Source organism: Adiantum capillus-veneris, chromosome 9 (assembly GCF_014529385.1).
Source record: "Adiantum capillus-veneris isolate H3 chromosome 9, ASM1452938v2, whole genome shotgun sequence".
Taxonomy (NCBI): Eukaryota; Viridiplantae; Streptophyta; class Polypodiopsida; order Polypodiales; family Pteridaceae; genus Adiantum; species Adiantum capillus-veneris.
In genome coordinates, this window is record NC_140939.1 from 140,797,727 (window position 1) to 140,869,815 (window position 72,089).

Genomic DNA, 72,089 nt, shown 5'->3' on the forward strand with positions numbered 1-72,089 from the left:
GTCATATAAGACTAGTCCTCTTTTTAATTGTGCACAAATTTAACTAGTATGCATGCTTAGAATCATGTTTGTGATGACGACGTCTCTCAAACACCAAGTAGAATTTGTCACTCTACTTTGGGAGAATGACATGGACTAAAGAGCAGACATGCTTGCGACAGCTATGTCTCCCAAGCACCAAATGGATTAGTCATCCATCTTGGAAAGATGTCGTAGGGTAAAAAGGGATCCTCTACCCGCTAAGTAAGATTGACTAATGACTAAGGCTTTATCTCTTCTACCTCATAGTCGAGGACGACTATGATTTCAAGAGAGAGGTAATGTCATAAAATCTAATATCTAACCAACCCAAATGATTTTCTCATATTAAATTTCTTAATGTGTGAGAATAAACGGGAACAAGTGTTAAGATATAGATATGTGGTTATAGATCTATCTCAACACGGGGCCAATGGTAAAGGGGCCCAAATGAGAGATGGTCTATCAAAGAGCAAGGCTAACCAATGGAGCATTAGACCTTAGGGTTAGCTTCATTGAAGACCTCCAATAATGTGTGTAAAATTCCTTTGACCTTAGGTAAGCTAGGGCTGAGCTTGAGGCGGGAACCCGCTGGTCCAAGCTCGAGGTGCTTGTCGTGCTTGAGGTGCTTGTCATGCTTGAGGTGCTTGATTAAGGTGCTTGAGGTGCTTGCTCTGCTACATGCTTGAGGTGCTTGACTTGCTACTTGATTAAGGTGCTCGAGGTGCTTTGACATGCTTGCCTGAGATGCTTGTGGGAATACACCCTAGTCCAAGTGCTTAGTCATGCTTGATGACTAAGGTGCTTGAGCACCAAAAGTCAAAATATCCCTACAAGAGGGGGGGGAGCCCTTTTCCTAGGGGCTAGAGAGAGAACACACACTCACACACACAAGGAAGGCCCAAGCTTGAAGAGGCAGCAAGGACACATGTCATGCCCCTACCTATGTTACCTTCATGAGATGCCTGAAGCCTATTGGTTGGCCACCCAAGGGGTCCAATTGTAATTTAGGAGATTTAATTAATTGATTTAGCATTTATCTAGCTCTCTTTCTCAAAAGGGAAAGGGGGACACTTGTCTCAAGGCTACCCCTACTGCTTGTAATGCCTCCTGCTTATGATTGGCTAGGCCTGGAGGGGTCCAATGAGCTTCAAGCATGAGCTACAAGGGGGGGTAGATCCAAGCTAGCTAGGGGGTTGCTTAGGGGGTATACTCACCCACACACACTCACAAACACTCTCATGGTGTGCTATCCAAAGTGCAAGAGCTCCCTCTCCTTCTCCAAGCAAGTAGAGGTTGAGAGCCTACACCAACACTCTTGGCTATGGAGTGCAAATCCAACCAAGAGCCATGCTTCAATGCTTAAGCTTTCCATCTCCTTCTTCTTCATTACTATGCTATTATGTATGCTAGCAACAAGAGTATGATAAGTGAGGAACTAATTCTTTCTCCTACGAAATGTTTCTTCTTCTTTCTCCTATGAAATGTTTCTTCTTCCTCTTCCCTACGCTCATTCCCTGCTAGCTCTCTCCACCTTCGAAGGTGTTTGAGGTCTTGGGACTGAGGCCTGGGATAGTTAAAGCTTTCTTCAAGTTTATGTTATGTTTGTGATGCATGAAGCTTTCCATCTTCATTGCATCACCTGGGTCACACGGAACGCAAAGACTGTATTGTAACAAGTCTCTCTTAATGGGAGAAATCATAATACAAATGCCTATTGGAGGGGGGACTGGCTCCACATAAATCCGGTCCTCAACTGTTGTCATGTTCTCTAAATTCTCTCTCTTGCAAAAGTATTGTTCATGCCAAGTTAACTAATTGCTATGATTATGTTGCTATCTTCAATTATGTTCACCCGTTATGCTCACAAAGTTATTTCTCAAAAGTACTCTCATTAATTTCCGCTACTCTCAAGTTAAATAGGCCAATTCCATTACAAGTTTTTCATTAAGTCCTTAGCATCCCATATAGTTCGACAGTGTTCAACCCTATTTTAGCCAAGTTACTTTCAAGTTTCCACCGTCATGGGTGCTAGATGGGTTAAGATAACCCTAACACCTTCTCCTCATATGAAATCATGAGGGAAGGTATAATGTAGAAGTCCAAGTGTTGCCATATTTCATAAAACAGAAAAGCCAGACGTATCCCTGCAAGTGTCGGACAAAAATTTATCACCAAAACAAGCTTTCAAAAAACCCAAGGTTCCATTCACATCCAGTGCGATAATAAATCACCAGCCTTAACTTTCACGCGAAAGCTAAAAATACATTAGCTATATACTTACCTTTTTTATCCCAAGTGATTAGTCATCATACACAACAATTGTAATGTCCGGTTACTGTTAGGCCTGCAAAACAGACCTGTGTCGGCTAAAACAGAGCCCAAAGAAAGCCTGTATAGGCTAAAACAGAGCGCTCTCTTTTTTGAACAAAAACCTTAGTTAGGTCGGCAAACGTCAAGACCTGCAGCGGCTTATTGAGCCAAGCCAAGAGGACCCATGATGCACAATTTTTTTCAAAAAGACCAGTCGACAGTAAATCCGCCCAATCCTTCTAATAATCCAATTAGGTGTGCTTTTTAGCAATCAAAAAAATGCCTTGCTACAATATCTAAGGGCTATAGCATTTTTTCTATCAAAAAAACCAGTCTATGCAGAGTACTACCAAAACTAGTAAAGTAGAACCCCCTAAGAAAATGATTGTTTATACAGTTCAACGCTATGCTATGAGAGCTACTGCAAGCAGTACTAACCAATTGTTTTACTACTTAGAAGCAACAGATAACCAAAGTTCAAAGAGATTTTTTTCAGCACAGGCGTGAGGTAAAAAAGGCCTAGAAAAGAACCTGAGTATTTTGAGCACTGAGCTCCATAGCTTGAACAGTGAAGCAAACGGTACACCACCTTTAGTCAGAACAACAACAAAGAAATACACACAGGCTAAGTGAGGGGCAAGGTGCGCCCTCACCTTATTTATAGAGGTTGGACTGCATATTCCTGAGCGTGATCGATGAGAGAGGCAAGCTGCCCTGCTGTTTAGCATCATCAAGTGATGCATAGAAAGCCTTGCAAGGGGAGATCCATAGCCAGGATGCGCAGGCCGCCTACTATTTGTAATGAGAGCCCGGCGTTTTCACTCACACCCATTTCTGTGCATCATCAAGTGATGCAGAGAAAGCCTTGCAAGGGGAGATCCATAGCCAGGATGCGCAGGCCGCCTACTATTTGTAATGAGAGCCCGGCATTTTCACTCACGCCCATTTCTAGGAGAGAATTGTTATGCAAGGGCATAGTCCCATAGGCCATAAGTGGTATGTTATGAGTCAGTATCCCATGAGTGTTAAAGAAGAGGGGAGGGGGGGAGGGAGGGGGGAAATTTTATATAGAAGGAGGGGAAAAAAAGAACTAAAGTATTTATAGTACCACAGTGTGTGTGTGTGTGTGTCCACAGCGCCCGCGAGGGCCGGGGTTCGGGGTGCGAGCGTGAGGGAGAGAGAGAGCGCGTGACAGTGGCCGAAAATCAAGGGGGGGGGGGGGGTGTGTGAGCATAGTCAATGAGAGAGAGGGGAAAAATATTAGAGAGAGAGTATAAGGCCCCCCCTAGGTCGGGTTCCCACCATGGGAATAAGAGGGAGGGAGAGAAAGTGTGAGGTGGTGAGGAGATTAGGGTGGAAGGGAGAGAATAGAGAGGGAGAGAGTGGAAAAATATTAGAGAGAGAGTATAAGGCCCCCCCTAGGTCGGGTTCCCACCATGGGAATAAGAGGGAGGGAGAGAAAGTGTGAGGTGGTGAGGAGATAAGGGTGGAAGGGAGAGAATAGAGAGGGAGAGAATAGAGAGGGAGAGAGAGAGAGAGAGGGCTAAAGCTAGGTGAAGGTAGGGGAGGGGGGGGGGGGGGGGGGGGGGGGGGGGGGGGGTATAAGGCCAAAGGAAGTGTGGACGAGATGGGAAGAGGAATATATTATGGCGGCCCGCTGGGGTTGGTGTGTGGACGAGCAAAGAGAGAGAGAGAGAGGAAGAATATTTGAAAGAGAGAGAGAGGGTATATACAATATCTGTGGCGGCCCGCCAGAGGGTGTGACAGAGGCATCAGTGTCTTATGCGTCCACTGGGCCGGGTGATGCAGCCGCAAAGTAGGTGAGAGAGAGAATATTGGCGGAGCCAAGCAGTAGGAGAGAGAGGGATTCGTCTTCTGGCGATAATGGAGATATGTGGCCAAACTGGCGGCGCCCCGCTAGTGGTTAAGCTTAGAGGGGGGGTGGTGAATGGTAAAGAGCTTCTCTTTTTTTTTTCTTTGGTATATGGCTTCCCTTCCTTAGGTTGTGGTTCTCACGGTCGCGGTTTCAAAAACCAGTCGTCATTAGCCCTCCCATCTGGCTAGAGGCATTCATGCTTCTAGCCCTTCCTCTGCATCTTTAGTTGTGGAATTAGAGGGTTCTCCCTCTTCTGGAATGTCTAGCATGAAATCTAGATCAAACCTAAGGAAATACCTCTTCAGCCTCCATCCATTGACTCTAGTCTTGTGAATTCTCCCATCAGCTTATAGCTGCCGTTATCATAGCGCTTTTTGACAATGAATGGTCCTTCCCATCTGGGTTGAAATTTATTGTCCTTCCTGGTGTCAAATATGTTGTCGTATCTTAGCACCAACATGCCCTTTTCCAGGCCCTTTTCCTTAAGCCCTTGATTCAAGGTGAGCCGGCATCGTTCTGCCTACGCTGCATAGTGATTGATTGCTTCTTCCCTATCTAGTTGGAGCCTCTCCAAATCCAGGATGTGGTTTCAGAGATTTACAATTGGGCATTGTATTTGGCTAGCCATGACTCGTAAGCTGGCTATCTGTACCTCAATGGGTAGAATTGCTTCCTTTCCGTAAACTAGATGGAAAGGGGTGAAACCTAATGATGTTCGAAACGTCGTTCGGTAAGCCCATAGAGCGGCCATGAGATGTTTATCCCAGTCTCCTGTGTGGTTGTTCACCTATTTTGTGATTATTTTGCAAATCATTCCGTTTACCTTTTCTACCATGCCATTACATTGTGGATAGTATGGTGTGGAATGTCGGTGTGTGATGCCTAACTTTTTCATCAATTCTCCCACTAGATCACCTCTGAAACCTGGTCCCCTATCTGATATTATCTCTAGAGGAGTGCAAAAATGGCAACAGATGTGCTCAAAAATGAACTTTGCTACCTCTTGGGCTGTAATGCGGGTGGTGACTGTTGCTTCCGCCCATCGGGTCATGTAATTCACACCCACTATGATGTACAGTTTACCTGATTGGGGCCTTGGTAAAGGACTGATTGCATCTATTCCCCACTTTTCAAACGGACCATATGAGATGATAGGAGTCTGTGGCTCATAGGTTAGTGTGCGATCACTAGCCACTTGACAAGCCTTGCATGTTTTACACCAATGGTGTACATCCCTGTTTAGACTAGGCCAAGAGTATCCTGCTTGAGAATCTTCTTACTGGTGATATCTAGACCAAAATGACCGCCACAGACGCCATCATGGCAACTTGAAATTACCTCTGTGATCTCACTGGAGGTTGGCACTCGCCTGAGAATCTGATCCTTGCCCTTGCAATACAAGTGGTCGTTTACAAGGTGGTATCTGGTAGCCTTCCTCACCAGCCACTGTTTCTAGTCTTTAGTGTACCCTTCCGGACATTCTCCTGTATTTAGAAAGCTAATGATATCAGGCATAGCATCACTACCTTGAAAGAGGGGTAGTTTTAGTTTGACTGCTCGTACGGGAACGTCTTGTATTCTTTCCTTGGCTAGAGCATCTGCCTCCTAATTTTTTGTCCTGGGGACATGAAATAGTTGCACTGCTTCAAACTTCCTTAGAAGATCCTTAACTTGGCATAGTTGACTAAGTAAAACGTGATTTTTACAACATCTGTCTTATCAAAAGCAAAGCATCGCCAAACACATTTAGGCGTTGAATTCCTTGTGAAATACATTGTTCCAACCCAAGAATTAAAGCTGCATACTCTGCTTCGTTGTTGAAGTGGGAGTGTAATAACTGCCTGATGGAGAATACCCTTTCCTGTTGCTCATTAAAAATGACTATCCCACGCAGACTGGTCCACTGTTCTCTTGTATGCTCCGTCAAAGAAAAGAGAGTGAGCTCCTTCTAGCTTAGGACTTTCTACTATTGGTGTTTCTTCTTTTGCTTCCGTGTTGACCTTCAGCTTCTTCTCATAGTGGCGATGAGTAAGTATTCCCGCTAAACTAGCCCTGGTGGAGTTTTCCACTTGCATGGTGTAGTCAAACTCTTGTAATCTAACCAGCCATTTAGAGATCCTAGATGAGACATCCATGTGTCGCATTACATATGGAAAGACCTCCTCCATTGTCAGAATTACAAAGGGTCTAGGCAGAAGATAGGAGCGGAACTTTGTGGTAGCAAACATTAGTGCAAGAACCATGTGTTCTACTTAGGTGAATTCCTTTTCTGATGGGGTCATGACACGACTAGAGAAGTAAATAGGACGCATGAAAGAAGTTTGGGGGTCCTTTTGCATTAGTACGGCTTCGAGTGTATCACTTCCTACACTGGGGTTCACATAAAATGGCTCGTCCCACTTGGGGGGTAAAATGGTGGGAAGCGTGGCTAGGATTTGCTTCATCTCGGTAAATTGCTTCTCATTTTCTTCACTCCATGAGAAGACATCCCTCTGGGTGACTTGTTGTAGAGGGAGGACCACTTGAGATAGCAAGTGAATGAACCTGCTTAAGTATCTTACCTTCTGAAGGAAAGAAACCAATTGCTTAGCGATGGTGGGTGATGACAAAGATACCACAGCTTGAATCTTGCTAGGGTCAACCTCAATCCCTTTTGCTGAAATTACATGGCCAAGGAGAGTGACGTTGCTTTCACCAATGTGACACTTATCCACGTTGAGCTGGCCACCTAAGGTTTGCAGCCTGGTTAAGCCATCATAGACCTTGCTTAAATGGAGGGCTCGTGAACTATAGATGCAAAAATCATCAATGAAAACCCGTATTGACGTTCCAAAGTAGAGTTGGAAAACAAAGGTCACATAGCGCTAAAATGTGGCCGGAGCGTTGGTGAGGCCAAAAGGCATCACTCTGTAAGCAAAGCATCCCCAAGGTGTGACGAAGGTTGTCTTCTTCTGGTCTTCTTCTGCAGTGCTAATTTGGAAGTATCCTGAGTAGCCATCGCACATTATGTATCGCTCGTGACCTGCCACTTCATTGAGAATTTCATCCTGGAATGGGAGGGGAAAGTGATCCCTCTTCGTGGCTACATTCAGAGGTTTATATTCCACACAGACTCTCCACTTGCCATTCTTCTTTGGTGTGACTACTACTGGGGAGACCCATTCTGACTCTTCGACAGGGTAGATGAAACCTGCTTGTAGCAAACTCCTCACTTCTTTAAGTAGTGCCTCTTGTTGGATTACTCCAAGTCTTTTGAGCTTTTGCACCGTGGGTTTACTGCCTTCCTTGAGTTTTATTGGTGTTGTACTACTGTGATTCCTGTGATCTTATCATAGCCATCAATGAACAGTGTAGTGAAATTACCCAGCATGGAGACATATTCTTTCCTTTCTTCATCGGTAACTCATTTGAGAGCATCCTTTATAATTTACCTGCATCCTCTAAGGATTGAGTACCTGATGGTTCCTCTTGGTTTGTCGGGGGTGTTTCAGATTGTGTCAATCTTTTTGGGTCTTTAAGAATGACCCCCATCACTTCGATGCTACTGTCACTCTCCTCAGTGTGGTTATCTCTTCTCCTGAGGTAGGCGAATAGTTGCTGGTGGACTCATCTTCTGAAGCCTCCAAGATCATGTTACGTTGCTTCCCAGTCCTCATGTCGTAGAATATGGACTTCCCTTTAGCATCCTTCGTCTTAATCATTCCGGTGTTCCAGTCTTGCTTAGCTTCCATAGCCATGAGCCAGGGTCTCCCAAGAATGATAGGGTAGCCCTGCCCTTTGTGTGGCATGACAAAGATGTCTACCTCCACTTCTGTATTGAATGCTTTTACTTTGACCGCATTCACAATGCCTACGCATTTCACTCTTACATTATTTGCCATTTTGGCTCGGCAGGATGCCGGCCAACTCACCTCTAGACCTAGATGGTGCATCATTTTTTCACTCATGACACATATTTGTGCGCCACCATCTATGTAGTTCTAGTGTTGGAAGGGAAACAATTGGTGCTGTGTTGCTACAACAAGATCCCCACAGTACCAGGATGCGACCGATCTACTTTGCTAGTAGGGTCATGAATGCTTTGGAGAGAGGCTACACAGAAGCAGAACTCATGATGCTTTCTCTCATGTTTGCGGTGAGAAAGTTTAGATCCTACTTGCTACCAAAACCTTTTGTAATTCTCTCTGCAAAAAATTTGTTCCCTTGGGTGTCATCTCAAATGAATCTTAGTACTAGGATCTCAAAGTGGATTATGGAGTTGCAAGAGTTCCAATACTCTTTCAAGGTAGAAGATAGTGTGCGTGCACAATTGGCAGGGATTCTCACTTATAGGGTACATGAAAAGGAAATTAAGGTACCTCAAGTAAAGATCCTACCATTTCCACCACCTAAAAGTATTCCTAATGCTTTTACCTTGTTCTTTGATGGAGCTTTTCGACGAGTCACAGGAAAAGCAGGGGGAGGGCTAGTATTGCTCAACCCAAGTGGAGAGGTGGTCATGAAAGAGAAGGTCAATCTACCAGGTTCAACTAGCAACAATGAAGCAGAATACGACACACTACTTCATGGTTTGAAGATGTGCATTGGCCAAGGGATACAACGTCTCATGGTAAAGGGAGATGCACTTCTCATTGTTAAACAAATTTTAGGCATTTGGGCATGCAAGAATGAAAGCTTAAGGACAAAAGTTCATGCCATTCGTAGGATTTTTAATCGGTTTGAAGAAGTGCAACTATATCATATTCCTAGGAAACAAAATGAAGATGCCGATTTACTTGCACAACAAGCAGTTACATGTGTTGAGAAAGAAGTGCAGGTCATCATGGTGGCAGCAGCTGTCAAGCAACCGAGATACCAGGGATTGGAGTCATTGGCTCCCATTATTGGCTACATTTTGGAGGGCGAGTTTCCACAAGACTTCACTAAAGCTCCGAAAAGAGACTCATGAAGAAGGCAAGTTTCTATCTCTTCCTAGAAGGCTCCCTCTATCAAAGAGGGAAGGATCAAGTGTGCAAAAGAGTACCAACTATTGAGGAGATCCCATCCATTCTAAAAGGTTTGCATGAAGAAACATGTGGTGGTCATTTTGCCCAAGAATTAACTGTGAAGAAGATTTTGCTTGCGGGGTATATTTGGCCAAGTCTGCATGTGGATGTCCAACATTGGTGTAAAAGTTGTCACAATTGTTAGATAAATGGGAATAGAAGATTGGTTTATGGTCCAAGGCAAATCATGCTTGCAAATGGACCCTTTGAAAAGTGGGGCATTGATGCTATGGGTCCTTTGCCTAGGACAAAAAATGGTAAACTCTACATTCTAGTGGTTGTAGACTATATGACTAGGTGGGTGGAAGCACAAAGTGTGGCAAAGGTAAACGAGAGGACAGTGAGCAAATTTTTCTACACTCACATTTGTTGTAGATTTGGCACACCTTTGGAGATTGTTTCTGATAATGGTCCAAGGTTTAGGAAGGGCTTGCTCACAAAAGTCTGTGAAGAACTTCACATTCTACATCGTCACAGTACACCCTACTATCCCCAGTCAAATGGTATGGTAGAAAAAGCTAATGGTGTCATTGCAGGCATCATTGGAAAGATGGTGAGAAACAAGAAAAAGTTGTGGGATGACTTCTTGGATGGTGCCTTGTGGGCGTATCGAACCACATATAGGGAAGCCACGGAGTTCACAACATTTCACTTGGTCTATGGTCAAGAGGCTTTGCAGCCTATCGAGCTCAACATTCCAACAATGCGGCTTCATGGCAAAGGTGCACAAGATGATCAAGAGGTATGGATGGATCGACTTCTTACATTAGTGGAGCTTGAGTGGAAAAGAGAAGCAGCTTACGAGTTCTACAAGAGGAAATCCACACAAGCGAAAGAAAAGCTCGACAAGAAACTGAAGGACAAAGGCATCAAGGAAGGAGAGCTTGTGCTAAGGTATGACAATCGACTTGACAATCGTTTTGATGCCAAGTTTGAAACTAGATGGCAAGGGCCATACATAGTCAAGAAGGCTTTTAATTCAAGTTACTATCAGCTTATGGACTTGAATGGTAAAGAGCAATCCAGAAAGATAAACGGGTATCGCTTGAAGCCCTATTTGAGTCGCCTTCTACCAAAGATCTGTCCAAAGGCCGCTGTCTCATGTAAGTATTGTTACATGAAGCATAAGTGTAACTCCAGCCAAAATTCTAAGGGGCCAAACAATGAAGATCTCGTCAAGGACTCTGAAGCACTCTCTTTGGAAAAGATGCTCTATGATGCTACATGAATATACCATCATCATGGGGGAGGGCTAATAATAGCCGTTTTTCGGCTCTCCGTAATTGCCATAGTGAGTTATCCCACCCTACCAAAATCACCTAAACATTGTGGTTATTCTTACCTTTTCATTGTACATAGGCGTGTGTGAGTTAGGGGGCTTTTCCCATATTTTCTTAAAACCCTCAGCTAGCTAGTCACTGGGCTAGTTGAGACAAAAATAAATAAATAAAATCAATAAAATAAAATATATTATGGCTCATTTGTGTGTAAATATTGCATTGTATATATGGCCTAAATTTAAGGGTTTTTATAGTTATTTTTATATTTTATTTAAATATTTATACTTAGGTGTGTGTTTTATTAAACCTGTGTATGCCTTCTTTCATCCTCTTACACCATAAGCATATTTTTTGCCAATGTGTACATACTCTAACCTCATATTTTTCTTTTATACAAATCACCCCCACATTTTCACCCTCACTCTCGTGAAAACAAAAATTGATTTCTACTCTCTTAGTCACGTTTATTATATTATTTACTTGCATACCTTTTCCTCTTTCACCCAAAATAATACAAAGAGAGACCATATCATATGATTCCAATATCTTTCCATATCCATAATTTCTCCACCTTTTTTTATTTTTATTTTTTCTCATTATTCTAACACCATGTGCTCATTGAGCTAAAATCCATGAATAGTCCATACACTAGTCCCACCATGTATATATTGCTTTATTCACCAATAATCCTCTTCCATGCATGTGTAAGGGCAAATTGGATGCTTTGTATTATGATATGACAAAGGAGGGGCTCACTCTTGGATACATTGTACAAATTCAACAAAGGAGGGGGGCACTAAAAGACTTTTGCAGGCATAAAAAATAGGCTTTTTGGTGAGAATTTTGGCACCTAAGTCCACTCGGAATTTGAAGAGGTAATCAACAAATAAAATGTAGCCAACGATCTGAATAATCACCTCAACTTTTTTCATGATTTTTGGAGCTACCAGCGCTGAGATATGATTTTTTGAGTGGACCACAATCTGCCCACTTTTCTCACAAAGTAACCCATAGTCTTCTCTCACCTCCTTTCCCACTTCCACACACATACACTCATTCCTCTCCATCCCTAACTCAAACCTGCAACTTTCATGGCTTACTTCATCTCCTTCACCATTTCCATCTCTCCTTACTCCATAGCTCAAAAGATTATCATCTCTACACACATATAGCTCAATTTCTCTCTCTAGAATCAAATTCATATTACCATAACCTCTTCATCCTTTCATAAAAAGAGAAAAAATCAGAAAATAACCAAGCTCAATCCCTGAGGCTTCGTGGATGCCTAGAACTTCTCTTGTTGTGTTGAGGTAGAGGGTGTTTCCTCGGCCTCCTGTTCTCTGGATTGCTCAAACTTCGTGTTGTCCTCTAATGGTGTAGGACTAGATGCCCTTTTTGGCTCTTTGTCGTGCTCTTTTTGCTGATCTTATGTAGATTCAGCTGCCTATTGTGCAGATTCGGCTGCTTCTCTTTGTTCAGGCTCTTTCTCCTTGCTGGATTTAGGTTCTTTGGCTTTATCCTGCTGGTGAAGGTGTTGGGCTCAACATGGGGTGATCATGTTGTTCAGAAACAGGTGAAGAAGGGCGAGGAGACACATCACCTTGATCATGTTGTGCTGCTCCTTGTTCAGTTGCTTCCTCTACTTGCTTTTGTTGTCCTGCCACCTCTTTTTCTTTCCTTGTTGCTTCTTGGGCTTCTCTCAACTTCAAAGCTTCTACTTCTTGATACATCTTTTCCAGTAATTCCATGGCATCTTCAGCCTGTTTCCTGGTATGATGCTTAGTTCTTGGTCCTTTAAGCTCAATGGGTACCCACTTTGTTTGGTCCTTGTCTTGTTCTTGGCGACTGCGTTCATAAGATTGCTTCTCTCTTTGAAATCGGGCCTGTTTTTGTACAAGTTCCTCCTAGTGTGCTGCCACGGCTTTTCTCTTTAATTCTTCAATTCGAGTTGTCCTTTCCTCGTTATCTGAGCTTTCACTCATGTGTCGTTTTGGCGAGCTCTCAGCAGACTCTTCATCAGACTTGTATGATCTCTTGGTAGATCTTGTAGCTCAAGAAGAAGGTTGTGTGGACACTATCCAAGTGTTCTGATATGGGGCAGGCGGCAAGTTGTCGGCCATGCTGATGGCATGGTAAGCATTTTTAGCCAGAACCTCTGGTGCACCCAGATATGTGATTTTCCCTTCTTTCTTTGTCCCTTTCAATGTGGACAAAACATATTGTGCATGGTCAATTGGTTTCTTGGTTGTTGATTTGAGAGCTTATGTAAAGGTCATGGCAACCGCATGATTTGGTGCTGTATACCTTGGCGGTCTTTTGGCAAGCAAGTGGAAATGTTGATGGTACAACCTTGCGGTCTCTTCCACCTGTTTGTGGATGAGGTCGGCAAATGTCGCAGTGGCGGTTTCCTTGGTGAAAGTACCTACTATCTTTCTATCTCTTGCCCTCATTGTCATTCCTTCTGTTGACAATTTGAGTGCCTTTGCCACTATCTCCTTGGTAATCACCACTTCAACTTTATTCCCTTGTGGGTCCGAGATTTGAGCGGTTCCATCTTCTTTGATTGTGGACAAAAGCTCATAAGCTTTTAGTCCACTCCACATGGCTCTTGTTCATAAAATTCTCTGAGACCAAGCCTCATGTTGGCTTCTTTGTTATGGGGCTTTGCATCGACATCATAAACTTCTTTTGGTACAAGTTGAAGCTCTACCTAATGTCCCTCTTCGCTCTTGAATCTTCCAGTGAAGCATAACACTGTGGTGTTATGCGCTTCTAGTTGTTCTCTTGACAGATAGGTTGCTTTGGCGGTTTTGACTGAATCGGGGTCCAGTTAGTATGATGGTAGCTCTTGCAACTTTACTTTTTTATTAAGATTTTTCTTGGCCTTCTCTGCTGCTTGCATGGCTCCTATTGAGTGAATAGAGTGTCAAAGTTAGCAAATTTGACAGATATTTCTCTGAAATGTCCTTCAGTCTGAAATGCTGACAATTTTGGTCCAATTTGCTTCAAATCAATTTTTGAACATGCATAGATATATAAAAACATGTAAGGAACAAAATTATAAAGTCCAAACAAAAAATTTCAACAAAAGTAAATAATCACAATTATTTACAGTTGGGTAATTTTTTCACCTTTTTGCAAATTTGGCTTAGGCTTGAAGTATATACCAAATAGATACTCTGAGTGAAATATGGGCTCATTTGGATGCATAGGATGGAAATGGTGCCAGATTTAGGCTTTAGGTCTCTCAAACAGTAGATGTAAAGAGATTTTGAGATTCTGAGCTCCAACTTTGTTCAAACTTGGCTAGTGGGCTTAGGACATCATGTACTTTGGATGTATGATGGCAAAGTTGCAACTTTCTCCCATTTTGGCCAAAAAGTAAATAATCGCTATTATTAACTTTTCTACCAAAATGAACATTTTTTGGTACAACTTGGTTCTGGGCATTGTATAGACCCTTTGTATGTGATATGAGGTGATTTGGATCAAGAAATGTAGCTTATAGATCAAAATTTGGCTTGCAAGGACTTCTTTGCGTTTTGGCAATTTTCCAAGTTATATGTGATCATTTTGGCTCATACTTGAATTTTGGCATGTAATAGATGTGTACAAGTGATAGGTGAGGTGATGATGCAACTTTCAAGCAAAAATAGTGTAAAAGTAAATAATAACTATTATTTACAGCAGTCACATTTTTCTTGCAAAACTTAAAAATTTTGACCTAAACACATTCTATATACCTAAAACAAGTCCTAAATTGAATTTGGTCTTGCCGGCATCACTTTGTGCTCTGTCGACTCTGAAATCTCTAATTTTTGTGACTACACTGCTTGTTGAGTTGGTTAGTCACTTTTAAGGCTATGGACTTGTCCGCAACATAGTTGTGAAGCAACTCATCCAATTTTGGCCCATTTGGAGTCAGTTTGACCTCGTATGTCGAATTTGACGCTTTGTAGCCTTCGAACCATTTTCTTCTTTTTGAGGGCTTTGCTTGATTGATTTCACGAAACCAATCATATACATTATGTATAGACCTCGTAGGTAAGCTGTCTATAGAGTCAGAACCCAATTCTGGCATCTGCCAAAAACCTAGCTGTTCTACTTGGGGGCTCCTCGACCTTTGCCAAATGGTCAACTGTTAATATAGAAGTGTTCTAATATGTTGGGACGTGCTACAGTTCAAATCTCATCCGATTTGGTTGAGTTGACAAGCTGCTATGGTCGGTTTTTTGTCGTAGGTCTTCGGCACTGCTCGAATTCTAGGGTTTTTGCTAGGGGTTTAGACTAGCTACCGGCCGTACAAAATGGATCATTGATGAGTAAAGAACTTACCCCTCATGTCTCATGTGAGATGGTGCTGAAAACGGACAACTATAGACTTCGGAAAGTACGCGCGAAGAAGTCGAAATGCTCTCTCTACCAAGGCAACAAGTGGAAATAAGGTGATTTTAGCCTACCTTGGGTATCTATACTCGAACTTTTCGAACCAATTTTTCCCAAAGTCCCCTCGGGGGATATTTCCAGGCGAGCAATTTTTGGTGAGCCCTTTTTAGGAATCAGGTGAGCAGATTCTAAAAAGATTCTCTCTTCCTCCTTGTTGAGAGAGAGAGAGAGAGAGAGAGAGAGAGAGAGAGAGGTATTAGGGAGGTTGAGACATAGACAAAGATATGAGAGCTAAGGGTACTTAAAACAATAACATCCATTAATAATAGAAAGTTACATTTTATTGCACTTGCATTATATAGGCAAGAAACGTTCATCTTCTGGAAGGCCCGGTTTTAGGAGTAGATGTGCTGCCTTCGAGTGGCAAAAGAAGATTCACCACGTTCCCTAGCTGCTGCGTCATTTCCTCCTCATCCTCCTCTGTGATGAGCCCAATCTTCTTCCAGCAAGAGAAAGCGAATTGTCCCTTCTCGACCAAACTGAGTAAGGTCCGCATATTGAGTTCCGTGCGGCAATGATAGAGGCGATACACATTGAATGTTGCCTTTAGAGCCTCCCTAAACCAGTCGGCTCCATACAATGCCTCTCCTTTGGGAATGGCTTTCATGGCATCCCACGCAGACTTGATTTTATTCTCAAGATCGTCGATCATCATGAAAAGTAATAGAGGTGTGCAACGGAAGCTACTGGGACGCTTTTACAAAAATAGATTCAAGCAATGGTAATTTATAGCCATTGTGCAAATATTATATTACTTTATTCACGATTTGACAAATAAACAACCATTTTCCAAATTTGAAAAAAACTGCAAATCAATGTACCAAAATGTGGCCATCATAAGATAAAATTAGAAACTGGTACAGTTGTCCATTTTGTGAAGCATACAAACAAAAAGTGAGAAACGACAAATGCTATGCATCCATGCCTGGATAGGTCCGGCTTCGGCTCAGTGCCCTGAAGATATCAGCATCTATCAAAATTGGTTGATGGATAAACATGTTCTCATTTTGGCTTAACCCTAGCACACGCAGATAAATAAAATACAAATGTTTGCATGCAAGATATGGTCTTTGCTTTGACACTCGTTTTATGAAGCTGGACATGTGCATGATGGCTGGTTGCAATACAAACTTTGTACATCCCGACATGACCATCTTCACTTTTGGTCTCTACTTTGAAGACCTCATTAACACCATCTGCTGCAAATATCTCTTCTACGCCCTTCGCTCTCAGGGCTAGTGCTAAATTGATCTTGCGAGCAACATCCTCGAAAATGAAAGTTCGATATCGTACATGCACACCATCTTGCACTATGGCTCTTGCACTGCCTTCAAGAGTGGATGTATCTTTTGAATTGAAAGGAGAGTTGATCATATTTTCTGCAGGAACAACCGGCGTTACATTAGATATTCCTTCTTTGATGAGCTCCACTTGATACCCCCCTTCATGCAATATTTGCACCTCATCCTCCGATAGGTTGGTGCCCACATGCATGGGCCAAGTGTGTGGTGGATGCTGAGGCTGCGGCTCAATGTTCTAGTCTACTATATGGCAATGCAAGACATGATCAGGACAAAACCAAAACCATTGATGCACCACACCATTTGGATGCTTTCGATATCCTTCAAAAGATGGGGCCGGTATACCAAGGCTAGAACCTGCAATACTGCATCCACACCTTTGTCCTCCTCTTGGCGTGCCGCTACATGTGACCCTAATACTGAGGCGGTCCGGGGCGGGCAACAAGAAGAGCAACCTCTAGACACCCTTCAAGGCTCCCGTGCTGCTCAATGGGGCTGAGACACAACACAACACAAACCAAAACAACAAACCCCCAGCCAAATCCCAACTACACAAGGGGCACCACCTAGTTTAAGAGCGAACTAGGACGCAAAAGAGGAGAATCGTTAGAGCAACCCACAAACAAGCAAGGAATTTACACTAACCCTAACACCAATGGAATACTCTCACACACTAAAACACGAGAGAGAGAGAGAGAGAGAGAGAGAGAGAGAGAGAGAGAGAGAGAGAGAGAGATGGTGCTCGGGCTTCTTTGAAGTGTATCGTTAATGATCAAGCAAACATAAATATATATATGTAAGAAAGAGAGAGAAAGGGGGAGGGGGTGCTTGTTGCATTAATACCTTCTTACAAATCTGTCATGACAAATCAAAGTGAGATTAGTATTTGTTCAGCATAGCTTGCGTAAATTTCACCACAACACATCACAAGAAAAGCCACCCCAATCACTGTCTTAAAGCCAGGGGAGTCCTCTCCACCCTGTCGCCCTCTTACAGTATGTGGGATTTATGGCTAGATTGATGACAACACCAGAGACAAGCTATCAAGAACTTAACAAAAAACACCAAGACACTTACGCATCATTGTTGTCCATTACTTCGCGTTGGAAGGGAGACAAAGTATCCAAGCTTAGTCCAAATCCACCCTCCTTGATTCAGCAAATGTTGGGCTTACACTAGTAGGAGAAATGATAGATTTCCTACTCTCAATTGAATGATCACTCTCTCTCTTACAATGGCATAGAGTTCCCTTGCTAATCCCCTATTACAACACATGCACATGCATAAGACAATGAGCTTCCACTCAAGAGCTCCTTCTAGAGAGGTTGAGCTTGGCTTCTCAAGCTATAGCATAGTGCTCTTGCTTATGGCTCTCCCTTTTGTGCTAGCCACACCCTCCTTTTATAGCAATTTTGAAGGCTAGGGTTACTCCTCTAACCATGGTTGGGTTAGATTTTCAGCAATTTATCTAATTTCTTTTGCTTGGAATTATCAAGAAGTTGGTGGGGAAAGAGAGAGGAGAGAAATGGAGGTGATAGGACTTTTCATAGTGGGTTAGTGTTAGTAGAGTTAGTATTAATTTACAAATGGAATTGGATATTTACAATGGGACTATCCATGTAGGATACAAATAAGGAAGAAAAACTCTTAAGAGGTAAGAAAAGGTGGATTTCTTACAAGGTTGATGCTCCAAGTGTCTTGAGTAGGGCCAATTTTGACGCTTGTTGACGGTCCACTAGCTTTGACGGTACATTTTTTCTCCACTCTTGACCTTCCTTGAGAGACAAGGTAATTGAAGCCGAGTAATCAACCACCATGATGCTGTCTTTTAAGAGAAGAGGCTGAGTTTTGTGATTTTTTGATAGATATGGGTAAATTGGAGGAGGAAAAATGAGACTAAGTGCTCAATTTTGGAATGGAATTGTGTGTGGGAGGTATGAGTTCACCATGGTTTCTCTTATTCTTCAAGAATGAGGAGAAGGTGAGTAGGGTGTAGAGAGGAGTGGTGAGAGAGGTGGGGATGATGAGTGGAGAATTGTGTGTGAAAGAGGAAAATGATAAAGTGGAAGAGAGAGTGTGGCTGCATAGCATGGGAAAATTGGGGTCCACTAATAAAATCATAGCTCACAGCTCGTACCTCAAAAAAATATGAAAAAATTTGAGGCAAAAGTTCAGCCCACGAGCTACAACTTTTGTTTGTATCACCTTTTCAAATTCGGAGAGCAAGTGAACTTTAAAAATTCAGCAAAACTGACTGTTTTTTTCCACTGCACAAAGTCCTTGTGGGGTCCTTCTTTGGATGATTCTTTTGAATACCTCCAAGAGTGGGCCCTCCATAGTGCATATATGCATGCCACCTACCCTTGACCTTATTTGGTAGGTCTATAATTGAAGATATTATTGAGATCATGATATAAGTGAATAGTACAACTAAGAAAATCAAATATTGAGGGGTCTAAAAATATATGTACATATCAAATATAAATAATATAGGTGGAAAAAATATAAAGGGGTCAAAATAAATCTCTCTCATCATAAATCTACCATAAAAAAATGAATATACACATGGGCCATAATATACTTATATTTTTTATTATTTTTTATTTTTTTGGCTCAACTAGCCCAATGACTAGCTAATTGAGGGTTTTTAAAGAAGATATGGGAAAAGTCCCGTGACTCACGCACACCTATGTACAGTGAAATGGTAGGGATAGCCATAGTGTTTGGGTGATTTTGGTAGGGTGAGGTAACTCACTGTGGCAATTACAAAGAGCCGAAAAAACGGCTATCAATACCTTGTGGAGTTCGGCGTATGGCCCACATTACCTCATTGACCTTGCGCTTAACTACATACTACCCACCAGAACCTATACTTTGTTTTGGGGTTTGTGATATCCCTTCTTTTGCAAAGTTGATCTTACGTGGTCTTCCACACTTCTTGCGATCTTTGGTGACCGAGTTGTACTCATGCCTATGCGATGCATCATCTTCCACGTTGATAACCTCATTTGGCTTGCGTTTTTGCCTTGATGTCTCCTTATCTCTTGTCAATGGAGTTGGTTGTTTATACATTGGAGTGCCCTCAGTAGCTTCATTCACTGCTCTTATCACTTGGCTAGGACGTTTTTCATGGCGCTCCGCAAGCTTTTGTATTAATGGACCCTTTGTGTTTTCCATGGCTGTATGAAATGGCCTTTGTGCTCTGTAAGATGGAATTTGCAAGGATGGTTGTACATGCATCATATAATGAAATGCGTTTACAAAAACCCTCCCCTGCTAGCCAACTTCCATGCTTGCTCTCCGCAAAGTTTGTGCGTGGAGTGTTTGGTCCATCATAGCTACTTTCTACGCACGTCATAATGCCACACCAATGTGCAATACGAATTTCCCACCAACTAAGCCATGAATCCATGTATGGAATGTTACGGTCTATGCAATGACCGTTATGCCACCATTGGCGTATCAGACGAGCCTCTGCTGTGCTGCAGCCTCTTTTGTTGGTGCTTGCCTCCACTTCTCACACATTTCTTTGTGTGTGTGTTGAGAAGCTTGCACCACATACTTCATTGTGTGTTGATTCAAGTTTTGCTTCCAATGGAAAAGACAAGAACGCTCTCGATCGCTCATTGTATTGGTCTTGTCACCACCATTGAAAACAATTCAAACTGCATTCCAATTTGCTTGAGCTTCATCCACCATGAATCCAAAGAAATTAGCTCTGTCACACCCACATGATGTCATTACATCGTTGAGGCACTCCCAAAACAAACATTGCGTTTCCATGTCTTCCTGTTTCATTTCACAAGTTGCAATAGTCAAAAGGTCTTGCTGCAAACAAATTGTTTTAGAGAGAGTCAAAGGCAACCCACAAAGTTGTTAAGGGTGTGCCATGTACCTTGGATCATAGACATGATAGGCCATAGTCACCCATTCGTTAACACGTCTGGTGTGATCAAACTGGATCCACACACGTCGAAGATCGCCATCCCGATCTTGTCTCATTCAATTCATCAGGTCCACCCCGGATGCTGGCTCAATTGTGGACATTTTGAAGACATAACATTTCTCCCCTTCCGTACCTTGACCAGGAAACCAGCTTCCATTGAAAAATTCATATGTGCAGTCTCGCTTCAGCTTTAGGAGTGCATCAATGGCGAAAGATTCTTTGTCAACCCCTCTATGTAAAATAGATATTGACCTCGAAACCTAACAATGTTCAAAGTGTTTAGATAAAAAATAATTTAGCACAGAGTTTTGCATCGAAATAAGAATCTAGGAAATGCTCATACCAATTATCTTGCACCAATGGCCCCAACTCCTCAGCGATTGCAAATAGCTGTTGTTCACCTAAAATTCCTTCATTGTTGTTGTTGCCAAGAAGTGTTGTCCTTATAATTTCTTTTGCCAAACACATTTGAGCCTTCCTAGCTCCTGCGTGTGGGTCAATAGTCAAAATCCTTTGCACCGTCACCTTGGTGTTGTCCGTTAGTGTTTTGGATGTGCCGCTGCGCACATAGCATTGATGTGTGTCATGATGAATCATGACTCTAGTGGCAGTCTCATCGGCTGGCATGACATAGTATACTACATAATCACATGTTGCAATACAGAAAGCAATTGCCTTACAAAAGTGGCATGTAAGGCTCTTATCTCCAATCTTACAATATTGTCCGGGTGTAGTTGCCTTTTGTATGTACCCATTGAAATGACTTGTATTGGGAATATGATAATTAACCAAGCGGACACATTGTTCATTCATGCACTTGAGAGATCCTATGCAATGACTAAGGCGCACTACACCTCGAAAAACTATTATTGGACATTTGTGGCTTCGACCACAAATGACGATCATACTTATGCTCCATTGCATCCATATGGTGCAACTTTCCCATGGTAGGTGGAAATTCTAAAACAAGATCACCATTGTAAGACCTTGGAATCTCTGTAACTTGTTCCACTTTTTGTATTTGCATTAAAAGCTTTGTCAATGTGCCCTTCTTTTTGGCATGTAAGATTTTTTGTCTTGTACTCCTTTTGAAGCTATTTGAGAGCAAAAATCGAGGCAAGGTGCATAGATCTATTAACTCCTTTTGAGCAAATTGCACCTGTGTGACGGACTATTCACAATGGCAATGGGAGTCATGCTAGGTGAGCCTGCATATTGTGTTTGATGGGATACGTTGACTTTGTATTTACGTGAAAGCTATTCATCCAGTACATAGATGAATTCACCCAAATTGTTGAGCATCCTTTCAAGAGGCAAATTCATTTCAATATCACCAACTTCGATGACTGTATCTAAAGTTGTAAATTGCATTGGAGAAATTATCTCTAAAAGAAATGATTCAGATATTATAAATCTACCATTGTAAAAAGGATAAGAAAGCTCTTTACCCAGGAAAAATAAAGAGCAAGCCATAATAATATGCTAAACAAATAATTAAGCACAAGATCACATTGTATAAACTAACAAATTGTTTATATACTCACGTCAATAATATAGCCATTATAAATTTAAATTTAATAATATTTTATTACTTTAATAAATTTATGTAAAATATATACAAAATATTTAATAAAAATTTTATTTGTGTGTGACTATGTGACTGTGTGAGCACGTGAATATTAGTCTAGTGCAGTAGATAAAAGGAAAAATTTCGTCCAAATAAATATTTAAAAAATTTCTTTTCAATGTTTGTGTGTAAGGGGGATGTGTGAGCGGTCGGGTGTGCTAACAGGAGGGGGGCAAGAACCTGTAAGTCGAAGGGTTGGGGAGGAGGGGGCATGTGGGCGGGATACCGAGGATGGGGGCATGTGATCGATAGTACACCCCGTCTCCCCCCCCCCCCCCATGCGGGCGGCGAGGAAGGAGGGAACGAGTGTGCTAGCGCCAGCAGGGACGTGTGTGCGGGCGCGGGCGCTATCGGGGGCGGGGGCCTGTGTGCGGGGCCCGATAGGGGGGGGCGTTGTTTGCTAGTGGCCTTTAAGGGGGGGCGGGGCTCCTGTGTGTGCGGGCTGCCAACGCGTTGGCCATGGGCTTCCATGTGTTCCTGGCCAGCGCGTTAGCCATGGGCGGCATGTGTCCGCCCTTGGCCCACATGTGGCCAACGGCAGTCCACACACACACACGCCAGCACGCGTGTGTGTGTGTGTGTGTGGACACACGCGGCAATCCACGTGGCCACAAAGCGGCCACGCAGGCCGCCTCGTGGCTACGTGGATTTGCCACGTGTATTGTCATCAATTGACAGTACACGTGGCATGCGAGGTGGCCTAGCGGACTGCCACGCAGGCAGCACGTAGGCCACATGGCGATCCATGTGTACCACCGTTGGGCGGTAGTACACGTGGCGTGCCACGTGTAGTGCCGCCCAACGGCGGTACACGTGGACCACCGCGGGCCATAAGGCACCACGTGGCGTGCCACGTGTACTGTCGCCCAACAACGGTACACGTGAACTGCCACGTGGCTTGTGCGCTGCCTGCGTGGTAGTCTGCTTGTCCACATGGTATGCCACATGTACCGTCGGCTGTCGACGATACACGTGGCAAATCCACGTAGCCACGAGGCGGCCTGGCCACGTGGACTACCACGTGTGTGTGTGTGTGTGTGTGTCCATACACACACACGCTCTAGCATGCACGTGTGTGTACACACACACACGTTAACAACACACCAGCGCCGCGCGTGTGCTAGTGTTAGCAGCGGCTAACGGCTACACCAATTATGCACCAAGCTGTGGATGTGCCATAGTGCACAATATTTACTTCTCATTGTATAGGGCTTGGGCTCATTTAGCAGTTCCAAAGTTGTATGAATCTAAGCTAGAGAGCTCACTTTATCCCATAGTTGAAGGGTTTGAGGCCCAAAACTATAAAAGAGCCCTATGCTTAATGAGAGGTCATTCTTGAGTGGTCCTTTTGAGAACTCTCTCCCTAGAGGAGGTCTTGATGGCCTAGCCTTTGAGCTTAATGCCCATGCTTAGAAGGCTAGTGCTAATCACATGTAATAAGTGTAATCCTCTCTTAATTAATCTAGTCTTCATTATGTTGTCAATCATGTTTATCTACTTTCCTTCATTGTTTTGAAGTGTTGATCTTCTCTAATCTAACTCTTACTTATGCTAAGCTACTCCGATTAGTGGAGTCCTTATCTAAATCTCTCGATTAAGCGGAGTGGACGTACTTGTGATTGAGGGATTAGAATTGTCCTCTAATGGTGTGCTTGTGTGTGTGTAGGTTTAAGAAGCCTTGAGCTTAATTTGATTATGTGTGACTTGATTTGGACACCATGATGGGCATGGTTGGGGTGGCCGACTTGAATGCGATCTTGTGTGCTTAATCGTCAATGCATGTAATTAGAGTTGTGCTTGAGAGATTCCAAGATTAGTGTGTTTCACTTCGTTGCTTGATGTGTGTAGATAATTGCTTGAAATTGATGCTTGATGTGCGATTAGCATTAGTTGATTTGGGATGATTTCTATTTGCATTGGAGGATTCACGCTCTTGAATCCTCTCAATCTTTGCATCCGATGACGCTCTCGCACATTCTTTGTGTGATGACTCCAAGCCCTAGCCGGTTCATGCTCTTTCTCTCCGGATTGATAGATTTTGTGGGAGATTGCCTATGCTATGGTGAGCCTCCAACATTGGCGCCGTTGCCGGGGACGGATTGCCTACTCTAGTGGAGTTGAGGTTGCAAAAGATAAGAGTAATTTGATTACCGATTTCTTGTAATTAGGTAGGATTTGATTTGTGTGTAGTGTAATTAGGTTTAATTGGATGTGTATTGTTGGGGTATAAAGCCCAATGTGGTCGCCCAGGTAAGTGGGCGGGCCGCCAGGTATGTACACATATTCTTTTGTAAAAACCTAATAAGAACTCACTATGCTCTACACATTACAGTAGAGCGAGTTCACCATATCGTCGTGCTCTTCTCGCACTCTCTCTCGCGTCGCACTTCCGCTCGTACTCCTTCAACTGGTATCAGAGCTCAGATCGAGGCTCGGGGCAGCATTTGCAGGTAGCCAAAGTCACCTGCTCAGATTGGAGTGAGATTCGACAGGCGAAGACACGGCCCAAATTCTTGTGGGATAGCCCGAAGGGCTGGGTGTTCTCAGAATTTCATTCTGAGATCATCTCGGCCACCGTTCGGCTTTGACAAAGTTCTACGCAAGCCATTTTCAACTACGTGGTCTTGGCGGGTGCAGATCCGACTCTGCAAATTTAGGGTTTTCGGCCTACGACTGCAGGTGCTGAGGATATCGGCACTCCCAGAGTGTTGATTTGTGGTTGTCTACACATCGAAGGACGGCTCACAGTTCTTGGAGGCCTGTCACATACGACACGGGCGCATCTACACACAGACTGTAGGCGACATCCACTAGATCATCAGGTAGCTTGTGTTTGCTGCTTGATATTCCAGATTTCATCCTGACATTGCAGGTACTTCCACATGGGATGTATTGTCAGAGATGATGTATGTCTATTGAGGGTTTGCTGGCTGTGAGTCACGCAGCAAACAACCGCCGCAACGGTTACAGCATACATTGGGAAATTTGTGGATGTATGACTTTGTGGGAAGTCTATGTACTGTCAGATTTACTGCAGCCTTTGTTGAGGGTCGAGTGAGGTTTTATTGAGCTGGGGGATTCTCGAATGTTGAGATCCTTTCGGTGATACAGGTCTTGGAGCGATCCCTCGAGCACCCTTACATAGGCAGCTAGGATGTATTGACTGTGAGTTAGACAATTGGGATTGCATCTTTACTTTACTGACGTTGAGGCATTGTCGTAGTCTATGCTTACAGGACAGTGAGAGACAGTACAGGTGCAGCACAGGTTTACCCATAGCTTACAGTGTTAGAGAGATAGTGGTTTTTTGAGCTGTTTTTGGTCTGTTTTTTAGTACACCAGAGCAATTTTACAAAGGAGACTCTGCCAAAATTTCTGCAGAATCTGAAACTTTCTTGGTTCATTTGACAGGTTGATATTGGTTCAAAGGTCAGTTTACAGGGGAAACTCTGCCGAATTTTTCATAGGAAAGTAAACTACTGTGAAGCGTAGCTATGGCTGGATCACAGGACACTGCTCTTTACAATATCAAGAAACTGGATGGAACCAATTTCCCATTGTGGAAGAAGCAGATTTGGCACGTGTTGGTACAAAAGAAGCAGATAAAACCTATAAAGCTCAAGGGGATAAAACCAGAAGATATGGACGAAGATGAATGGAGCGAAATGGATGAATTGGCACTTTCTACCATTATGTTGACTTTGGCAGAAAGCGTTTACTTCAATGTAGCAGACGAGATGTCGGCTTATCAAGCATGGTTAAAGCTGAGTGATCTTTATGAGAAGCAGAGTGCAGCTTCACAGGTATACTGGCTTAAGAAGCTTGTTGACTTGAAGATGAAAGAAGGGACACCTATGTCCAATCATCTGAATGAATTCAACACAATCTATAGTCAGTTGTCAGCTCAAGGTGTCAAGTTTGATGAACCTGTTAGAGCTATGTTTCTGTTGATCATATTGCCAGAAAGTTGGGACACTTTTCGCACAGCTTTGAGTAATTCTGCACCTCCAGATGGTTTGAACATAGCAGGTGTAGAAGGAAGTCTGCTTACTGAAGAAACCAATAGAAAGACAATGGAAAAAGGCAAAGGAACAGCCTTAGTTGTCAGGGGAAGGACCAAAGAAAAGTACAAAGGTGGAAAGAGGAATCAGTCTCGTAGCAAGTCCCGCAGTGCTAAAGGCAAGAGTGACATAGAATGCTACCATCGTGGCAAGAAGGGTCACATGAAAAGAGATTGCAGAGAATGGAAAGCAGAAAAAGGCAAAGAGAAAGCTGAAGACCATGGTGAGAAGAACAAGTCCTCAGTGAAGATTCAAGAAATAAATGTGACAAACACTGTTGCAGAGGATGACAGTCTAGTGTCAGGAGACATCTACCTCTTGAAGAATACAATGGACTCAGCTCTTCTTACAACATCTGATGGAAATGCACTGAGTGACTGGATTATAGACTCAGGGGCATCACTTCATGTGTCTCCAAACAAGGAGTGGTTTACTTATTATGTGACCACTAAAGATCATGTTCGGCTAGGCAATGGGCAGACATGTGAGATCTTAGGTGTTGGAGATGTTCAATTGAAGTTTCAGAATGGCTCTTCTTTCACGCTGAAGAATGTGAGACATGTTCCCGCACTTACAAAGAGCTTGATCAGCACATGTTTACTTGATGATGCTGGCTACGTCACCACTTTTGGACAGAACATGTGGAAGATATCCAAGGGTTCTATGACAGTAGCACATGGAGTAAAGTCTGGAGGACTTTACATGATTTATGTATCAAATGTCTCTAAAAATGTAATCAATGTAACCAAGCAGCCGGACGTTTCTTTGTGGCATAGCCGGTTAGGACATATGTCCCAGAAGGGAATGGAAATCTTGTCTCCTTCTGGTTATTTGCCTGGTTTTTCATTTAATGATTTTGAATTCTGTGAACATTGTCTGTATGGTAAGCAAACACAGCAGCCACATAAGCATAGAAGCAATAGAAGAGATACACAGTTGGCACTTGTTCATAGTGATTTGTGTGGACCTATGCCTAACCTATCTCTAGGGGGAGCTTCTTACTTTATGACATTTATAGATGATTACTCCAGGAAAGTATGGGTTTACTTTCTCAAGCACAAGGATGAAGCGTTGAGTGTTTTCAAAACGTTTGTGGCACTTGTGGAGAATCAGAGTGGCAAGAAGCTTAAATGCTTACGCACTGACAATGGTGGAGAGTATGTTTCAAAGGCCTTTCAAGACTTTTGTGAGTCAAAAGGTATAAAACGTGAACTTACTGCTCCTTACAATCCTCCTCAAAATGGTGTTGCTGAGAGGATGAATAGGACCATACAAGAGAAGGTCAGAAGTATGTTGTCTAATGCACAGCTGCCAAATGGGTTTTGGGCTGAAGCTGTATCAACAGCTGTTCATCTTGTAAATAGATCTCCTAGCAAGGTTTTGCAGAAGGATTTAGTGCCAGAGATGGTATGGTCAGGCAAAATGCCCTCATACAAGCATCTCAGAGTCTTTGGCTGTGAGGCATATACTCATGTTCCAAAGGAATTTAGGAACAAACTTGAGACAAAGAGTAGAAAGTGCATCTTTCTAGGCTATGGTAATTCTGGTGAGATGGGGTACAGACTTTGGGATCCCGAATCCAGAAAGGTTGTCCGTAGCAATGATGTTCACTTTAATGAATCCAAATATCATTCTAAACCAGAGAGGGTTGAGTAGATTAGAAGAGTTGTCCTCCAAGAAGATGGACCTGCACGTGCAAGACAAAATGTCAGGGCTCAAGAGGAGCAAGGACAGGATAGAGTGGAACCACAGGTTGTGATTGATCCTGAGCCACCTATTGTGCGTAGATCTGGACGTGTCACGCGACCTCCTGATAGGTTTGTTCCATCTATGAACTATGTCATGTTGACTAATTGCAATGAGCCTTCATGTTACAAGGAAGCAGGCACATGAAGGACTCCGAGAATTGGCAATTGGTCATGCAGTCAGAGATGACAGCTCTGCATAAAAACCAGACATGGAAGCTAGTTAAATTACCACAGGGCAAAAAGGCTCTACCTTGTAAATGGGTTTACAGGTATAAGATCACCACTCATGATAGTCAGCCAAAGTACAAAGCAAGGCTTGTTGCCAAGGGCTTTAAGCAAGAACAAGGCATTGACTTTGATGAAGTCTTCTCTCCGGTGGTCAAGATGACTACATTGAGATGCTTTCTTGCATTGGTTACCATATTAGATTTGGTGTTGCACCAAATGGATGTCAAGACAACGTTCTTGCATGGTGATTTAGATGTGGAAATTTACATGCAGCAGCCAGAAGGGTTTGTTAAGAAAGGCAAGGAAGATTGGGTATGCCAGTTGTTAAAGAGTCTTTATGGCTTAAAACAATCACCGAGGGCATGGTACCATAAATTCCACAAGTTTATGCTTTCTCAAGGCTACAAACGTAGTGAGTTCGATCACTGTCTATATACAAAGAAGTCTAAGGATGGTAGTTGGCTGATCCTTATTTTGTATGTGGATGACATGTTGATTGCTGGCAAGCACTTGGAAGAAATTTCAGCTTTGAAGTCAAAAATGGCAAAATCGTTTGACATGAAAGACATGGGTGAGGCAAGTCATATACTTGGTATGCGCATTGAGAGAGACAGATCAAAGAATTTGATTTGGTTATCTCAAACCGAGTATATTGACAAGGTTTTGCAACGTTTCAATATGGAGAAGGGAAAGGCATTGAGTGTTCCATTGCCACCATATGTGAAACTTAGCAAACAAGATTGTCATGTGTCTGAGGAAGAACAGGCTGAAATGGATAAGATTCCATATGCGTCTGCAGTGGGTAGTTTAATGTATGCAATGATTGCTACTCGCCCAGACATTGCATTTGCAGTGGGAGTAGTAAGTCGATACATGTCAAACCCATGCAAGAAACATTGGGAGGCAGTGAAAGGAATATTGAGATACCTGAAAGCTACAAAGAGTATGCGCATATGCTATGGGAGTCAGGAGCTAAGTGTAAAGGGTTTTACAGACTCAGATTATGCAGGTGACTTAGACAACCGAAGGTCTACGTCAGGGTATGTCTTTACATTGGCTAGTGGAGCAGTATCATGGCGTTCTAGATTACAAGATTGTGTTACTCAGTCTACTACAGAGGCTGAATATGTTGCAGCATCAAAGGCATGCAAAGAATCAATTTGGCTTAATCGACTAGTAACAGATTTGGGAATCAAAGAAGAGATGCATGTGTTATATTGTGATAGTCAGAGTGCTATACAATTGGCTCGCAATCCAGTTTATCACTCAAAGACAAAGCATGTGGATGTGAAGTATCATTTCATCAGGGAAATGCTCGAGCATAAGCAAATTCAGCTTGTCAAAGTTCACACCAGAGAAAATCCTGCTAATCTACTTACAAAAGGACTTCCCTCAGAGAGCTTTGCGCATTTTCGCAAGCACTTAGGTATAGGGTAGTACTTCACTTCTCTACATCTCTTGTATATTAGCTTGTCTAGTAGCTTCTCTCACACTTAAAGTACCACATTGGACTTTAAGGGGGAGGTTGTTGGGGTATAAAGCCCAATGTGGTCGCCCAGGTAAGTGGGCAGGCCGCCAGGTATGTACACATATTCTTTTGTAAAAACCTAATAAGAACTCACTATGCTCTACACATTACAGTAGAGCGAGTTCACCATATCGTCGTGCTCTTCTTCTCGCGCTCTCTCTCGCGTCGCACTTCCGCTCGTACTCCTTCATGTATAGAGTCATTTCATTCCAAAAACCCCTAAATTCTCTTTTGATTTTGCTAGTTTTTCACTAACCTTCACTAATTTTGCATCCCATTCATGCTAATTTCGTGCTAATTGTACTAATTCCATGCTAATTTCATGCTAATTGGGCTAACCTAACCACTAATTTTGATTTGGAAAGTATGCTAAATCCCCTTAATTGAGGAGGATCATCACTCTTAATTGCTCTAATCTATGCCTAATCATGTGATTGAGTGTTGATTTTGGTCAATTTTTTGATCAATTTTGGACTGAATCGGAGTTGCACACATGTGTGTGCAATGGAGTGTCTACGCGAGGAGCAAGGACTAAGCAAGCAAGCAATCAATTGTAAGTGGATTGACCTACTCCGTTCAATTTTTGATTGATTAAGTTGATCCCATTCAGTTGCTAAATCATTGATAAAATTAGGTGTGTGTGCCTAATTGATGGAATTTATTGTTACCATATACATGTGGTAGTGATGTGTGTGAACACACTAGGACTGCCGGGGCATTTTTTCCCTCTTTAGGAGGTTTTTTTCCCCCGTGCATTGTATATACGCCCATCACTCTAGGGCTATCAATTTCTCCATTGCACACTAAGTAACATACTCTCTATTGTGTGCCTTGAGCTTCCTTCGTCTTCTCCAAGCTGTGTGTGTTTCTCTGCAACCCTAATTCCAACAATTGGTATCAGAGCAGGTCACGTCCTCCCGGGCTTAGTCACCAACTGCTCCAGCACACGCCTGCTCACTTTCTCCGATTTCAGTGAGCTTTAGCGAGCGTTCGTAGGTCGACAAATATTTTGGGAAAGCTCAAAGAGCTTGGTCTGCTTAGAATTTTGATTTGGGCTCATTTTGGCCTCCGTTTCCACTGCAGGCAGTACTACACAGGCTATTTCATCATTTTGTGCAGAATTTCTGTCAGTGCCATTTTCTGCATAACAGGTGCCTTATAGTCTTCTACGGTTTGTGCTATATAGCACAGGTTGTTCCCGCTCCATTTCTCCTATTTTCGGGCAGTTTTCACATCAGGTGCAGCATTTACCATGGCTGACAACAACAACACAGATGTGTTCAAGATGTTTGCTGCTGAGGACAGGTTGGATGGGGACAACTACCCTATGTGGGCTTATATGATGCAACATGTTCTTGTGTCAAAAGGTGTCTGGAACATTGTGCAGGGCATTGATGTACGTCCTGGTTTTGAGGATGTAGGCGATGTTGAGGATGTTGCAGGTCTTGCTGCAAGGATTGCAGCTGTTAGAGTTGTTTTGCCTACGGCAGAACAAGCTCGTTGGGATGTTAAGGATGCGCAGGCTCATGCATTGATTGCGTTGTCTATGAAGCGCACCATTGTTCCTCACATCCGTTCAGCAAAATCAGCAAAACAGGCTTGGGATATTTTAGCAAGTCTTTATGCAAGCCGCAATGAGGCTAAAATTTTATTGCTGTGTAAAGAGTTGGAGTCGACGATTATGCATGAGGAAGATGATATGGACACTTTCCTTGCTAGTGTCAAGGATCAATGAGCAGCTTATTTCTGCAGGTGAAGTCATTTCAAACATTTCCCTTGTGCAAACTGTTCTTGATGCCTTACCAGATTCCTACCGGACTTTTGCTAGTACTTGGAGACTGATGACCCAAGGAAATCCTGAAGTTGTCAATTTTGATGCGTTATGCACATTGCTGTTGCAAGAGTCACTTTCCAGAAAAAACAGGACTAGGCAGCGTGTAGTTGAAAAGGCTTTTATTGCTTCTCAAAGAAAGGGTGGTAACAGTAATGCAGCCACTTCTTATGGTTCTGCTGCGAGTGGCAAAAATTATGTTCCTAATGCTTCTGCTGGCAGCAATTCGTCTGGAAATTCTGGTGATAAGGGCAAAAAGAAGATGCGTTGCCATTATTGTAAAGCCAATGATCACTTGATCAAGTCGTGTCCTAAGTTGAAGGCCAAAGAGGCTAAGAAGAAAGAGGGTGGTTCCACTGCAAATGTTGGTTCCACTACAAATGCAGCCATTGTTGAGTCTTCTGTGAAAGGAGACTGTGTTGCTGATGTTGATGCATAATGGGCTTTTAGCGCAGAGTGCACTTACAATCCTGCTGTCCACGATGCAGGCTTGTCAGTTGTTGCTGCAGATTCACATGTGTGGTATTTCGACAGTGGTGCTACAAAGCACATTACCTCACATCGTGAATTGTTTACCTCTCTTGAGTCTGTCCCTCATGGGAATTCAGTCACTTATGCCAACAACGCCTCTTATCCATTTCAGGGAGTTGGAAAGATTGTGCTCACTGCTGCTAATGGCAGTTCCTTCACACTTGTTGATGCACTTTATGTACCTGGGATCAAGAAGAATCTCTTGTCTATATCCGCACTTGCTAGACTTGGACTTGTAGTCAAATTTGTGGATGACAGATGTACAGTTCATGATCTCAGTTTTGGTGATGAAATTGTTGCATATGGCCTTTTGTGCCGTGGGATGTATAAGCTCACTTTGTATGACAAGTGTGGACAAAATTTTGCAAATGTTGTTGCAGATTCAAGGGCTATTTCAGATGCAAAACTTTGGCATGCACGTTTTGGTCATCTGAATTTTGTCAGTTTGCTGCGTTTGCAGAAATCTGATATGGTTGCTTCTTTGCCGCCTCTTGAAGCACCTGTCAAACATGTTTGTGAAGGTTGTATTTTGGGTAAGATGCAGCGTTCTAAATTTCCAAAGGATGGTTCAGTTCGGGCCACATGCAGGTTGCAGCTTGTGCATAGTGATGTTTGTGGGCCCATGCAAACTCCGTCCTTGGGCAATTACCTGTACTTCGTGACTTTCATTGATGATTACTCCAGGCATGCATGGGTATTTCCGCTAAAAGCGAAGTCCGAAGTTTTTATGTGCTTCAAACAATTTCTGGCTATGGCTGAAAATGTCTCGAACTGTACTATGGGCACCCTCCGTTCCGATCGAGGGGGGGAGTATATGTCTCATGAATTTAATGCTTTTCTGGCTAGTCGTGGGATAAAACACCAATGTACAGTGCCTTGTACACCTCAGCAAAATGGTGTTGCTGAGAGGAAAAACAGGTCACTGACGGAAATGGCACGATGAATGGTCAAAAGTCAAGCTTTGCCGCATTCTTTTTGGCTTGAGGCCATCATGTGTGCCACTTATGTACTTAACAGGTGTCCTACGAAAGCTTTGCATTCTATTACTCCATATGAAGCATGGCATGATAGAAAGCCTTCTATTGAGCACATGCGTGTTTTTGGTTGTTTGGCATATGCTTTGGTGCCACAAGTGCAGCGCAGAAAATTGGATGATAAGGCTGTCAAATGTATTTTTGTTGGTTATAGTGTTGAAAGCAAAGGTTACAGGTTGTATCATCTGCAAACAAAACGTATTCTGGTTTCTCGGGATGTAGTGTTTGTGGAAGATTTTGTTCAGCCCTTGCTGTCATGTACTAGAGACAGTAATGTAAGCTCACAGGACATTTATGACACTTTTTTGCCTCTTTTCAGTGGTGGAAATACGAATGTAAGTTCCAATGAGGCAAATGTACAGCCTATGGGGGTTTCTGAAAATGTTTTAGATCAGCCTATTACTGATGCAGATGTACATGATGTACTTGATGAGGAAAGGGCTGAAAATGAGCAGGCTAGAGGTATGCCAAAATGGCTGGTGCACACTTTGCATGACAGTAAATTGGATGCACCTTTGTCTAGTCGTACTCGTTCAGGCTCTCGCCATGCATCTTATACATCAGATTGTTATGCTTTGGCTGTGTCTAGTTTACATGATGTTGAGGAGCCTCTGTCTTTTGATGAAGCACAGAATTCAGAAAATTGGATGGCTGCCATGCAATCAGAATATGATGCACTTATAGAAAATGACACATGGACTTTATGTGATTTGCCTCCTGGCAAAAAGGCCATTGGTACGAAGTGGGTTTACAAGTTGAAACGCAAGCCGGATGGTGAGATTGATCGCCATAAGGCTCGACTTGTTGCAAAGGGTTATGCACAGCAAAAAGGCATAGATTATGAAGAGACTTTTGCTCCCACTTGTCATATGACTACTGTGCATTTTCTATGTGCATTGGCAGCTCATTTTGGTTGGGATGTACATCAATAAGACATTGTTACTGCTTTCTTGAATGGTGACATATTTGAGGAAGTTTATGTAACGCAGCCTCGTGGTTTTGTCATAAAAGGACAAGAGGACAAAGTGTGCAAATGTAACAAGGCTTTGTATGGGTTGAAGCAATCTCCTCGTGCTTGGTATGAGAAAGCTGACACTCATTTGGTCAAACAAGGCTTTCGTAACAGTCCAACAGAAAGCACATTGTATGTAAAGCGTGAGGGTGATGTATTTCTCATCGTGGTTCTTTATGTTGATGATTTGCTGATCACTGGACCAAATGAGAGACATATTGCTGAATTTAAGGCTGATTTGAATGCTACTTTCAAGATGAAAGATTTGGGGCTGTTGCATCATTACTTGGGTATACAGTTTAAGCAGTGTGATGGTGGTATTGCCTTGTGTCAGAAAAGTTACATAGAGACATTGCTATGTAAGTTTGGACTTGAGGATTGCAAACCTATTGCCACTCCCATGGAAACAGGTTTGAAGTTGAGTCTACATGATGCTGGCGATCCTGCTAATGTCACTCTTTACCAAACTGCTGTTGGCTGCCTCATTTATGTATGCAACACGAGGCCGGATATTCAGTTTGCAGTCTCACAGGTCATCAGATTTATGCATAGCCCAGGGTCTAAGCATTGGCAGGCTGTCAAGAGGATTTTCCACTACCTTAGTGGCACTTTACATCTTGGCTTGTTTTATCCCAAGGGGGGATAATTGCCGCCAGATTTACATGCTTTTTCGGACTCAGATTGGGTTGGTTGTTTTGACACGCGAGTGTCCACAAGTGGTTTTTGTTTCATGCTTGGCAGTTCATGTATATCATGGTTGAGCAAGAAGCAACCTACTGTGGCCACTTCGAGTTGTGAGGCTGAGTACAGGGCAGTCTTCACAGCTACGGTTGAGTGTGTATGGCTCAGACGCCTTATGGCTGATTTGGGTGTTGGACATGACACTGCCAACACTATCTACACTGACAGTCAGAGCGCATTGGCAGTTGCGAGGAACCCAGTTTTTCATGCTCACACAAAGCACATTGAGGTGCATTACCACTATGTCAGGGAGAGGCTCTCAGCAGGAGAGATCAGCTTGGCTTATGTGCCAACACAGGACAACCTTGCAGATCTTTTCACAAAGGCATTGTCTCGTGAGAAGCTTGAAGCTTTCCGCAAAGCTTTGGGCTTACTCCCCTTTGTGGACTGATCCTGTCCTCAGGACATGGCACTTCGCTTTACTCATGTTCCAGCTCTCGTTCACAGCATCACTCTAGGGGGGATTTGTTACCATATACATGTGGTAGTGACGTGTGTGAACACACTAGGACCACCGGGGCATTTTTTCCCTCTTTAGGAGGTTTTTTTCCCCCGTGCATTGTATGTACGCCCATCACTCTAGGGCTATAAATTTTTCCATTGCACACTAAGTAACATACTCTCTATTGTGTGCCTTGAGCTTCCTTCATCTTCTCCAAGCTGTGTGTGTTTCTCTGCAACCCTAATTCCAACATTTATGCCTAATTTGATGAAATTGGAACGAAATTGTAATCAAATTGAACACCTAAGTGCTTGTAGATTGATGATTTTTGCAAGAAATGTGTGTGCAAACATTACGAATTGACCTAAATTCGTTGCTAATTGAGCAAAAAATTGGATTTGTGCACCTAATTTTTGTGTGTGTGCAATGCTAAATTGAGTTAAAATTTGATCAATTTTTTAAAAAAATTGAGTTAATTTAGCATGTATATACTCATGTATGTGTGATCAAGTGTGCAATTGATGAAATGCAATGAGTGTTTAATGAAATTTTTGCACAAATCGACGGCCTAAATTTAGGTGTGTGTGCCTAATTAATGGCCAATTATGCCTAAATTGGGGATGAATAATTGGCCTTGGTTGCCAATTGTGATGATCAAGACCTAAATTTTGGTGCATGTATGATTTATTGATTTAAGATGACTCAATTGCACACAATTGAGGATGATTTAATGCATTACCGTTGCATTGAAGCCAAATTGATGGGAATTTTATTGGATATGTGCCTACGTATTGATGTAATCGAATGAGTGTGGCCATACGAACCAAAATGATAGGCTCCAATGGGTTTGAATGATTAAAGCTATTGGAGATGAGCAATTGATTTTGCAGTGATGATAATTGGGAATGGGTTGGCAAGAGAGGGAACGTGTGCACTTAGCTTGTGTATGTACATTGCATTAATTTCAAATTGAAAATTGTGCATTTGTGAGTTCAAGCTTCATATTAGCCGAGCATAAAAGAGAAGCAAGTGCATGATGAGTTTTCGAATGATGTGAGAGCCAATTTTGTGTGCACACAATCTATGACCGTTCCAATTGAATTTATGCTTTCAAGTATTATCTATTGAAGAATTCAATGTTCTTGATGATTAATGCATGAAAACCATTGATATATATGATCGTAATGTGTGCATTGGGTGAAAAGTTCATAGTGGCTTCATGGTTTCGAAACATTTTTGGGTATAGGATTTACAATAATCGTATGACTATTCGAGTGTTGCACCTACAAAAATTCCTAGAGGAATGACCTTTATTGGGCATGTTTGAATGTGGTCAAATTATTTGTTGACCGGTGCTACCCACATGCCCAAATGGGTGCCAATATGAAGCGCACACACTACAGTCTACAATTGCCCACTTGTGACGCATGACAACACCCTCAGCCCTACCCGAGTTCTCAGCTCATGCCACCAGTCTTTGTGCCATGTTGCCCGCCATGACAGTGTCACCTATGGGCTACCTCAACGCTCTACCTTTTTGCCCACTAACGGCTCTCATCTACCCTCCACACACGCTGTGCCATATTTACAGATAATCATAAATGCATCTGTTGAGCACGCTTAAGTTGCTTTAGCAGCTTTACCCCACCACACCCACTTGGCCTTGGATTTTCTTGCTAGCCATCCGTGCACCACACACCAGTTTTCCCTTACACAGCGCAAGGAACACTGCCTACTTTTCCTTATGCTCAGACCCAATAACGCATGGCCCACTGGCCCGTCGTATGTGCTTGGCTACTTTCATTGGCCCTGATCCACCACACCTCAGCATTTGTCACACTCACAGTTGGCGATTGCACCGTGCCTTACTGCTACCTTTACATTGCAGCCACACACACTCACACACACACTAAAGCACACAAGCTGCACAGTCGGCGGACATCATTTCGCAGCGCTCATTACAAATGCCTCCTCACTGAAGCCACAGAACTCACACACACACACTGGTCGATCACGTGCATGCCTGCCTTGCTCGCTGTCCCTAGCCCGCCTCAGCTGCCCTTGCTCGCCGAGTCGATCACACACACACACACACACACACACACAAAAGGCCATGGCCCGCCATTTTTGGTTTGGCAGCTACAATCAATCCAACACACACACACACACACACACACACACGACTTGATCGTCTCCTGCGTGCCGCCTTCTGGCTCTGCTTGCAAGTCGTCTCCCCCACAGGATGTCGCCAGCAGTAAACGAAATAAAATTAAAAAAATTAAAAAATAAAAAGACCTTTTGGGCTTGTTCCCACCCCTTCCCTCGAAAAACGGTGAGAGAGCTGAAGTTAAAAATTCCATTGATCACTTTTTGTATTACCCTTGTTGTGCATGAGGGCATGGAGAGCATATGCATTCGAATTTGGTGCATCCATTGAATGATCAAACAATATTTTCAAGGATTTGTCCAAAAATTGCATGGTTGATGTGAGTCATGATACTGGAAACTTCTTGCATTACGCGCTCTTTACAAATGATGTTTCTTAATGGTGCACTTTGGTGCTATCAAAAACCCAATTGATTGGTTGTGATTGACTTGGGAGAGCTAAAAAGCTACGTCACTATATGCTTTCTCCCCCATTTGCCATATATGCCATATGTGCTATAATGAGAAAAAGCATGAGCATCAAGTATGTGCTTTGATTGTGTGAGCACTTTTATGTATGAATGAAGTTTTATTGCACCATTTTTTGCCTTATGCATTGGATTAGTGCCACTTTTAATGCTTGGATGCGCTAAAAAGAAATTCTTCTTGATGATATGCCTGAGTGCTTACCTTGTTGAAAGTACCATTGACATTGCTTTTCGTGCTTGATCAAGAAGTCTTGTACATTAAAACTTGAGTTTGGTATTGAGTGTGAACTTTAGTGCTTGACTTGAATGTCAACATGTTTGCATAGCACAGACCATCGAGATTTTTTGAATGACCATGGGTAAGAAGTATCATTTTGAGTTTGTGGATGATCATGCATTTTTAGTGCTTGTGTTGAAATTCCAAATGCTAAAAGCACTAACAATTGAATTGCTTTTGAAGGAGGATGTGGCAGGTGTGTGATTCCAAAGGATCCAAGAAGGGGTCATCATTGCAATATATTGAAAAATTTGGTTAATTAGAGCCATTCCAAAATGTTTGGATTAAAGTTGTTATGCTAGCTCATAGCTTGGTCTAAAAATGCAATTTTTTTTCATTTGAGCTAGTATTTACCCAAACTTATTTAAGCTTTCAAGTATAAATTTGGCTAGTAAGAGCCATTCATTTTCATTTCATCGAGTTGCAGTCATCTCTAGCTCATAGATTGCACTCAAAAATGTAAAATTTTAATTGTGCTAGTTGTTTGCCAACTTTTTGAAAAGCTTTAAAATGTAAAATTCGGCTTCAAGAGCCACTTCATTTCATCAAAGTTGCATTATGTTTTAGCTCTTGGCTTGTTTTAAATTCCATATTTCATTGAGCTAGAAAATAGTCAACTTTGAATCATACGTGAGAGATGATAAAAATTGCACTATTTGCTTATGTAGAAGCTCATTTTATCTCTCATTTTTTATATGTATACATAAATTTGCTACAAAGAGCATCATGTGCATAACCAAAGGCATTTTTTTTCCCTTGGGTTTTTTCCCCTTTGGCAAATTCCGGTATGCAAGACCCTAGCTTTAGGTTTTCATTAATGTTTTGTGTACATTTGGCTTTCAATTATTGGCTTTTGTAGCTTGTGTTTACACTTAGCTTCAAAAGGCTTCTTTTTGCAAATAAAAGGATCAAGAGACTTCTCTACACAAAGGATGCTTGCTCAAGGGTGCTCAAAGAGCATGAATAGGTGTAATCCTTCCATGATTTTGCTCTTTGTTCATCTCTCCACCCTCTTGCTTGGTTTAAGTGAAATTTTGCTTCTAAACTATGGTTTTTTTCATTTTCGAAAGCTAGGCATTTTAAAGTTTAAACACTTTGCTTTCTGAAAATTAAAATCACCAAAAAATTAGGTTTTAGGTGTGTAAATCATAGGTAATTAGCCTTGACCTTAGGTTAATGTAGGTTCATTTCTTGCTAGTCCTAGATTCTTAGTGATAGTCTTAATACTACATTCTCTTTTAACATGACCTAGGGCTATAAATAGGCTTTAGTCTTTTTTAGTCCAATTGCCACTAGTATCTCATAAAGGAAGCAATAAAAATGTGCTAAAAAATGAACCATGAAGCAAAGAAGTGCCCAAAAAAAAAGGGTAGCAAAAATGCTACTAAGGCACATGAAAATAAAAATTCTATGTTATGTTGTGTCTATGTGAGGCCTAGCGCCTTATCGGCACTTGGTAGGCGAGGGAAAGCACCTTGGCTCGCTTGGTCAAGGCCCTAAACCGATGCCCTGGGTTGATAGGGATTAGCCGTCGCCTTGGTAAACTAGTAGGCTTTTGGAACACCTTCTTGAGGGTTCAAGGAGCCGAGAGTCGCACCTATACTTGCCTTGGGGTGGTAGCCTTGTGATTGTGCTTTAAATTTTCAATGAATGGCTAAATCAAAACTTCCATGAGCTTCAAAAAACTTTGACAATGTACTAATAGATTAGGAGCTTTTTTATAGCCCATAGATATGATAGATTTGAATGATTTATTAAGATTGTTCACATAGTTTTTAGGCTAGTAGGTTTATGAACTTGCATTAGCCTAGGGTCATAATTGATTGCTTATGTTTCATGCTTAAAACTGAAATTTTAAGTTTGAGTATTTTTTTGCTTTATGTTGTCTAGTTTTTTACTATGATTGACCCATCTTTTAGAATCAAAAGATCACTTTGCATGATTGTTCATTTGTGATTTATGTTTTATTCTTTTTTGGTGGCCTTTGTTCTCATTACTTGTTCTTATGTTTTATAGCTTAACATTTCTTCCAAGGACTTGCTTTCTACCATGTCATCGTGTCTTGCTTAACCGGTGAAGCGGTCCGGGGCGGGCAACAAGAAGAGCAACCTCTAGACACCCTTCAAGGCTCCCGTGCTGCTCAATTGGGTTGGGGTTGGAAAAAACAACAAACACACACACAAACCTGCAACCTAACCCTACACAAATTTGGGGGCACCACCTAGTTTTGGATGCGAACTAGGACGCGTAGAGAGAGAGAGAGAGAGAGAGAGAGAGAGAGAGATAGTGCTCGGGCTGCTTTGAAACGTATCGGCAATGATCAAGCAAACACAATTATATATGTAAGAAAGAGAGAGAAGGGGGAGGGGGTGTTTGTTGCACTAATACCTTCTTACAAATCTGTCATGACCAATCAAAGTGATATTAGTATTTGTTCAACATAGCTTGAGTAAATTACACCACAACACATCACAAGAAAAGCCACCCCACTCACAGTCTTAACGCCAGGGGAGTCCTCTCCACCCTGTCGCCCTCTTACAGTATGTGGGATTTATGGCTAAATTGATGACAACACTAGAGACAAGCTATCAAGAACTTAACAAAAAATACACCAAGACACTTACACATCATTGTTGTCCATTACTTCACGTGGGAAGAGAGACAAAGTATCCAAGCTTAGTCCAAATCCACCCTCCTTGATTCAGCAAATGTTGGGCTTACACTAGTAGGAGAAATGATAGATTTCCTACTCTCAATTGAGTGATCACTCTCTCTCTTACAATGGCATAGAGTTCCCTTGCTAATCTCCTATTACAACACATGCACATGCATAAGACAATGAGCTTCCACTCAAGAGCTCCTTCTAGAGAGGTTGAGCTTGGCTTCTCAAGCTATAGCATAGTGCTCTTGCTTATGGATCTCCCTTTTGTGCTAGCCACACCCTCCTTTTATAGCAATTTTGAAGGCTAGGGTTACTCCTCTAACCATGGTTGGGTTAGATTTTCAGCAATTTATCTAATTTCTTTTGCTTGGAATTATCAAAAAGTTGGTGGGGAAAGAGAGAGGAGAGAAATGGAGGTGGTAGGACTTTTCATAGTGGGTTAGTGTTAGTAGAGTTAGTATTAATTTACAAATGGAATTGGATATTTACAATGGGAGTATCCATGTAGGATACAAATAAGGAAGAAAAACTCTTAAGAGGTAAGAAAAGGTGGATTTCTTACAAGGTTGATGCTCCAAGTGTCTTGAGTAGGGCCAATTTTGACGCTTGTTGACGGTCCACTAGCTTTGACGATACATTTTTTCTCCACTCTTGACCTTCCTTGAGAGACAAGGTAATTGAAGCTGAGTAATCAACCACCATGATGCTGTCTTTTAAGAGAAGAGGCTGAATTTTGTGGTTTTTTTGATAGATATGGGTAAATTGGAGGAGGAAAAATGAGACTAGGTGGTCAATTTTGGAATGGAATTGTGTGTGGGAGGTATGAGTTCACCATGGTTTCTCTTATTCTTCAAGGTTGAGGAGAAGGTGAGTAGGGTGCAGAGAGGAGTGGTGAGAGAGGTGGGGATGATGAGTGGAGAAGTGTGTGTGAAAGAGGAAAATGATAAAGTGGAAGAGAGAGTGTGGCTGCATAGCATGGGAAAACTGGGGTCCACTAATAAAATCATAGCTCACAGCTCATAGCTCAAAAAAATATGAAAAAATTTGAGGCAAAAGTTCAGCCCACGAGCTTATCTTTTGTTTGTATCACCTTTTCAAATTCGGAGAGCAAGTGAACTTTAAAAATTCAGCAAAACCGACCGTTTTTTTCCACTGCACAAGGTCCTTGTGGGGTCCTTCTTTGGATGATTCTTTTGAATACCTCCAAGAGTGAGCTCTCCATAGTGCATGTATGCATGCCACCTACCCTTAACCTTATTTGGTAGGTCTATAATTGAAGATATTGTTGAGATTATGATATAAGTGAATAGTACAACTAAGAAAATCAAATATTGAGGGGTCTAAAAAATATGTACATGTCAAATATAAATAATATAAGTGGAAAAAAATATAAAGGGGTCAAAAGAAATCTCTTTCATTATGAGGCTACCATAAAAAGATAAATATTTTTGGTGTTCTAATTTTTTAGAAAAAAAAAACAAAATAGATGTAGGAAGGGAAAAATCACAATAGTGAAAAAATATACACATAAATAAAACTAGTTTTTTTGGATTTTTGTTGGGGTGGAGTTACACCAAATATAAGAGAAGCTTACATGAAAATATTTCTATATGAAATAAAGAGTATGAAAAATGGTAAGAAAAAATTGTGGTAATGGTGAGGCAATGTACAAAGCATAAATAGCACACACCTAGGTAGAAATATTTAAATAAATACCAAAACAATTATGAAAAAATCTGTTATTTAGGCCCTATATACAAAGAAATATTTACATACGCATGGGCCATAATATACTTATTTTTTTTATTTTTTTATTTTTTTTTGGCTCAACTAGCCCAATGACTAGCTGATTGAGGGTTTTTTATTTCAGTAAGGAGATATGGGAAAAGTCCCCTAACTCACACGCACCTATATACAGTGAAATGGTAGGGATAGCCATAGCGTTTGGGTGAATTTGGTAGGGTGGAGTAACTTACTATGGTAATTATGGAGAGCCGAAAAACGGCTATCACCGGCACACGAGGACGTGCGTCAAATTAGGAAGGGGGGAGTGTTACCAGCGGCTAACAGCTACACCAATTATGCACCAAGCTGTGGATGTGCCATAGTGCACAATATTTACTTCTCATTGTATAGGGCTTGGGCTCATTTAGGAGTTCCAAAGTTGTATGAGTCTAGGCTAGAGAGCTCACTTTATCCCATAGTTGAAGGGTTTGAGGCCCAAAACTATAAAAGAGCCCTATGCTTAATGAGAGGTCATCTTGAGTGGTCCTTTTGATAACTCTCTCCCTAGAGGAGGTCTTGATGGCCTAGCCTTTGAGCTTAATGCCCATGCTTAGAAGGCTAGTGCTAATCACATGTAATTAGTGTAATCCTCTCTTAATTAATCTAGTTTTTATTATGTTGTCAATCATGTTTATCTACTTTCCTTCATTGTTTTGAAGTGTTGATCTTCTCTAATCTAACTCTTACTTATGCTAAGCTACTCCGATTAGTGGAGTCCTTATCTAACTCTCTTGATTAAGCGGAGTGGGCGTACTCGTGATTGAGGGATTAGAATTGTCCTCTAATTGTGTGCTTGTGTGTGTGTAGGTTTAAGAAGCCTTGAGCTTAATTTGATTATGTGTGACTTGATTTGGACACCATGATAGGCATGGTTGGGGTGAGCGACTTGAATGCGATCTTGTGTGCTTAATCGTCAATGCATGTAATTAGAGTTGTGCTTCAGAGATTCCAAGATTAGTGTGTTTCACTTCGTTGCTTGATGTGTGTAGATGATTGCTTGAAATTGATGCTTGATGTGCGATTAGCATTAGTTGATTTGGGATGATTTGTATTTGCATTGGAGGATGCACGCTCTTAAATCCTCTCAATCTTTGCATCCGATGACACTCTCGCACATTCTTTGTGTGATGCCTCCAAGCCCTAGCCAGGTCATGCTCTTTCTCTCCGGATTGATAGATTTTGTGGGAGATTGCCTATGCTATAGCGAGCCTCCAATAGCTAGCGCGTGTGTGCATGTTGTGTGTGGCACACACACACGCACATACCAACACACACAAGCCCACACACACGTAGAGGCATACACACACCCGCGTGCACACACACAGGCACGCACACACACACACACACACACCTTCACCCACCTCTCACACACACACATTTCAAATTAATTAAATTAAAAAATTAATTTTAATTAATAAAATTTAAAATCTTTATAAAGAGCATTGACAAACTCTTTCATTTCTCTATCTTTCCTCATCTCTATTTTCTTGTATTGCATAGATCTCTCTGTCAAGGCCTCTTTTGCTCACTTTTCTTTCTCAAACTCTTAGCTACAATTTCTCATAAGTCATACTTATATCTTTCTTCTTTAATTCTTTAGCCAAGTATGAGAATAAGAAATCAACCCAAAAATATCGGTGTCGTGGATGAGGTTGATGTTACTACGTCGCAAGAAGTTCCTCCGTGATGCACTCAAGAGACTGAACAATCTCAAGCCTTGAGTTCTTTAGATCGGATTGTGTCCATCATAACCGGAGTGGATGGAACAACTCAATTAAGTGGAGGATTTAGTCATCGTGTGGAAACTGCTACCACAATTGAAGTTGTAAGAGATGAAGTGTTTGGAAATGTGGTCGACAAGCACATTTCGTTGGGTTGGGTGGATTCTCATAGAGCTCCATACGATGGCAAACTTCCACGCTTGCCTCTATGTCGACTTCTTTCAAACCCCGCCATCCACACGCATGATGACCATGTGGTGGATTTGCAACTCTCCATTGCAAACCAAAGCTACCAACCAACCATGGCAAGATTTATTGTTAGTGAACAGATTCCTGGGGAGGATCATAAGCAATTTTCTCGTCGTGGTCACACTTCGAGAGATCTTGCAATGTCATATGATTTGGATGAGGAGCTTCGTCAAATCCCCGAGCTTAGTCACATGGTCGAGAGGCACTTTGTGGTTTGGGATGGTAATCACAGATTGGAGGCATGGATGCAGTGGATGAACGAGAATGACATCCCAATTAGAAAGGCACCAAAGGTGGAGTGCGTTCTTGTTGATTTTCAACCCCATGAGACAACGGAGTTTCTATGATCAATAGGTAAGCCCAACTGTTTTTTTGCGAATGTAAATGCATCTTATTTTTTTGACAATGTAAATTACAATCGAGTGTTAAACAGAGCCACAAGGATTTCAGTGCCTCACACAACTGCTCATGATATTTTCATGATGAGAAAGCTAGGGTTGGCGGACCCTACTTCACTTTTGCAGAAATTTCTCGAAAGAGCGCGTCTGGCAGCAGAAAGGGCTTTGAATTTTAGGGATCCAAACAAATCAAAGTGGCTAAAATTGCCAATGGTTGTCCTTGCGCAACTCATTTGGAAGATATGCTTGAAACCAATGCTAAATGAGAATATGTTTTGATTGCGAAATCTTATTATGTGTATTTTGATATTGTCCTTGGCAAATGATAGGAAGAGTTCAATGCTATGTATGGTAGTAAAATGGAAGGGCTACCATCAAAAGGGAGTTTTGACTACGAGTTGGCACCTGACGCATACGAGGAAAGCATCAATCTAGCGCTATCTCAAACAGAGCAATATTTCACGTGCAAAGGGTTTGAGATAGCAACCATTGCAAATCCAGAGAATGGCAATGATTTTTTCCAGAAATGTATATCATTTACAGGTTGGGGCGAGAAGACCACCAAAATGACACCCTCGAGAGTGGCAGAGCTTGCACGTACACGCATTAGCCCAAAAGAGTAAGTGAATGTCATTTAAATCATTTGATATCTTTCTCTTTTTATTATGTAGCAATGAATATTAAGTCTCGCTTTTCCTTTGCTAGGAAGTGCCGCTTGATTGATTTGCTCCAAGGTGGTGATGCATCCTTGAAGGAGAATGGCATAGGGTTCACGGAGAAGGCCTAGATCCAATGCCGTCGATATCACGTGTATTGGTGGCAATTTGAAAGGTTAGATTTAGTGACTATGTGCACCAGCTAGCAATTTGTTGATAATCTAACTTGTGACCTATTATTTGCTGTCGGAGAGTGCTTGAGATGGCCGAGAAAATGGAGGGCGAGGATTATAATGTTGATATCCAACACAAAAATGCTAAAGGGAGGCATGGATGCACACTTGCCCACACATTACTGACATACAGATGGAAGCACTTTGACAAGGCCTTCAAGTAGTTGAGTGCTCGGATCAAGTCCACACAGGATCCCGAAGAGCAACCCCACTTTGCTTGCACGGCACGACACTTGTTATACAGGTTTGACATCTTTAATTGACAAATTAAGAATGTAGTAGGATACACTATTTTGTTCTCGGTGGCTCAAAACATTGTGGTCTGTCTTGTAGATGGTGGAGAGATGCTCTTGTATTTCCCATTCCCGAGCAGCCTAGAGATGCATGGTGCATGTCGGAGAGAGAGGAGACGGGCTTATATCCTGACGAGTTGATAGACGACTTGCGGCCAAAGGGAGCGTGGCTCAAGTGTCCTTGGTGGCTGGACTACCCAGACAAGGAGTACCCACAGGAAGAGGAAGCGCTATACATAGGTATCATACTATATAGTTTTTACCTTTGCCATGCAGCAATACAACATGGGCTCAATAACTGCTCTTTTTTAATTAATAGCGAAGCATACTGCATCACGGAAGAAAGCTGTTCTAATAGAAAATGCTCTATCTCCAAACACATCAAAGAAACCATACAAAAAGAAATAGGCCTCAAAGAAAGACCCGCGAGCACCATTGGCTGACTGGCAACGTGGGAAGAGAAAGAAGAGGGTTGTTGTTTCCAGTGATAGTGAGAGCGAGCATGTGGTTGAGGAGTATTCTGTAGAAGTCATCGATAGTGCTCATAGCCTTGGTGCTATGAGCCACAGTGTACCGACACTTTCCTTCACTCCAAGACCGGTAGGGGGCATCCACGAGTCCCCTCCATGTTCACCATCAATGGCAGGGCTGCAGAGGACCTATCAGACATGGCCAGAGTTGTGGGAGAAAACCCTCCAGGCACGTGAAAATGGTTAATGTTGTGTTGTTCTATTTATCATTGCTTGAAAGATATATTTGATCTTATGTTGCTACATACAAATATGCATGTAGAGCCACACCACCTTGCAGTGCATGCTAGTGTCAAGTGCTTGGAAAAAGCTATTCCAGATGTGTTGTACAATGACAGGTAAGCCACGCTAATTTACAATCAAAGTTATGTCCACAATTTTAGTGCTAACAAAGATTGCATGCAGTTCTATGCAGTCACTACGTAGATTCTTGGGCTCTCTATCAGGAACAGGGCAGATGAATCCCAGCTTGAGATTGGGTGGCGTACGTTTGATGTATATGGCTTTTCCCTTACACACTAGCCCACATGCAGCTAGCACGGGTGGGGTTCCTTTATGGAACTAATGGGATAGTGACTTGTGGATGGTGCATTCCTTCTAGCAACCGAGTTTCTTTTGGTTGATGGCATGGTTGTGGCGACATGTCGTGCAGAACATCTGTCCATTGTCACTTCGAAGGTAGAGGGAGCTCATTTCCAGTTGTTGAGGATATTATACATACGGCTGCCGGAGTCTAGCTGCATGACTGTTCAGGACTATGTAGAGGGGGTATGTTATTTTTTATTTTGATATTGAATAGTAACTTCGATGTTTGCATTTCAAAATAACAACGTTTTACTGTTATTTGTAGGTTACTTTGTTGTTGGTCATTTTTTCACCCCCTAGAACCAGTGGGTGTCGGCTTCCGAGGTATCATCGAGCGGATGGAGAGATTGCAGCAAATGTATGTGGCTTCTCTACAGATGATGACATGTTGTGGGAGAAGCTACCAGGTACAGATTCCACCTAGTGGACGCTTGATCGTATGGCCAGGCCTTATCGTAGAGGTGTTGAGAGGAATCCAGCGTTTGCCAGGTGGTAGAAACTTTTTGGAAGTTTTTCTTCATGTTCCTATAAAATTACAGGTATAACAAATCTAAAGATTACTTTTTTTTTTGTAGATGGCTACTAGGTACCTTCACAGACATGGGAGATGCTGTGTTGGATTGTTTTGCAGGAGTGGGGACATTGGCAGCACGATGTTTACTACTACACAGGCATTGCATCAGTTGTGAGAAGGATTGGTCAGTTTTCAGTGCTTGGTCTAGAGCCAGCTCAGCACCTACCTTCCGATTTAGGCTCGACATTGATGTTTCATAGGGGTGACAGAGCTCAGGTAACTAAGCAACCAAAGCAAGTGACAGAGCAGCTTCATCATTGGAGCCACCTTTCCCGACACCACTCAGCAGTCAGGGCGGGGCAGTAGCAGCTTCGTATCCCACTTTCACGGCCCCAGTTTTGGCATGGCGTGCAACTGGACCATCTCCCAGTGCATTCATTGCCTCCACATCTGAGGCCCCGCCCGGAGTTGATCCATTGCCTCTTTCACTACCTACAACCCCCCCCCACATATAGTTCGTACCCTCTGCCATTTGGAGGAGTTCCCCCACCATTTGGTGCACTACCCCCGTTGGCACGACCTTCGTTTCCTCCTAGAGCATATGGCCGCCCACCGCCCTTCTTTCATCCACCTCACCCATGATGTATCCCCCCCCCCCCCCCCCATATGTATTTACTTTTGATGCAATGGAACACATAAATTTGGGGTTTGCTCTATGAAATAGACCATAATTGTGTGTAAGGAACTTTTGTTTGTCTTATTAATAGTGTATTGAATGCATCCATGGTGGTTTTTGTTTGAATGTGAGTTGGCCATGAACCAAAAATCAAATTTTAGTTGAAGAGAGAGAGAGAGAGAGAGAGAGAGAGAGAGAGAGAGAGAGAGAGAGTAGATGGGTAGATTATCCCTTCTTTTGGGAATCCGTTGGCCCGATTCTTAGAAAGCGCTCACCAGAAATTGCCCGCCCAAAAATTGCACCCATTCCCCTATTAGTCCTACTAGGTCGTGAAATCTATGTTAGATTCAAAAAAATTCCCAATCAGATTCTTATAGCTTATTCTACAAGAAATCTGTAAAAGTAGGTCTGGCTGCCTAATTTAGGCTTCCCGCTTCCATTTGCCGATTTGATTGAAATTTTTTGTGCTTGTCCTCCTTGTCTTTTTTATCACCACCGTTTCTTCAGTTTTCCATCTGAGCCCCGTTGCTATTTATTATTAATTTTTGACCTGTTTATTAGAAAAATCAAGAAAGTAATAAAATGCGCTAAAAAGCAAAGTGAAAATCTAATAATTAAGAAAATCCATTGACAAACACAACTTTATTGTTTTTTGTTGGATTTTTCCATTTTTAAGTCTCAATATCAAGAAAAATGATGAAAAATAACCAAAAAGGACTATTTTTTAATGATTTTTTGATAGTATTTACACTGTTTACACTCATCGAGGAGATATTATCAGTTAAATTTTCCCTATTGATGATATATAAGGGCATTATAGGTAATTTGCAAAAAATCACGCGTTAAGATCAAACTTTTTTCCTCCCCCTTCAAACATTGCCCTTGATTACTTAGTACTCCTCCACCCCTCCTTGATGGCGTACTCCTGGACAACTATGTGCATGGGTTGAACAATCGTGTCTATGCATAGCCTTGGTTTGCTCTACCATGCTTTGAAGATCAATGCACTTTAAACCATTATGTTGTCCAAGAGGTGGGTCTTGAGTGATTAACTCAAGGGTTTCTAATGTTGAGGCTTGTTGTTGCTGTCTTCCAAAGAGAAAATCTTGTAGCTTGTGTGCTCTTTGCTTGATTGTACCATCAGGAAGATTTAGCACGTTGATTTCTTGAGTTTTTGGTAGCAATAATGATTGTTGTCGAGCTTGTACTCACCATTGATATCTCGGTTTGTCTTGCTCAAAATGGTGTGGTTGAGGTTTTTGAGGCTTAACTCTCCATTGCTTGATTGGTTTTGCAGTTTGCGGAGAAGATAAGTGCTCCTTTTTCTTCCAAATTCATTTCGTGTTAGGTTCCATTCTCAGAGAAGTGCATCTCTGTGTTTTGACTCGTGGAACAGTCTTTGGTTTAGTCGATGATGTTTTGGGCACCCAGATTTGAATTGGTTTGTCCTTAAGCTGTGCTTTCTTTATCCAAATTTGCCTGACTCCTTGCATGCTACTTGTAGCATTTTCTTGTCGAGAGGACGGAGAAGATTGATTACTTCGTGGTTTGCTTTGCTGATAATTGCCTTTCCATTTGTCCTTGCTTGGTGCAATTGGAACAATAAGTTGCCCGTCTTTAGGTGATAGCTTGAGCTGATTTGTATCCCAATCCGGTACTGCTTTGTATGTCCGCATCCAGGAAATTCCAAGAATCATTGTCTCATTCATGTGTTCATCTGGTAAGCTACACACTAATGAGGACATAAATATCCATGTACTATCACGTTCAAGTTGACTACTCCCAATGTTGGTGTTGGGTTCTTGTTGCATCCTTTGATAATCTCTATTCTTGCTGTCAATAACTGAGTTGTTGCTTTCTTATACGTGGAATAACTGACTGCATTTACTCTAGCCCCTGTATTGACCAAAGCATTTGTGTTATGATTGTTGAGTTGTACTTTGATGCGAAGGTCCATTCCATCTAACCATTCATCATCTGTTGACATTGCATCTTTTGGAAATTCCCATTGTCGGTCATCTATTTCCAATGTGTTGATGGGAATAGGTATTTGTTGATTCTTGAGAGCAGGTTTCCTTTTGAGCACCCGAAGCCGAGCTTCTTCTTGGGCTTCATCAATAAGTTGCTATTGTTTTATCTTCCTTTTCTTGGTTGCATGCATTCTTTCTAGCAATTCATTGGTTAGCGGCAAATTGTATTTCTTTAAACGGCATCCGCTAATCCAATTAGCCATTAGTTCACCATCTAGGGTGGACAACTTAGCTGCTCCACTTGGAGATACATCTTCAATGATAAACGGTCCGTTTCCCTTTTTCTTAAACTTGGGAATGTGTTGCCTAAGGGAATAGAGTAAAACTAAGTCCCCTTTCTTGAAGATTTTTGTAACGAGATGGGAATCAAAAAACTATTTTTGTTTCCGTTTTTGTGCATAGATGTGAGCTACAACAGTTAGCCTTTGCTCATCTAGCTTCTCTAAATCTTCAAGTCTTTCTGACAATTCATGTCCAGTCCACTCAAGATCCTTTGCTATCCTTAGTGTCGGCAATAGAAATTATATTGGCAGTATGGCATCAAGACCATAAACAAGGTTAAAGGGTGTAGCATTTAAAGTTGTTTTGAATGAAACTCGATAAGCCCATAGAGCAGCATGGAGATTCATTTCCCAGTCTATCCGTAGTCAATACCGAGCTAAGAATCTTATTCGTATGCTCAGCTTGTTCGTTCTTGTGGGTGATAGGAAGCTGACTTGTTATGGATGAACATAAATTCATTAAGCAGATACTCAATTCCCTCATTGAGGAAATGACTTCCCCTATCACTGACAATTTCTATTGGTAGTCCATATCTTGTGAACACGTACTCATATAAGAATGCGGCAGTGGTTTTGGCATCATATTTTTGAGTTGCTTTAGCCTCGGCCCTAGCCTCGGCCCACTTAGTCAAATAATCCGTAACTACAATAATATATTGAGCTTGGGTTCTATAAGCAGGTGACTGTATTGGTCCAACAAAGTCTATACCCCATTTTGCGAAAGCTTTAGCTCCCATCATTGGGCTTAAGGGCATGCTATCTACTCATGTTGGCTTTTTTTCTCGTTGACAAGCATCACATCTTCGAACATATTCTTTGGCATCTACAAAAAGTGTTGGCCACCATATGCCTACCATCAAGATTGCTCTGGCGGTGGTCTCACAGGAAAAGTGACCTCCAGCTAATCCGGCATGTGTTTGTTCTATAATTGGAATATATTCGTCTTCATTTGCATAAAGACGCAATGTTGATCCTTACCTCTCCGATACAATTGGTTTCCAATAAGAGCATAGTCTCTTGCTTCAGTTTCAATTGCTCTTTGAAGGCATTTACTCATATCTTCAGGAAATGTTCGGCACGATAAGTAAGTAACCATATAGTTACTCCACTTAGGAATAGGTGACATTTGAAACAATGTTAAATGAGGTATGGGTGTTTGTTTTTGACATTGAGGGAAGTCCTTTACAAAAGAGAGAACATCACTCCTCATAGTTGGCCAAAATACTCCAAGTCTCAAGATTCTTTGCATAGTTTGGTCTTCCGCAAAGTGAAGTCCCACTATGGTAATATTTGCTTGACTTAGGTATTGGTTTTTCTCTTTAGGATTAATGCATACATTAGGAGAAATATGAACCTTGCATGGGCCTTGTAAGGAATCCTAATTTTTAGGGATTAAGGCTAATGTTGTGTAGGGTTAAGGGGACAAGGGCATTCAAGAAGCTAGTTTTGAGTAGACTTTTCTAGCCTTTTTTTAGACACATGTAGGATGTGGACCTAGGAGGTCACTTTCTCTCTCTAGCTTTTGGAAAGTGAAGGGAGTAAAGGGGTGTGGCCACATCAGCAAAAACGTGGGTCACTAAGAGCCAAAATTTGACTTTTTTTCAAAAAAGTTATTTTTACTTATTTTTGACTTAAAATTCCCTCCCAACATATATACACATCAAAAAATCAATTTTTGACATTTTTTTAAACCTACAAACACTAAAAGTCCACTTTTTCAAAAAAAAAACCTTTGTTCTCTCCTCCTCCTTCCTCCTCTCTCCCTCTCCTCTCCCTCCCTACCCCCTTCTCTCCTCTTCCTCCCCTCTCTCTCCCTCTCCCCCCTCTGCCCCCTTCTCTCCTCCCATGTTCCTCTCCTCTCCCTCCCTACCCCCTTCTCTCCTCCTCCTCCCCTCTCTCTCCCTCTCCCCCTCTGTCCCCTTCTCTCCTCCCATCTTCCTCTTTCTCCCTCCCCCCTCTTTCTTTTCATTCTTTGCTTCCTCACGCAACAACTACCATGGTGCTCACGGACATCACAAATCGTATCCCTCCACCACCATGTACTCCGCACAACAAAAGTGTACATATTGCTTGTCCGTAGTGTTTGCACCGAAGGCCACACGTGAGGGTGAGCAGAGGTCATCCCAAGATCGTCATACTGTTGGTGAGACGAAGTGTATGGTTCTTCAATATCTTGGGAGGGGATAAGTAGGCTTGTTAGGCTATTGCAATTGGTTGTGTATGGGTGCAGGTGCTTCTTTGCATTCGTGGATGCACGAATGTCAAGCTCTTCAGCTCAAAACAGTGGCATTACAAGAAAAAATGGGTGCAGGTTAGAGAGGTCAAGTGTCACCACTTTTCCTCTAAAATAGCCTTCTTTGTTACATCTTGCAGGTAGGTGCTTCAAATCCATCCTTATTAGAGGTGGGTAATCTCATCCTAATGCAAGAATGGCTCAAGGAACTAGCATAACATGAAGCTTTTACGGTGGCACAAAGCTCTCCTCAAGCAATGTGGCTCCCACTACACCAAAAATCACTATGCTAACATGGAGAGATCCCTAGTAGGACAATACAACAACTTTTCATCAACAGCACACCCTTTCCTAACATGAGGGCACCCCCACCAGAGATATTTTTATATGATAGGTCACCCCATGAGCATACCATGTCATGGAATGGATGTAAGAACTATGACTGCACTACCCCTTGGAAGTTGTTCACGAATGTATGTTAATCAAAGTTAATGAGAAGAAGTTTGGACTTTTTTGTTTGTTGATGTGTAAGAGCACTCTTGGTCTACCATATTTTAGATTGTTTGATAAGTTAAATAAGATTTTTAGTCATTTAAAGTGTTTTTTTTTTTTGGTAAGATTGTACATGAGAAGACATGATAAAGTACAAGAGATCTTGATGGAATAAACCTCGATGAGATTCCCACCATGCACTTGTGACACCATACCTCTCCTTGAACCCTTTGACTTCTATCGTTGTGGGGAGTCCAATGGGGGGCTATTTTCAAATTTTTAGCATAACTTTTTTTTGAAGGAAATTTTGGTTATTCTAAAGTTTATACACAGTCTAGGAGTTCATTCTGATTGTTTTTCTTCAGTTTCAAATTTTGACCGAGTACACTCCTTGGAAGCCACTTTTGAAGGTGTTAGGGCGAGATTTTGGGAAAGTTTTGTATGTAGGAAATACAGTCCTTAACACAATAAAAAACAATGGTTCTTTGAGTATTTTCAGATTCCATCGTTTTAATGCTCGTTGGAGCCGTAGATTAAGAAAAAAGTAAAAAATATATGTTTTACATCATTTTTAAATAAATTGTCAACTTGCACGTTGATTTCTGGAGAATGCGAGCAAGATATGATTTTTTCTCATCACATGATGGTCGAAGAATGCGATGAGATGAACAAATTCATGTGAGACAAGCCCAGACAGATTCGGAGCCGATTGAAATCTAGAAGCTGTTGAAAACAACCGAAAAGTTCAACACTTTTATTAAAAAAATGTAACATTTGAATCATGGCCATGCATCAAAAATATGCTCACATGGTGAAGGAGGTGCTTCAAAGCTATGGAAATCAGTATAAAATGCAAGCAATAGCGTTGGAGGCTATTCAGGAAGTTGTAGAGGCTCACATCATTTCAGATGACTTTGCAATGACAAAATGATTAAGAGTTGTGTCTACTGTCTCCATAGTGATTTGGCTTTTCGGTTTATCCATGTGTTTTAAGTTAAGTGGTTTTGGCCATGAAGAGTTAAATTTAAATCAAATATTAACATTTTTGCCATCCTAAGGGGCAAACAAAGCTAGAAAATGCAAAAAAAAGGGTGGTCACAAGGGCGCGCAGATGGCCCATCCAGCAGTTTTGGATGGCTCATCTGCGCGCCCTTGTGGCCACCCTTTTTTTTGCATTTTCTAGCTTTGTTTGCCCCTTAGGATAGCAAAAATGTTAATAGCTGATGAAACCAGATGTTTATGTAGCATGAGACTAGATTTTTATATTGTCCAATGTGATTTGGCCTTTTGGTGCAGGGAACTAGTAAGTTGAGTTGAAGGAAGGCAAAATGTGCTTGAAAAGTTAAATTTTACATTCATCTCACCTTTTCCAATGTCCTGGAGTGCAACAATAGCCTAATTATGCAAAAAAAAGGGTGGCCACAAGGGCGCGCAGATGGCCCATCCAACATTTTTGGATGGCTCACCTGCGCGCCCTTGTGGCCACCCTTTTTTTTGCATTATATGGCCTTGTCTTCCCCTTATAATAGCAAGAATGTTAATATTTGATGAAACCAGATGTTTACGCAGCATGAGACTAGATTTTTATACTGTCCAATGTGATTTGCCCTTTTTGTGCAGGGAACTAGTGAGTTGAGTTGAAGGAAGGCATAATGTGCTTGAAAAGTTCAATTTTAGATTCATCTCATCTTTTCCAGGGTTCTAGAGTGCAGCAATAGCCTAATTATGCAAAAAAAGGGTGGCCACAAGGGCCCACATATGGCCCATCCAGCAGTTTTGGATGGCTCACTACGCGCGCTTGTGGCCACCCCTTTTTTTGCACTATATGGCCTTGTCTGCACCCCAAGATACCATTTTTTTTTAGATTAAGTGAAAGAAAATCTTTATGCAACATGACAGTACAAATTCCACTTCTTTTCACTCAGATGTAATTAGAGCTCCCCCCCCTTTCTTTGTGTTCAAAGGTCCGGAGCATTCACTATGTAAAATTTTCCTATATCACGTGCGTTCACTAGAATGGATTAAAAGTACCCCTTATAGGCCTTATCTACACATGTTTCTGCAACTTTACAAGAATATAAAATCCCTTCTGTTGAACACATGTGCTATGTTACATATACTTTAGTGAACTCCCCATGTCAACGGCCTCACAAATCCTGTGCAAACATTAAACACTAGAAATCGACCAAACAAGGAGCCAATTTTTACTTCCTTGTGTCCACCTAGTGTTCTTGTGAAACATTGCTAATGATATATATTCAACATCCCCAAATGAGGACATCGTGACAAAGTTTATGATCCACTTTAATAAGAATAACCATTAATGATTAAACTGAAATCAAAATATTGCTTGAATTTCTTCAAGGTGGAGTGATTAAGACTTGCGACTTGAATCATCGTACAGGCAAATCAAAATATCCATAAAAGTAAACAATATTTCTCAGATCTGTATGAAACTTCAGTAATCTAAATTAAATACTCTCACTCAATGCGACACCATTTAACAAAAAAACATATTTATATTGCATTTATAGAGGAATCCAGCCTCATGAAAAATAATTACAAATGGAGACAATGTTGTTGCTGTTAGGCTTATCTTACAAGTATTTGTCTTCCTCATCTAGAGATTCATATACACTTGAGTATTTGTGTGTCTATGACACTAGGGAAGATAGTAGTACTATATGGATGGCTTCTATGAGAGCTCCTACAGAGTCCCTATCGGTTCAAGATTCTAAAAAACACCTACTATTCTTATCAAAATCTTTTAACATGGTAGTGAAAGGTTCCTCAAGGAACAAAAATAGAGTGATTTCCATCTCTGCACGTGGTTGCTTTCTCATGTCCTCTTAAAACAAGTTGAATCTGTAAGTAAACAAAAGATTATGTGAGCACAAAGTTATAAAGTACAAAATGATATCATTCCAATTATCTAATGACAATTATACGAAGAATAAATTACAAGAAAAATCTTTGACGACTCTCCATAGATAACACAACTTACTTACATTGTGATACTCAAATCACATGCTACACAACTATAGATGGCGCACCAAAGTCATCAACAAAATAGCACCACCCAGTGTTATGAGGTGTGAAGCCTAAACACTGAAATCCATAAAGAGGTTAATTCTCTCTAGCATGATAAGCTTAAAGATGGAGATGATGTTAAGCTTTGAATGTAAGCTACAAGGGTAGTTTTCTTACCATTCTATCTCTATGTTGGAGATGAACCCTTGCAATGCCCACGCGATATTCACACCTCCTATTGTTGTGGTATGCAACTCACGTGAGCTCATACTTTTGCCACCTTCGGGAGTAGAGGTTTCCATGTAGTGTGAGTGAATGAAAGTAGAAGGAGTAGAATCTTGTTTCATGTTGTAATGGAGATGAGAGAAGGGAGAGGAGCTAGCTTGGTGTGAAACTATGTGGTGGGTAAGGGGAAGAGATGGAGGAGGAGCTTACTTGCTGCTACAATGGAGGTGGGAGAAAGCTAGCAGAAAGATAATGATGGACTATAGGGGGTGCATGTGGTTGTTGCAGCAATGGAGAGCTTGGAAAAAGGTTTGTAGAAAGAGAAAAACACTTTTTAGCTATAGAATAGGTTTGGAAAGACTTTGGAGGGTGAAAATGATGTTTTGATTTGTTTTTTAAAAAAATCAATTTTTTGGATTTTTTAGTGCACGTTTTTAACTTTTGAAGGTCAAAAATACTTTTTTGACCATGAAATAGGTTTGGGGACCTTTTAAGGAGGGAAAACTTGAAATTTGAAATTTTTAGTGTATTTTTAAATCCGGGCCAAAAAGTGGGGGAAAAGAGGTCAAAGTGGTCCCCCCCCCCCCCCCCCCCCCTCTTTCCCCTAGCCACCTCCCTTACCTTCTCACTAGGTAAGAGACAATTAAGAGGTGTAAGGCTACCTTGTCCCCCTACTTTTTTGAGGGTATAGAGTGTGTCCACCACCCTCTTCCTATTGGCTGACCTCTAATTAACCTTAATCCCAAAGGGCCCCTAGAGGGTTCATATTTTTCCTAATGAAGAGCAATATTCCATCTGTATTCCATCTCGGTTTCTTTTGTATAGCCTACCAACTAGTAATTGATACATAGCCGATTGCTCAATTAATCCGATTGTAATAGAAAGTGGTATTTGCGAATCCACTTGAGCTATGGTCATCAATGATACCGTATTTTCCAACCATCGAGGTATCATTTCCACGAGAACAGATATGAATCTGGTAGATCATCATCGACTCCTTTAGGAGGTTCTCCTGAAACAATCCTAGACAAATGATCTGCTCTTTGATGAGTAGTGTCCTTTTTTACAACTACAATGAAATCAAATTCCAGAAGAATGATGAACAATCTCACTATTCTTCCTATACTGCATGGCTTGTTGACCAAGTACAATAAGGCTTGGTAGTCCACAAAGAACACAAATTTGTTTGCTAATAGGTAATGTCTATACTTTTTTACATTATAGATCATTCCTAATCCTTCCCTTTTTGTGGTGGTATAATTGTTTTCCGCCATGTTCAACTGTCAGCTAGCATAAGAAATAGAAAAATCAATTTTCTCGTCTCTTGGTTGAGCTAGTATACACCTGATGGAAAAATTGGAAGCATCTACATGTATGTGGAATATCTTATTCTAATCTAGTGCTTTCAATATTGGAGCTGAGGTAAGAGCTTGCTTAAACTTCGTGAAGGATTCTTTTACACTCATCAGTCCATTCAAAGTGTGTAATCGAGCTATACATGGGTTTTGCAATTATAGAGTACATGTAAATGAACCGTCTGTAATATCCACAATGTCCCATGAAGACTTGAACCCCCTTGACTATTGTTGGTCTAGGCAAATCAGCAATAATATGAATTTTATCCATATCAGTAATTATGTCATTTGTAGACACTATATGTCCAAGAATTTTTCCTTGTCTACCCATTCAGCCCAGATTGATGAATGTACGCATAGATCATCCATATATACTTCCAAGAATTTCCTTACATATTCTTTAAAAGCAGGACTCATCAATCTTTGAAATGTGGAGGAGCATTAATTAACCCAAAGGGCATAACCCGATAGGCAAAAATACCCCATTCCGTTGCAAAAGCAGTTTAATACTGATCTTTTGGGTCAACCAAAAGTTGATTGTATCCCGAAAAGCCATCTAAGAAGCTGTAAGATTCTTTTCCTGCAACTCGTTCTAACACATGCTCAGTGATTGCAAGAGGAAAGTTGTCTCTAATGGTAGCTGTATTCACTTTCTTGAGGTTGACACACACTCATAATTTTCCATTCTTCTTGGGTACTACCACAATTGGAGACACCCAATCTGTGTGTTCAATTTCATAAATGAATTTGGCTTCCTTTAGTTTCTCAATCTCTTCTTTGATATTCCTGGAAAATGTTTCATTTTATGTGTATGGCCTTTGTCTACTTGGTTTTGCATCATCTCTCATGAGTGTGGTATGTTGACAGATTTTTGGATCAACACCCTTGAGATCCTTGTAAGAACAAGCGAAGATATCTCGGTATTCTTTTAGTAATCTTAGCAAAAGCTCTTCTTCTTCTTTTGTTAGGTCATTTGCAATGTAGGTAGGCCTAGGTTCTTCTCTTGGTTCAGCCAAATCTATCTTTTTTTGCGTTTTTGGCCCTTCGTAAGACTCGCCTTGTTTTCGTAGTTCTCTAACAGGTTGTTCTAGTATGATTTTTCGGTCTTATAGAGTATATTTTTTGTAATGGGATGGAACACTCATTACATCTTTACCATCCTCTTTTGTGGTTTCATTTTGGTTGTATATATCTCCTATAGAGCTTTTTTCAACTCTTGATAGTTTTTTTTCTGCTCAACTTGTGTCATGGTTGGCTCCTTGTCCTGTTTGTTTGGCTTTGCTTGAGTATCCCTCCTTGTTTTTCTCAATGTTTTTGACATTTTTGGATTTTTGTTTGAAGGATGTCTACCAGTGATTTTATCCTTGACACAATCATGTACATCTATCTGCATCAGGAACTGTGTTTTACTGGAGACTGGTGGCATAGGTCTTGCTTTCATGTTTATGGTGTCTCTTTTTCGTCTATACCATTTTTGTCTTCTCGATTTCTGGTTAGGAAAGTCAAAAAAAAAATCCTCTCCTCCTTTCAAGAGTAGCTTAGCTCTCACATGTTCTTTTAATGACTCCAAATCTTTTGAGGTAGCTGAGTGTTTTCTAACTCATCTGTTGCATCGTAATAGAGGTCAAAAAGACTTGTTGAGCTTTCATCAAGTCCTTGGGTTCCTCAATTTCATTTTCAATGTGGAGGGTTGAAATCATTTGGATAGGAATCATGTCGTAGCCATCCTCTTTGCAAAATTGAGTAGGCATAGATGTATTCACACATACATTCATTGTCGCTAAATTTTGAGTCCACTCAAATGGCTCAGGCAAATGTTCTGGAAAGGGTTAAGGTACATAGGCTTCGTCTATGCAATCCCTTTCTAAGGTACATTCTTCTCTTTTTAAGCTCCCATTTTTTGAAGCTCCACACATCCAAATAGGAATGTCTTTGTTTAGCCACGAGGGAAGCTTAGTTTCAACCAAAGAGACTGAATCAAACTCTTGTATGGGCATTTTCAAGACATCTCTATAAGTGTGATCGTTTAGATTAACTCTTGTTATAGATCCACTTGCTTCAAGTACATATAGTTGTTTCCCCAATCTTGGATAAGATGTACGTGTCGCATGAAAGGTCTTCCCAATATGATTTCGTAATTGAGTTTCTTCCCAAAGTCTACTATGGCAAAAGTGTGTTGATATTCAATCCCACAAGAATTAACTATCATTTTTTCTAGCAATCTTAAGGGTCTTTCGATATATCCATCAGCCAATTGCAATTTCATTCAAGTTTGTCTAATGGTTGGTTGTCCCCAGGATTCCCATACTGCTTTTGTGGCTATGGCTATGCCTGCCCCACTATCCATTATTGCCATGGTTTCAATGTCATTATATTTCACTGGAAGGGTGGTGTTTCTTTTGTCGCCTTCGTAATATTCTCCAACTTTGTTCATTGAAACAAATCGAATCTCCTTCTTATTCATTTCGTGTTTCAATCTTTCCAATTTTTTTACGATGAGCCTCGTTATTCCCACCTTCTCTAGGATTTTATGTAGATCATTCCATAAATATGGTCTGATTTTTAACAGTTCTCCCAAAGTGAGAGTGCATTGGATGGGTATAGACATGATTGAATGAATATTGTCTATTCCTAGGGTCTGCTCCACTCTTTTTACTTGAGTAGTCTTACACACTATGGATTCATCTTCGTTATCTCCCAAGTAAGAGGGGTAATGTTTTCAAGGTCAATGGTTTAGACATTCTTGAAGCTTCAGATCCGCAATCCCCATACAAGTATTGTACATCCATGTGCATACGAGGAGGTAGGTTGTCTAACCAAACTTCCTCTATAGTAGCTGACTTTAGAGTTAGGCTCCCATCATTGATCTCTCGAACTTTTTTCCATAAGTGTCCTGGCTAGTCTTCCTCAACGAATGGAATTCCATCTATGGCATCTTCGCTGTCCGGCACTATAAGTTTTGGCTCTTTTGGTTCAAAGTGGGGTTCTACCACCACTTCGGATTTTTATTGATTGTCTCTCACCACAAGATCCTAGGTTTTGCCATACTTTTGAGCTTGGGTTTTTGTTTTTTCAGCATCTCTTGCATGATTCTTACCAAATATTGATAAGCTTCAAGCTTAGCTGCTTCCATGTCTGGAGAAGGATAGTTTTTCCATTTGTTTTCCATGTTTTGGCCTGCTTTACGTCTTGCTTGGTAGGCTTTCAAGGCTGCATTGATAGGCTCAAAAATTTTATGAAGCAAAATTGATCCTCCAGATTTCACGGTTGTTTCTTTGATTTCACTTCCAGGTTCTTTCACCTTTTCTTGGAATAGCTATTTTGCTTTCTCCTTTATTTCAGCTCATTGTTTCTGTTTTCTCATCTCATATCTTTTGCTTCTGCTTATTTTGGTCTTTGGAGAGGCAACTTTTGTGTTCTTCGAATCATCAGAGGAGTTATATTTCTTTTTCTTAGCCTGGGCTCCCGGGGGATTCACGTTGTTTTTCCGTACGATACCACGTGAGTGTACAATAGGGTGGTTTTTGGATTTTGTACATAAGCGTATACAATAGGGGTAGCCCCTCATTATTCCATACTCATACCGTACACATAAGGGGGGAGGGAGGGTGGTTACATTGGGGCTACATCCAACTACCTGAGCCACCTTAAATACATTAGTAAGCCTCTCTCTCTCTCTCTCTCTCTCTCTCTCTCTCTCTCTCTCTCTCTCTCTCTACATCAATGAATACTTTCATAGGTGAAAGTAAGGACAAACTTTAAATTCTCTCGTTTTTTTGGTCAAAATTAAAAGCTTTTGTCGATAATTACAGTAAAACTTATGTAAATTTCCTCATTTTCTTGAAGCCAAGCTCAAATGCCTCTAGTTTGTCAAAATTCCCAAAATACCCTTCAAATTTTTAAAATTCCCAAAGTACCTATGTATCTATTCGGGTCGGATCGATCAAGCTTTTCTAAATTTTATTCCTTTTTGACAATTGAGATGCATTTTTGAGTGGTTAGCATGTAATTTGTCACATATTACCTTACAAAACATGCGATTATGTCCACAAAGATAACACATAAGTGTAGTCATCAACAAAATGTCAATCATTGAAGAACAAGAATACATCATAATTCCTCTTTGTCTTGCCATACATTGTCTAGAGAGAGAGAGAGAGAGAGAGAGAGAGGAAGAAGAAGAAGAAGAAGAAGAGAGATTTAACATCGTAGGAAACTATCCCAAGATACCTTAAAGATCTAGTCGACGAGGAGAGTTGAACTCAAGACCTGTTATTCGCGAGAGAGAGAGAGAGAGAGAGAGAGAGAGAGAGAGAGAGAGAGAGAGGGATGGAGAATGTTAAAGCTGGTATTTATTATGCTAGTTCAAATGTAGAAATGACACATCGTGAGAACATAGATTTTCACTCTATATTTGTTTCACCACCTTTCATGGCAACATGATGGTGTTTAAGCATCGTCTACGTGCACTATTTGAACATAGGGGATGCATGAGATCGATCTTTTTTATCACTGCCGTTTGAATATGGGGGTAGTGCAAGATTATTCCAAGCATCTCTCAAGTACACAATGTGAACATAGAGAAGGTCGAAGTCACCTCTAGCCCTCTTCTTTCGTTGCATCGTGTGAATCCAACCTACATCTAGAAATCTTCATGCAAATTTGACTTAGCAACAATTTTTTTCCCGAACTTTTGAGCATTCCCAGGCTGTACGAGTAGAGAGCATTATTTACACACACACACACACAATGTCACAAGATGCTATTGGGCGGTTAGCGAAGTGGGCACTAGAGAGAGCGCAACTTCACACATATCCTGGACAAGCACTTGCACAGAGACATGCTCACAAGCACTTGCAACAACTTATAGAGAGAGAGAGTGGGCGCACATTGGGAAATACATATATGTAGCTTGAAGAATTAAGGTTAGTATGCATGAGTGGGCATCAACGACAGACATAGCCGAGGTTTCCAAGGTTTCTCTTTGTCCTCGCTCTCTCCCCCTGTGAGTCACAGACGAGCTTCCAAACTCCATAGCCAGTCCTGCAAGGCATCTCTCCCCTCCCTCAAAGCGTCCGATCCAACAAGGTACTGTGCTTTACCTCCTTTTCCATGCATGCTTCCAATCTATCAATTTTCCACCTTAGGGCCTGCTACTTCAGCATGATCTACCATTTAGATATCTAGTATTTACGGATTTTTTTCTCCATTTTCTCACATCGTCAGTCTCAAGCTATTGGAAAGCGGTTCATGTCCTAGGTTAGGCTCTTGAATCCTACATACTCTGGTACTATCTGCCCATGCTCCTTGCTTGTCAATATCTACCTCTATCTCCTCGTCTTCTTTGGCCCCCCTTCAAACCAGTGCCCTTTACCTCCTTTGTAGCCCTGTTCTTTGCGATACCCTGCCACCCTCTCTTCATGGGTTGACGCCCCCTTGCCAACTCTGGTTCTTGAACCTCCTTCTCTTACAGAGCTCTCCGAGCCGCCCACCTCTTCTATCTGTAGCACTAAGAAACCTTGCACACTAGCCACCCTGCCAGTAATGTTCTCTCTCGGACCACTTACATCCTAACACTACCCACATGCGTTGTTGCCATAGCCACTCTGCAACTCTCGACTAGTGATTGTGGCTTTAACATTTGGGGCTCCGTCTTAAAAGGAGTTATGGCGAGCTGGAGCTGACTTCCCAAGTTTTCTGATGAAGATTCTTTGTAAGCTTTCAAAACTTTAGTTTTCTTCTCCTACGGCTGCAATGTGTGCAACTACCACACGCTTCACCATGAGTCCCAAGACTCCAACTTCTGCTTGTTCATGCCCTTGTACGACTACCTTGGAAATACCCTCAATCCGAAAACAGAGGCCTTTCATGCCCAAATCCGACACGGCATGTAACTTTGTTGTGCAACTAATAGTGAGCCAGTGGAAGCTCTTCACATAGTCAATGTGCTAATTGCAAGCTTTCATGCCCCACTTCTCATGTGTGCATGTCGTAATATATCTGAGCTAATACGTTCTCAAGGGGATAATTTTGGTGACAGATAGCATAAATGAGCGTGTCCCAGACTTTGTATTCCTTCTACATGCAGTTGACTTCACCTCTGCGTTACACGTACATTTCGTCTTTCGAGCATACACGTCCCAACCATACAAGGCAAATATATTCTTGCTCCCATGGCTACCGGTAACAATACTCGTTGGCTCAGCCATGTGGTTTTAAGGGATAGTCTTCAAGTGTTGGAAGTACTATCTACGACACTATCATCATCAAATTTGGGTGGTCCCTCGCTATGGCTTTATGGTGAGGAAGTGGTTTTTGTAGACAAAATTGTCTCTTTTAACTTTATTTGGTGTTTTAGGATAATTTTTAGTAGTAGGTGCATGCTTTGTACGTGATCGATTTATTGATTTGTAGAAACCTTTGCAATGTAGATGAAATGAGGCCAATGTAGAGTCATGACTGCTTTTAAATGTTGATTTAAAACTTCTTAAATGTACTTATTATGTCTATGAGGTGTGCATAGCACTGGTGAATGCATAAGCATATAAACATACAATGGTGACATACATTTGTGAATGCATATAAAGTGAAGGATTCATATGTGGAATGTATATTATAGAGCACATTAAACTGACACCTATATAAATTATAATTAATGTCACAAAAACTGTACCACTTTCAAAAAGCAGGAGATGATGCTTGATCTTCTCAACCATTTCTGCTCAAGGCTATTCATGACATGGCCACATGATGAAAGTCATTAAACAATTTAGCAAGCTTGATTGCCTTTATTATTGATGTTCATTCTACAACTTTAAGTTGGAAGCCTAGTTGTTATGGGACGCCCATTTTTGGGCTTTCTGTCCTTGCTGTTCTCCTGTCCTTATATAGCTTTATGAGTGTGCAGTTAAGCTGTATAAGTCTTGAAGGTGCCGTATTTTGTGTTTTTGTGTAGAATGAAGCACTCAATGGAGGAGGAAAGCTCTTTGTGATGAAGCATCCTAACTTGAGAGAGGGTGTGCCATGGAAATACACTTATCGCTGCAGTACTACAGAGCATGTGGCCGAGGTGTTCTGAACAGGGTCCACGTCAAAGTTGGGAAGGGCCATAGCACTCTACCTTTGCAGGAAAGGGATAAGAGTTCAGGTGAGTGATGATCACACTTTTGTATTACAAACACTTGCACACATATGCACATGCTCATGTGGAATGCGCTTATTTGATTGTGTGTGCTATCTCCATGTGTATACGTGTCCTAAATTGTTCCATTGATCATTGATTCATTGGTACCAAAAGAGCCTTCTAACTAAGAAGTTGTTCCTTGCTAAGTAAGTGATTGTTTGTGTACATGTTCCCATTGTTTGGAGGCTTCTATCTTGCACTGAGAATAGGAGTATAGTGTCTTCAAATGCTTCATAGTCAATTCAAAGTTATGGGTTGTGTGTCATTAGTGCCCCGTTGTTAGTTTAAGATCTATACAGTGTTGTGAAGGTCCTACCATGGTTTTGAGTGTTGTTATAAAAATAACTAATGGACCACCGCACTCTTTTTTTGTCCTTCACCATCCTCCCTTTATACCTCTTCACCGTGCAATAATGTTTCATTGCTAGATATTATATGTTAAACCTTAGAGCCTCAAAAGCATTAGTGTGACAGACATATTAATGCCTCTACTACCCTTGGCTCTTTTTATTAATTCAAGCAAAATTTTTCTGGCCAAAATATGTTTTCTCAGTTTGTTCTTTCGATTGTCTAATTTGCAACTCTTTATGTGGTGTCTTAAGGGATTGCTAAAATATCGTTGCACCCAATATTGTAAGCCAGCACACAACTAAGATCGACATTGAAAACACCAAACAAACATTGGAGCAACTCTTGACAATTTAAGATGCCGGAGCTTCTCATGGCTACGCGGTCAAGGTAGCCCGTGCAAATGAGCTTGCCAAAGGCACGACATATGATCAACATGGTTGCAAATGCTTGCAGTCATAGGATCACAGGTCCTTTCCCATCCTTCCTCTATAATGCGTGGTGTAGGACTATAGTCAATGTGGCCTTCCCCTTCCTTGCATGGTGTATACAGTATTGTAGAAAGTGAGCAATTTTTTATTTGTGGACAAGCATGGTGTCCATGTCGTTATAGTCGTACATATACAAAAATAGTCCTGTAGTCTAGCCTTTTATTGAAAATTTTGTAGGTCATGTTTCATAAGTTCTCAAGCCCTTTAAAATTAGGTATAGTCCAAAGTCATGAGGTAATTTGCAGATGTTTTTTAGGTTTTAAAGATTTTTTTAAGAAAATACATTGTACTCATCCAAACCGTACGATATAATTTGAAATATAATCCCAACCGTACTGTACTTTACCATACGACCATACAATGGCAACCCTATGCAATGCATAGACTAACTCGGCTGCTGCAGGATATCCGTGATGGATTGGCTATACTATTTGATGCCTTCTTCGACATGGAGCCAAGAGAGTGTAGCAAAGTGTTTGTCTTTATTTTGTATATAATTACAAATATAGTCTCAATTTGTCACATGGTCATATGGCTTGACCGGGTGTGCCATCTTGAGCTATCGATTTTTACCTTCAATTTTTTTTAGCTATCGATATGGCTTGACCGGGTCTCTTGAGCTATCCATTCTTACCAAATGTGTAGTTGTGCCTCTTTTCACGATAAAAAGCGTTAAAGTTTTTAAGACTGTTAGTTTTTTTCCATGTAGTTACAAATTCCATAGTCTCAATTCCACCTGGTCATATGGCTTGATTGGGTGTGTTATCTTGAGCCATAGTTTTTTGTCAAGACACGTCTAGCATACCTTGGGTCTATGTGTCACACATACACAATGTCTTTATTTTGTATATAATTACAAATATAGTCTCAATTTGTCACATGGTCATATGGCTTGACCGGGTGTGCCATCTTGAGCTATCGATTTTTATCTTCAGTTCTTCTAGCTTTCAAAGTGAAATATGGTATACCAATGTGTCACATTAGGTTAATGCACGAGCCTTGATGTGATAGTTTGAAATAGAATCGAAAATATCTATATATATGTAGGTTGACTTGAATGCTTTTGTTTTTTAATAGGATATCTATATAGTCATTATGGCAGAGGGTAAGAAGAAGACGTTTCTTCAGTCTCCAAGGTCAACTCTCTACAAGGTGATTAGTGAATTACCGGAGAAGAAGGTGCAAAGTATCGTGAAAAATGAGATGTCCATAGACAAAATGCTTGAAAAAGCAATTATAGGTGTGGTCTCCAAGGAAACCTTTGTTATAAGCAAAGACAAAGCTCATCAGTCTACTTATAGTATTATTGGTAACATGGAAAAGTGCGTCCATGATTTATATGAAGCTCTTCCCAAAGGTGTTTAGTTGATAAAGCTCAAGGATTGGGATTTGACTTTGCGTGCAGAAAGAGAGAAGAGTAAGCGTGCCAAAGATATAGATACACAATGTGTGTTATCTAAAAAGCTACAAAGGGAGCAAGTCAACCATGTCCAATAGAAGACGGTGTCAGAGATAGAATGCCATGGACATCCAATTGCAAACTCTCTGCAGAGGTATGCGAGAAACTCGGAGTGTACTTTGACACTTGGCATACCGCATGATACTATCACCTATTTACAAAACTTGGGTGTCGGCTCCTTTGGTACATGCTTCCAAGTAAGAATTGATGGTATTTTGTATCTTCCACGTGAAAATACGTATGCAACAAGCAGTATCGTGGACATGGCCTTTTGATAATCATGTGATTAGACTATGTGATTGGAGGTTTCTTATGTATTATGATATGCAGTTCACACCACCACTTTGAAGTTGGATTACCTTGACTCTATTAAATTTGTGTTTGATTTAATGTGTAAGATAATCCTTAAATCCCACGTGGGAGCCCAAGATGAGGTGGGCAGTTTTTTTGGAAAAAGAAATTATGTGATGAAAATCTCATGTGGGAGCCCAAGAAAAGGGTGTACTGGATTTTTTGAGAAAGAGGTCTCCGTACAAAAGATACTCTTGCGAAATTTTTAAGATTTATACAGATGGTGCTTTTTTAAAAGTTGCATTTTGCTTAAGCATATATGTGCATTCATATCACATATAATTGTTTTTGTTCAAAAAGATTAATCTTTTAATGGGTTGTTTTGTAATGTGTTTTGATTTGATCAGTGAAGTTTTTCATGGTTGTTTAAGAGTATGCATCAAATTTGTTATTTAGAGAACAATCCATTTTCTATGTGTGTGTTAAATCCCATGTGGGAATCCTACTAAGTAGGTGGCTAGTATCCTATGTTTTGAGATTGAGATTTGTATTAGTTTACAAGGCAAATGCTAATCATTTTTTGACAAGTTACATTGAAACGATTGGTTTATTTTTATTTAATATTCATTATATTTGTTGCTTTTCATGGTTTGTTCTCTTAACATCTATTGCAAATGAAAACACACTACAATGTACACTTCTGTTCATTTGCAGTTCAACATGTATATTTGCAAAAGCATATGCTTCTAAAATTGTTATGCTACTAGTATACATAAAATAGTGGGTCATTACATTCCGTTCGAAAGCAATATGGAAATTAAATTGTGAAAGAAAATTTGCCCACCTCATGTGTTTGTCGGAAAGCTTGGTTTGCGTCATGAAATACTTGAGACTTTGGTGGTCGGTTTGTAGGATAAATGGAGTCCCCAATAGGTAGTGCTTCCATGTGTCTAGGGCATGTAGAAAAGCTAAAATCTGTTTCTCATAAATGCCCCAAGACTCGTTCATCAATATTGAGCCTTCGGCTCTCATATGCTATGGCATGCCCTTCTTGAAGCAAAACTGCTCCAAGGCAATCACCACAAGCATCACATTGGACCTCAAATGGCTTTGAGAGATCCGGAAGCACAAGGACTGGTTGGGAAGTAAGCTTCTCTTTGAGCTTTTCAAAAGCATTTTGCTCCTTAGCAGTCCATACAAACTTAACGTTCTTCTTAGTTAAGTCGTATAGTGGTCCTGCTACTTGAGAGAATTTTGCTATGAAGCGTCTATAGTATGCACACATACCAACAAAGCTTCTTAGCTCATGTAGATTTCTTGGGTTAGGCCATGCTTTTATTACCTCTAACTTTGATGGATCCATTTGGATACCATCTTTAGAGATAATATGACCTAGGTATTGAATCTCTTGAAGGAAAAATTCGCTTTTCTTTTGGTTGAGATAAAGTTTGTTCTCCCTCAATGCTTGAAAAATCACTTGGAGATGTTGCTTATGTTCCTCCAAAGACTTGGAGTAGATGATGATATCATCAAAGAACACTCCAGTGAATTTGCGATATGGTCTAAACATTTTCTCCATTAAACGATTGAACGTAGCTGGTGCATTAGTCAAGCCAAAAGGCATGACTAGATATTCATAAAGACCAAACGTTGTGCGAAACGCAGTCTTTAGGGTATTTTCATCCACTATCCTTATTTGATGATAGCCACTCTTAAGGTCAATCCTACTGAAGTAGGTAGAGCCTTGTAGCTTATCAAACAGATCTTCTACCCGAGGTACGGGAAATCTGTTTTTGATAGTGATGGTTTAGTGCTCGATAGTCCACACACATACGGTATGTACCATCTTTATTTTGCACTAAAAGGACTGGAGAACAAAAGGGAGAGGAACTAGGCCTCACCATCCCTTTGTCTACCAGCTCTTGTACTTGCCTCATGATCTCCTCTTGTTGAGCTTGTGAGACTCGATAAGGAGGCTTGTTAGGTGGTGAGCTTCCATGAAGGAGCTCAATACGATGGTCATCATCCCCTCATTTTGGAGGTAAGTCCATAGGGATATCATCGATGAACACATCTTGGAATCCTTTTAGAAAATTAGACAAGTCTAACTCTTCTTGATTCCCATTATTTACATTTGATGGAACATTAGTATCTTTTAGAGACTCTTTGACAAAAATCATGTACGCAGAAACTGAGCTCTTCATTGACTTATCAAAAGCAAGAGGATTTACAAGTGGAATAGTGCGACCACGCTCACTAGCATCTATATACATGTTCTTTCCCCTGTAGGTGAAGTAGATTTTCCTTTCAGGGAACTTCATGTTGGCAGCCATGCAATCAAACCATGGTGCCCCTAGGATAACATCCTCATGTTGGAGAGGAGAGATGAAGAAGTCTTCTTTGTCGACATAGCTTTGGACATGAAGCCTGAACTTCCCAATCAAGGGAGTAATGGAGGCTTGTTGTCCCTTGAAAGCTGCATCAGCCACTACTATATCTCCCATCTCAAAAGCTTGAATGCCCAACTTGGTGGCCAACTCCATTGATATGAAGTTGAGAGTAGAGCCATGGTCAAACAAGATGAAGGCATCATGCTCTCTTACCTTTCCCCAAGCATAGGAGAGTGATGATCCTTTGCAATGAGCATCCTCTTTTGGAGCTTTGATGGTGGAGGCCCTAGGAGTCTCATTGCGAGTATTCCTCTTGGGACAAGAACGATAGCCATGTCCTTGCTCCCCACACTTGAAACACTTATGGTCCTTGCGAAAAGCTTCAAGCTCTTCAGGAGAGATTTTGTTTTTACCTTTGTAAACTCCCTTCTCCTTGGACTGATTGTTGTTGTTGTTGGAAGTGACTTGGGAATTATTTTGAGCATTGGTTTTCCCCTTTGCATCATTTTTGTCTTTGTTTTCCATGGGCTTGACATTACGTCTAGCCCCTTGATGGAAATTGACGCGTGAAGCAACCATGGTGTGATGGATTACTTCAGTAATAGTAGCAGGCCGTTGAGAGTTGATGTATTCGGCCATCTCTTTAGGTAATCCCGCACAGAATTGTTGCCTTTGCTCGGTAAAATCTATCTTTTGAAAGACAGTAGCCTTGAGATGTAAATCCCAAAACTTGTCTACATATTTTTGGATAGACTCATAGGAGAGGAGCTTCAAGCTGCGCCATTCGGTAAGCACTTTGTCCTTTGCATCGCTTGCAAGGAATTGCTTCATGATGGATACACGTAGAGTTTTCCATGTCTTTAGGGCTTCACTATTTCCACAAAGGCTAGCCCACCATTGACAAGCTGATTTTTGGAAGTGCATAGCTACATGGCGTAGCTTGGAGGACTCTGTGAAGCCCTCATCTCCAAAGGCCACATCAAATTGCTGGATGAAGGCCAACACTTTGTCGGTAGCACCGAAGGTGCCATCATAGGTGAGAAAAGAGATACTCTTTCCTCTCTCCTTGAACTTCTTTAGCTTTTGTGACCTTCGCCATGCAGGAAATGATTTATGATGTCCTCCCCTCTTGTATTCTCTAAGAGAATAGCCATAACTTTCGTCAGAAGAGGAGGAAGGTGAAGAAGAAGGAGAAGAGGGTGACCTCTTCCTAGCCCTTTTCTTCCTTTGTTTCCTCTCTTGCCTTTCAGAGTGATGAGGAGAAGGACTATGAGTTGATCTTTTCCGCTTGGGAGGAGTAGGCGATCGTCTAGACCGCTGTCTTCATGGAGCCACATCTTCAGAGGAACTTATACTTTCATTGCTTTCTTGCTCTTTGGATTCCTCCTCTCGAATGGGAGAGAGTCTTCTTTTGGGGGTCTCTTCAAGAGGCCGCCTAAGCTCTCTCTCCTCTTGGAGAGGAAGGGAAATTCCATAAGCACGAAGTTGTTGAGTAACTTCGGCTTGCAAAGCAGGGTTGCCCATAGCTTGCTGCAACCTAGTGACGAGATAATTCATAAACATGGGAGCATCATCATTAGCACCTTCATGTGCAAAATCAAAGCTATCAATGTTCATTATACTCTCTTGATTATTGTCAGCCATGTTAACAAAATTTATGTATGTACTTAGTGTATGCTTTGGCAATTCAAAACCTTAGTTGCCACTCCTCTTAGCCTTTGAAAATCGGCTCTTAAGTATCTACACCCACAGCTCAAAGTGGTTAATTATAGAGAGTAGAGGAGTAGGTCTAACATAGCAGAGTTGCCAAGGGCTAGCTCCTTTCGGACTTCTTATGGCTCAATAATGGTAAAGCCGTAGGCAAGTCTAAAAAGGCTCCATTATTAAGTCCAAAGCTCCCGAGGTGTGCACCATCCCCCACATAGTGGGCTCAACAAAACCGATAATAGATCCCAGTTCCACATACCCTATTATAATTAACAACATCAACCATTTATAGGCTACTTAAGGACCTCTCTTCTTAAGCAAGAAAAGAGAAACCAAATGCTCTGATATCAATGT